The 72089-nt window shown below is 45.3% G+C and overlaps 1 protein-coding gene across 1 annotated transcript; it reads right to left on the reverse strand.

Annotated features, from left to right (window-relative positions):
• Nucleotides 1-39053: 39053 nt before the first annotated feature.
• On the reverse strand, nt 39054-39992 carry LOC138568728 (olfactory receptor 1f45-like). Its single transcript, XM_069646511.1, has one exon. It carries the CDS (start codon nt 39990-39992, stop codon nt 39054-39056), a length of 939 nt encoding a protein of 312 aa, XP_069502612.1.
• Between the last annotated feature and the right edge of the window lie 32097 nt (nt 39993-72089).

A 72089-nucleotide genomic window follows, 5' to 3' on the forward strand; every position in this document is an offset into this window, starting at 1 on the left:
GAAGGTCAAGGGGACCGACAATGTCGATGCTCACCCTCTCAAATGGTGTGTCAAACACTGGCAATGGCTGCAGCGGGGCTGCAGTGGGGCAATGACACTGCCTCCAGTCTTGCCAGACAACTGACAAGTTGGGCAAGTCCTGCAGAGGGACTCCACTTCTACTCCTATCCGGGGCCAATAGAAATGGGCAGAGAGCCTCAGCTTAGTCTTCTTAGTACCAAGATGACCAGCCAAGGGCACCTCATGCGTCAACTGCAGTAGGAAGGGCCTGTAAGCCTGGAGTACCACCAACTTCTTGAGGGCACCAAGTCAGGCTCAGTGGGCACACTAACAAGGAGCTAACACTCCCAATATATCCGGAATGTCCTAGGCACTTCTCCTTGTGCCTGGGACAGGGCTTGTTTCATCAGACCCTCGATAGAGTGGCACTCTCTCTGACCCTTACAGAAGTCTGCCCGGGAGAGTCCCCCTTCAGCCAACAGGCATTGAAGGTCGGGGTGGTCCTCCGGGTTGAGCAGCTCACCCGCAGGAGAGTGTTCTCCCTCGTCTCCCTCAGGAGTTGAGTTTGGGTTTACCACCCGTCCGGAGCATGAATCTCAATGGGAGCTGCAGGAGCAGCAGGAAGAGAAGGGGTCACTTTTGCAGAGGCAACCTTCTTGCTCTTCCTTCGTCATTGTGCCTTGGGTTTCGCCATCGGCGAGGGTACTGCACTCGCAGCCAGACCCGGTGTGACCTGTGATCGGGTGACCGCCGCAGCAGCCATGGATAGACCATCCGAGATCTTCCCCATTTCCACCAAATTATTTCGTAACAAAATGACTATTTTTCTCTAAATGCTGACCTATTCCGCTTTTGTAGAAGGCTAAAGCTCAAAATAGATTTTGCACAAAATCTGAAAACCAAACATGTGGAAATTACAATCCCTTCTGAATTAACAGTTTCTTATATTGAAAATACAGTCCAACTACTTAACATTGGAGAAGAAGACATCCATACAATGGACTCAGTAACAGCAGAAATGGATATCAATACAGATTTAAGTGAAAATACAACCTTAAAACCAAAATCTAAATTCACTCCTCACCTTACACAACAAAATGTAATAGACTTATTCTTCAAAGCATCCACTCAAGAGTTGGGTAAAAAGCCCTCGAAAAATCAATATATAATCTAACTTTGAAAGAAAAGACAGAAATTGAAAATCTTAGAAAAAAACAGAGACATCACGGTGAAAAAAGCAGACAAAGGTGGAAATATTGTCCTAATGAAAACAAATGATTACTTGAGAGCAGCGGAAGAATACCTCAATATGCAAAACTGCTATGAAAATCCAATCCAATAACTGGTAGAAGACTGGAACATCATGACAATGCACTGGACAGACCTAAATCTATTAACGGAAGATGAACAGATGAACAGACAGAAATTTATAACAAATCAGCATCCAAATTTTAGGGACAATATATTTCATACCGAAGATCCACAAACCCTTTGTCTTATATCAAATATACAAATCATGTAATCCAGCAACTTGAAGCTATCAATTGGGAGACTGACTTCAGGTTGGTGACTCTAGATGTCTCATCATTATACACATTTATATATCACCAAAAAGGAATAGAAGCAAATGATTACTTCCTAGAGATGAGATCAGTCTTATATCACTCACACAACAATATGCTACTGGAATTGCTTAATTTCACATTGAACAACAATATTTTTCTCTTTAACAACAACATCTATCGGCAACAACAAGGGAAAGTGATGGGTGCAAAATGTGCGCCCTCATATGCAAACCTATATGTAGGTATCTTTGAGCTGGAACATGTTTGGCAACATGAAACATCCACTACAGCAAATAATATCATTTCCTGGGGCAGATACATCGATGATGTTCTTATAATTTTGAACAGAGATTTAAATGCCCTGGATGAAGAAGCTAACATCACATTTCGAAAATCTAAAAGTTTCCAAGACATACTTAGCCATTCCCATTTCTCGACTACACCCCAGAGAAGAGGATTACCCCAATGATGGGACTCTGACAGACTGATAGTGAACTACTAATGTGATCAATGCATCAGTTGTCCCCATAGTGCCAATGGAAAGACCCAAATGGAAAAATATACAAAATTTGTGATTTCATTAATTGTAACACCAAATGTATGGTATATGCCATTGAATGTAGCTGCAAAAAAATATATATCTTGGAAGTACCACAAGGAAACTCAAAACAAGAATTCAGGAACATCTAAGAGCAATAACAAAGGAAGATCCAAGATACCCATTGGGATATCACCACCTTACTGAATACACAAGAACAATTAAAAGCAACATAAGCTATTTTGGCATAGAAAAAATAATCCTCCCACCAAGAGGAGGCAACATTGAGAAAATACTGCAAGCAAGAGAAGCCTACTGGATCTGCATTTTGGACTGCCATACTGGATTAAACACAGAAGGAGAGATGAGTAATCTCCTATGAAAAAGTGCAAATGTTGTCCTGAGCTAAGATGCCACAACATTTAAAGCAACTTTCCAACATACACAAAAAACATAAGATATCTAAGGACCTTTTGGAACACCAGTAACATTTTTTATTCTTCATTCTTTTACACCATATACTAAATCACTGTACCTTATGACTAAAAGGCTCTGGTTACCTTTTTACAATCCAAAATAATGCATACAACCAGTTCCAAGATGGCAGACCGAAGGTCACGTGATTAGAACACACACATAATCACAAGCCCAACCTCTAATTTAAAATTCACCAAGTAATTAAGAAAGACCAAAATAATATAGGCTTATTTTATTTATTACATGTATTTATTTCTTTCTTTCTTTATTTTATTTATTACATTTGTTACTCGCCCAGACCGTTGAGTATCACGGCGAGGTTACAGACAGCTTGAAAATGCATACATTGAGTAGACCAGTATGACACAGTTATACTGTCAAAAAGTACAAGATAAGGAAACAAGGAAAAACAAAAACAGAATATTAAACATCGTAGAAATATATACAAGGTGAGAGGCAGAAAGCATATTTACAGGGTGTTGAGCTGGCTTAATTTATTGGTATTGATTAAATAACCAAGCTTTCAGCAATTTATTAAAGCCCGAAAGAGTTTCCTGATTTTTAATGGTGAGTGGAAGAGTGTTCCAGTGTTTTGGGGCAAGAAGTTGGAAGCTAGAGCCCCCTACTCTATTCTTCTTGAATAGCGGTAAGACTAGTAGTGACTGGTTGTTGGATCTTAAAGGCCTGGTATTAGATTTTCTGGAAATTACCTGATTTAGATAGATGGGAGCATTTTCAGGGAGGCATTTAAAGGTAATGAATAATGTTTTGAACACGACTCTGGTTTTGATATGTAACCAGTGGTGTTCTCTTCTGGTTTTGGATATATGATCCGATTTCCTTATACCGAGGGGAGCCTTCAAAGCTTTATTTTGCATCAACTGCAATTTATTGAGGTTGTTGGTAGTAGTGCCTAGGAGTAATACATTACAAAAATCGAGTCTTGATAGGATCAAGGCTCTGGCAAGCCTAATGCAGTTAGTGGGTGTCAGGAAATGACGGCTGAGGGAGATAAGTTTTGATGTGTAGGACATGGAAGATGAGAGTGCGCTGATGTGTTTAGTTAGGGAGAGGTTGGAGTCCAGATAGACTCCAAGTTTTTTTTTAACATGTTTGAGTACTGGGATGGTGGTGCCGTGTATGTTAATGGTAGCGTAGTCAGAGTGAAGAGCATTACATTTGGGTTGGGAGCCAACGATGAGGATCTTTGTCTTGTCATCGTTAAGGCAGAGACTGTTCAAGGCCATCCAGTTTTTGATTGATTATGGAGTAGATCTTGTTCATGGTCAGTGTGTCTTGGATGTAATCACCAGATAGGGGGATAAGGATCTGGGTGTCATCTGCAAAGTTGGTGTAGATGACACCCATGTTGTACAGTGCTGCGAAGAGAAGCTTTGTATATGCGTTGTAGAGTGTGGGTGATAGGCAGGATCTGTGCGGTACGCCTATAGGGGCTTATATGCCGGCATATACAAAGTGAACTCTTAGTAAATAAAGATTTCTAAAGTAAATGAAAACTGCACCATAACAGATGCAACTACCCCTATCGAAGATGGTGGCTCGCGATCACTTGATGAGGATATAAACGTGACCGCAAGACCTTTTTTCTAGTATTCCAAAACACTAGAAATGATAAGAAAGACGCCGAGTATCACTCCGGTCCTTGTCATTTTCTCAGCATCAAAAACGCGGCAAACATAAATAAAGGTAAGAGCATCTTTGAACCTCTCATCAGCTTAGAGGAAATCTAACTGCATACAAATCTTAACACTGTATTTCTAAGCGAGAACAAAACTTACCTCCCCTCAGGTTCGAACATTTTGGGAACCAATGTAAACATTGTCGAAATCGAAAGAATCGGAATTGACAAAGAGGAAACCAACATTAACAAAAAGATATATTCTTAACTATCGAATTTACATACAAACTGCATACACGTGCAAATTAATCCGCTGAGCTAAACCATATCTGTCAGACACTAGATGCTTCACACTCGCTAGAGCCCTTATACTTTCCCGCCTTGACTATTGCAACGCCCTTTACCTGGGAACCTCCAAGGCTACCACCAACAAGCTACAAACCCTACAGAATAACGCCCTGAGAGCAGCCCTAGGCATCCCTAGAAGAGAGCACATCTCAGGACTCAGCCAACAGAAAAACTGGCTATCCACTAGAGACAAAATCCTCCTAAAAACGGCATCTTTAACCCACAAATCTCAATGCCGCCCTGATCTATTTGATCAACAAGTTCCATAGACAAGCATCCTCGAGACCCCTCAGAACTGCATACAAAGACTGCCTCTCTGTCCCAAATTTCAAACTTGCCACCATAGGAGGTAACAGTTTTCCAGTAAAAGCAGCCAAACTGTGGAACTCCCTGCCTCCCAATCTTAGAGCAGACATGCCCTACCTGAAATTTCGATCCATGCTAGTCTCATGGCTGAAAACGAGGGACCACTAAGATAGCTAGGTGCCAAGGCTTTCACTCATGCTACCCGCACACTGTGTAACCTCGTGCGCCCACTTTGTACTCGTGTTTATATTGTACATATTGCTTGGTCTCCTCATTATGCTCTGTATATACTTCCATTGGTAACGTGTACATTTTATATCTGTAACTAAGCTTCGCATATTCTTGTAAATGCTGCGCCTTGATACCCCCGGGTATATCCGCGCATTATAAATAATAAAACAAACAAAAAAACAAACATACAAACAAACAAAAGCTAGTACATAATAGTAAGTACAAAATTCCATTTTACAAATGTTTATGATGGGCTGTGTTAAAAGAATGAAGAAATGAAACATAAATGCACCAAGTATGTTAAAATGAAACCTTTTGTTTTTCTGCTTTTGACCTGGTTATACGTTTTAGCATCACTAGACAAGTAATCTGTACAAAGAAATTATTTTTACTTTTTACTTTATTTTGTTCCTTCTTTTCCAACACGGGACTATCCCTCCTGAAAATCTGTCAGACAGTTTAATGACAGTGAAACACGTGTAGAGGGTTAGTTCATTTTGAGAAAATCAGAACATTCAATAACAGTTTGACAACAAATAATCAATAAACAAACTTTGGAAAAACAACATGAGGACTTCTGTCTAAATTCATAACTAAGCAAAGCATACTAATTACAGCAAAGCAGAAAAAACTACTAACAAATAGCACGCACACTATCGGGTTCTACTATTCAGTATCTCTTATCAGTTTCATTTTCTGATCAGCCTCAGAACAAGAACCCAAGTGCAGCTGCTTTCCAAGTACAACAATTTCTAATAAAATTCCAGCATCAATAACTGTCAAAATCTTCAGAGTTCGCCATATGTTGTAAAAAGGCTGCTTTTGGACTTTCTTCCTAACAAAATGTTAGCAGGCACGGTGTCCTGAACCAGTACAGTAAGCTTTGCTATCTTGCCTCCAATCGTGATGTAGATTAAGGCTAAAGGCAATAATCTGGGAGGCCCACCAGCTAACCTGGTAGTTCTCAGAGGAGCACCTACATAGTCCTCGGGCTTGAGCAGAGTCCTGTCCACCACTGTCATACTTGCCCCAGTGTCTCTCAAGCCAGTAGAAGGCTGGCCATTCAAGACACTTCTCAAAAACCTACAGGTGTTCTGTGGGATTGTAGCCAGTAGTTCAGCATACTGGTCCCAGGCCCCAAGGGACACTAGGGAAATTTCTACAGGAGCACCGAATGTGATCACTGTAGAGGAGGGGAGGACAGTGGCCTACACATCAGGCACGGAGTAAGGGTAGGTCAGGCTGATAGCCTGGACTCCAAGTGTCTTACCGTTACAATTGGGGTCACCCATCTTGTGATCCAGAGCCCCACAGTCCAACAAGTGCCAGTAATGCGGGGTACGGTACTGGAACCACTGGGTGCCTGCTTTGAAGCAGGTGGACCACTACTCTTACTCCCACCCACATAGGACCTATCCCCACTAGATTTATGGGTCGTAGGAGAGGAAAGTTTTGGTTTATTCGACTGTGATTGCTTCTGGGACTCCCCCTTTTCTTTGTCCTTGTCCTTCCCACTGGAGTCCTTAGGGGACACCCGGTGGGAGACCCACTTGTCAGCTAGACTGGCCAGCTTTAAGAGATCTAAAATGTTCTAGTCAGCAACATACTGACACAGCTCTGGTGAACAGGCTTCAAACAAATGCTCAAAAAACAAAAAGTGGGACAATTCAACTAACGTTTTCACTTTGTAACCATCAATCCACCCCATCATGTTCATATGTGCAGCACTCACCCAGTCAACCCAAGACACTTTCCCTCATTTCTTAAATTCCCTGAACCTTTTAAGGTATCGGGTAGGTGTCTTGCCAAACTTGGCAATCAAAGCAGCCTTCATGCACTCATACTGACCCCTTTTTTCCACACTCAGTTTCAGAATACAGTCATATCCAGTCTGAGGCACTCTGCTTCTATTTCAAACTTTTTATATACAAAGGCCAATTTCATCCTTAATAATTCAAGTTCCAAGGTATTCCCTGAAGAAACCTTTCCAGGGGTCGGACCAGAGGCAGCAGCAATGGTGGCGTTCCCAGAATCAGATTCAACAACACCCTCAGCGGTAGGGCCCTCATTGGTTACACCCCCACCTTCAAGAGCTTCACAATCAGTCTGGGCAGCTATCAGCTCAGCCCTAGAATTATCCTCAAAGTCTAACTCCCTGGCTTCACGAGCACTCTGGAGAGCCGCTAAGCTCACCCGAGTCAATTTACCATTTTCAATAGATTCTAATGCTTGTAATGTATTTATCTTGGACACAACTAGACCTCAATTTAACAAAGTGTAGATATTTTGTAAGTGGCAAGGTTATACACACTGATTCTTAAAACCATAAGCATTCCACCGCTGCCACCAGTATAATGCACCGGAGGGGGGTGTTTGTACTCCTGCTCTCTATATGGCAGGGGAGAAGCACAGAGGACCCCAGCCAAGATTCTCTATTATTGGTATTGTGGCTAGCAATCAAGCCTTAGCTCGCAGGAGGTGATGCGGGCTGGTTCTTAAGTACAGTGTAGTCCACAAGCAAGCACAAAGGAATGTCCACACTGAAATTGTTCTCAGTTAATCTACAATGGCAAATATATACAAAGTTCTACGTGGTACCACAATTACTATCAGATTTCATTAAAGTGCATCAACTGGACTCAGTTGAAATGTCACACAAATCAAGTAATAAAGAGAACCTACAATAGACATAGGAGGAAAAGCAGTTGGTTTAGAACAATGGGCAGAATACTGAACCCCTACCACTAGGCACAGTTCTAAATGAGAATCCCCCCATCTGGGCAACCTCTAAATAAAGATATACTAAAAGCCCAGTCCATATATTGTTCACAAGAGTCTTATTTCCTTCTAAATAGTTCTACAACCCCAAAGTACATGGAATAGCAGAGTTTGACGTCGGGTCGTCGTGGGATCCTTCCTGACCGGCTCCCTTTGAGGCAGGAGCCACGGTACATCGAGATACCACGAGGAAAAAGGGTGAACACTGTTGTTGCGGCATCAGCTTCGGTTCTTGCGGTGCTCATTGACGATCGGTTGAAAACATCCTGCAAGCTGAGGCGTGCGGTGCACCTCGATGATGAGTGTTCATTGCCGCAAAGAGTCAATGAAGATTTTTAGCCCAGCAAGGGCGTCGGGTCTTCGGCGTATGGCGTAAGTGAATATGACGGGACCACAGCTGGCTTTAGTAGCTTCGTCAGCGTCTCTGAGGCCTTCGGGTGGTGGGAAACCCACCGGCGGATTCTCCTTGGTCGTCAGCGGCCTTCACTTTATCCATCAGGACGAAAGCGGTCAATGGTGATGAACAACAGAGTCCTTGGATCAAAATGTTCTTAGGCAAAGGGAGTACTGTGGCTCTGGTCGGTGACGGTGGACAGCTGTCCGCTGCTTCTCCTCGTTCTCCTCGGCGGTCCCCTTCTCCGGTCGGCAGCCTTTCATAGGTCTATCTACCAGGGAGCTTTGGCAAAGATCAGCTGGTGCACAATGGTCCCTCATAGCTCGGGAAGAGGTCTCCTAGCCAGGTCCTCTCTTGGATTAGTTCCTTGAAGGCACAGCAGCTTTCAGATTAGCGAAGGACAGCAGCAGCAGTTCTTCTTCCAGTGGGCTTCAAAGTTAAGCATCAGTTTCAACTTCAGCTTCTGAATGATTTCTAGCAGGGAGAGGCCCCCAGATATACTGCTGATCTCCCATTCCCTCTGCTGGGTCACACTCAGGCAACCAATTACTCAGAAGGGCATTAAGGCAGTCCGTCAGCCAATCAGACGCACTGTGCATTCAGGCCCTTCTTCTCCATCCAGACACTCACAACACAGAATGTGAATTCGGACAAGCACTCTGCCAATACAGCACTGCACACTGCATTCATACCAATTTTGGGCAGAGCTGTCTCAGTCATTGTGTCAAACACCAGATACTAGACACCCATAACATAGAATGCTTATTCGTCACACACTCCATTCACCCAGGTCCCACTCCACGGGCATACCCACAACATATAGTCATTGGGAAGGCTCCAGCCAGTCTGGCCTAGACATCCCCACAACACCATATATGGAACTTTCACCCAACAGCCAGTCAGGTGGAAGGGACAGAGTTAGGGCTTCCCGGGACTTGGGCAAAAGTAAGGTAACAGGCGATAGAAAGCAAGAGGCCGCAGGAGCCATCTTGTTTCCTATCAGGAATCCACTGATTCCAATGACAGGGCCTGGGCATCCCAAAATGGAGGATGCTCAGGGCACCTGTCAATTCAGCACAGAGCTGCCATCAACCGGTACGCTGCTCTGTGGGCCTCACACAGGTGTCCCAAAACATAAATTAGGAGTACAGGGTCATACTCCCACCCATGGGTGCCATAAGGGTATCCCAAGGGTCTGTTCATCAAACCAAATGCAGGAAGAGCCGCACAGCCAGGAGTCCCACATGAACTCCTGAGTGGAAAGCAAGACAGAACACATGATAAAAAGCAATAAAGGACAAGGATTCTGAGGCCCGGTCCCTCCGATGCATTTCCAGCATCACAGTAGGCTATCCTGAAACCTTTCATTGGTAATGCACAAGCTACCCTCAGACTGACAGTTGTGTACTGGTAGCCAGAGCGCACCAGTCAGATTGAAGGAGGCCCGGGACCAATGTGTGATTGCGTGCAAAGAGTGGTCTGTCTAGAGTTAGCAGGATGGGCCACCACAACAACAGCCGGCATCCATTTGAGGGTTTGTGTATGAGAAGATGTTGGTGATTGATGTGTGTTAGGCATGCCGCTGCAAACGTGACTTTTTGGTGTTTCGATGGGAGTGAGGCTGGTGCTTGTGAATGGGGCTATGTTGATGGAAAAGTGTGGGGGAGAGGATTTTAAGTTATGATAGAGAATAGGCAGGTTTTTCTGACCTTTCTGAATCAGAGGTGGTTCTCAATGCGGCGGTTTTGGAGAGGAAGTGAGTTCCAGATGGCAGGGGCTTGGATGGAGAAGGAGGATCCTCCCCATATGGCAGAGTTGTTATGGGTGATAACTATGAGAAGAGCAGAGACAGATGTGAGATTCCTAGTGGGTTGATAGAGTATGAGTTTATCAGGTCCGGTGTAGTCGAGGGCATGGTGAGTGATGTGCATGGCTTTAAAGGTAGTTTGTCGACCGATAGGGAGCCAGTGTAGGACTATGAGTGCAGTGTTAATATGTTCTCTAGGTGAGAGGCCAATGAGGAGAAGGGTAGCAGCATTTTTAATTCTTTGGAGTTTCCTGAGTTGGAATGCTGTGGCGTCTAGATAAAGGCAGTTTGCATAATCTACGTGGGAGAGGATAATGACAAGGATAGCAGAGATTTGGTGTGTGTAGGTGAGGTACAGGAAGATTTGCATGAGGATGCAGAGGTGGATGTTGCCGCGGGGGCAGTGGGTCCTAGGGAGTGTGGCCGGGGGATAGGTTGGGGAAGGAGAGTGGATTTGCCAAGGTTGAGCAGGAGGTAGTTGGCTGTCATCCAGTGGTCGATATCAGAACGGCAGGAGAAGAGGTCGGGCGGGGGGAGTCTGGTGATTTTGGGATCTTGAGGATGATCTGGGTGTCGTCTACGTATATGTAACAGATGAGGTTATGAGATTAGATGAGTGCAAGGAGAGGGCTAAGGTAGATATTGAAGAGGAGGGAAGACAGGGAAGCTCCCTGTGGAACCCCTTTTTGCACTGGGCAAGAGATGGAGGCAAAAGGGGGAGGAGCATGATTTGGGAGCCATTCGATATTAAGAACGAGATCCATGATAGAGCGGGGTTCTTGATTCCTAAGGAGTATAGCCTACCTGTGTGTATGGTTTAGTCAATAGTATTGGAGGCGGCAGATAGGTCGAGAAGGATGAGCACTACACATCCTTCCGTGTGCGTTGGTGCTTTTAAGTCATTGCAAAATGGACACAAGGAAGGACTCAGCTCCTCTGAGGTGTCTGAAGCCTGTTTGGGCTGGTCCAAGAAGGTTTTTGGATTCTGTGAAGAGGTAGAGCTGTTTATATCCTGTGCGGTCCAAGCGGTTATTGAAAATGGGTTTGTAGTTCTGGGGAAAGAGTGGATTGAGCAAAGGTTTTTTGAGGAGAGGTTTGATATAGGAGGTTTTGAAGACTTTCAGGTAGATTCCTGAGGAGAGGGAACTGGTTAAGGATTGACCATGCAATGCTGCCAGCACAGGTTGTTATAAGGATGTTCTTGAGGACAGCGGGGGTGGGGGCAAGAGGTCTCCAGGAGAGTCTGACGGATGGCTTTGCGCTAGGAGCATGAGGAACTCATTGTGTGAGATGGGAAGAAAATGGAGAAGACTGGTATAGGGAGGGAGGTGCGTCTGGGGTAGGGTGGAGAGCATTGTGGGGTAAGGGACATCAGTGCTATTTTGGAAAGGATGGCACAGTGTCCATCAATAGCGATGCTGTGAAAATGTTCGGACAGGGCATCGCATAGAGATTGGGAGTTGGGGGGAGGGGTTGAGCAACCTGGCGTCTTGAATTCTGTGATGATCCTGTGCAGTTCCTTGCTTGGGTTGCATGAGGTTGGGAGTCAGTTCCCATAGAATGGGTAGGTAAATAACCAAACAACACCCACAAGCTATGTGATCCACCACATATGTCATCTTTCTCCTATATGTACTCCAGAAGCAATAGTTTTGGATAATAGATGGTGCTAAAGTGCCACCTAATAGCCAGAGTTGGACAGGCTGTTCGGGAAATCGACCCTTTCCAGAACTGATCTAGCTTCTTCTTTGGCCGGTTATCATGGCATCATAATTGGGCTGATTATGTTTGTATTCATTATAAGTAACACTTGAACAAAATGTGTGCTTTTTTATTTCACTTTGTCAAGGACTGCACTTTGTCTATACAGTGTTACATTAATTATGAACATCAGCACACAGGTTCCCGTGGCACCACCAGAGCAGCCAAGCTCAACCTTGATCCAAATGTTTATACTTGCTGGGTCGGGCTTGTGCAGAGCAGGGCTGTGTGCTTCAGTGCATGGTTGAACTGCTAGCAGCACGTGAAAATGCTGAGTGTGGCCAAGAGTTCGAGAGGCAGGTCGTGTATAGTGAATAGAAAGAGAGCCAGACATGCCCTCAAACAGAGCCCAGCCAACATCTGCTCGTTCTTGCCTGTAGCGACCAGCCCCCAAAATACTGCTGCACATTAAATATGTGTGTGTCCCTGTGTTGCTCACAGGCCAAGCCTGTCTGCCCTGGCTGTTTCAGCTAGAATGTGTTGCTAAAGTCAACCTGTGTCTCAAATACACACTAGCCAAGGTAAAGAAGTGGGGATTAGCTTATAATATTTATTTGTGACAGTAGGATGGATTCCGGCCTGTTAGCAAAGCCCATCTACCCTCAGGGACGTCATTTCACCAAAATGTCAGGGGTAGTGGAAGTGACATCACATGACCCTTGACCTCCTGTGATGTAATTTGACCCCACCCCAAAGTGATATCACGGGAAGCGATGAAACACAACTTTCGTGGGATCACATAGCATTGTTCCTAAGTACATAGGATACATATGGTTACCATATCACTGTAATGTGATGTGCATTTCATACAAGAATGAATCACCACATGTATCGTTAATATCAGTGCGTATAAGCTCACATTACCAAATTACTGTGCATGCAAGCAGACATCCAAGGCCAAATGATAATGATGTGTTATTATATAGTATTTACGCTTACACGCTTTATATAGAACAAATATACCTACAATAACAACCAACCTGTGTTGGTACTCATTTATAGACCTCAATAGGATGAAAGGCTGAGGTCGCCTTGTCGGGATTCCAACCTGCAGATTGTTAGGGAGAATTCTCAAGAATGTGCTAATTTCCCTTACCTTTTGAGACCCCCAGCAACTTTGCTGGATTTCTAGGATTTTAATTTCTACCTGGAAAGAGTGTGAGCCTTTTTTCCCACTCTTTCATGTATTTTGATGTGTGTTTTACCTTTGTGTTCGTTGGATATGGAGTTTTAAAACAACTCCATAAGCATCGTATTTTTCTGTGTGTCACGCAGCACCTTCAGTGCAGTGGCACAGGGGTGTATTTCACACTCCCCAAGGTTTAAATACCTTCTCTGGGACTGACTACTTTCCCCCAGAGCATGTAAAGTTAAATTGACTTTACTAGTCTTTTTAAATTTACAGACCCAGCACACACTATCTTCCTATAGAGTGCTGGAGGGGTTGCCTAGCTTCCCCTGAGTCTAAACACTCATGTAACAGTCAAATGTTACCCTTTCCCACTCAAAATGGCTGGTGGCAGTGGTTTTAAACAAACTACCATGATTTTTCCCGACCGCGAACACCGGTAGCTAAAAATCGGGTCAGCCATGTTTTCCAATATGGCGCCCAAGACCTATCTGTTAAAACAGACTCCGGTCAACATTTTTCGCCATTTCATTTTGGAAAGGTCCTTCTTGTGTTTGTCTCTGTGTGCCAAACCAGGTTTGGTCCCTTTGTTCGTTGGCGGGCTTCAGTGCTGAAGCCCTCCTCTGGTGCCTGAGTGTCTGGGGTGGACAGGATGAGAGGGAGGTGCCCGAAACTCCTTGTGCTTAGTCTCCTAGGAGACCTGAATGCACTCGGGTGTGATTGGCCGGCTGGCTGTCCAGCAAGGACAGCCACGCTGTTTTGTGAGTGACAGCCAAGCTGGAATGAATGGGGGGAAAACTGTTTAAAAGCAGTTCTCTGGAACTTGGAAAGCAGAGTCGACCACTGCAACGAAAGAACTGAAGACGAGCTGAAGGAAGACGACTGCTGCAACTCCTGGTCCACCGTTGAAGCCCTGCTGCAGGTCCGAATTGCCTGAAATTCCATCAACAGAGAAGTCCTTCAAGGTTAACCTCTTCCCTTGAGTTTGGTGGGAACAACCAACTCGTAAGCCGCCTGGACACCGTCCCCATACTGGTCGATCTTCCTCCAGAGTGCTGTTGAAAACCGGATAGCCAGTGGGAAGGATACCAGTTTGTGGTCTTTAAGGCACTCACACCTTAAACCAATGTGTTGCCAAGCTTGTGGCCTCTTCCCTGGGCAGTGCAGGAACCTCTTAATGTCCTCCTTCTTGTCCCCACGACTGAAGCTCAGGAACAGCGAGATCTGCAGGAACTACCAGGAACAACTGCCTCAGCTACAGCTTTTCTTCACTTACAAGGTACCGTGCAAGTGCAGTGCAGAACTCCGTTCGGCAGCGGTGAAAGTTTGTGAAACCTTCCCGACTTTGAAGGCTTGTCCTTCCCTAAACCAATGTATAACTTTTTACCTGACCAAATTCTTCTAAGAACCGTGGAAAAGACTTAACCGTTTACTACCAGAACTAAGCTATCCTATACAAGACTCTGAACCATTGACTTTGGCTCCAGGCCTATTGAATTGAATTGCTGGCTATAGTGAACTGAAACTATTTGCCCTCTCTCTACAAAGTAGTTGTGCTATCTTTCTTCTAACCTTGTCTTTCTACCCCTTTTTAAAGTAACTGAAGTGCCATTTTGCTCCCACTTCAGGGGAACTGTGCTTGTTCAGAAACTGATTGGTTGTGTATTGTAGTGTATTAGATTATGTTATTGAGCTGCTCTCACTAGTGGAATGTTTTCCAAGTGACTGTAAATAAATGCATATTATTTTACCAAGAAACCTTGAGTAAGTGTTTGTTTGAATCTCTGTGATTGCTAGTACTTTGTGTAATCTATTGTACTGCTCACTTTACTCTTGAGATAAGTCTGGCTGCTCAGCCACTGCTACCACATTACTGTGTAGTACAGGCTTGTACCAAAGGTGAAATTGTACTGACACTTGTAGTCTTAATTGTGTGTAGTGTTCCCAAAGGGTACTGCATATGATTCTGCCTAACACTGGTGTACAGTGGTGAGAATAAAGTATAGATGTTACATTTAGAGCGCTACTCTTATCTTTGTTGAAATAACCTTCAAAAGGATAAGCACCACTAGAGAAGCAATTGTTTTATAATGTCTGATATGGACAGCAACAGACAGGAGACCCTAGTCACTTTAACAGTTGATCAATTGAGAGAAATGTGTAAAGCTAGGAATCTCACTGTAAAAAGCAAAAAGGTTGAATTGATAGAAAAGTAGTTGGAATACCAATGTCTGAGGAGTGGGTCTGAAACACCTATCCCTAGAGCAAATGTGGAAAATGTTGATGAGGATGATAATGTTTCAGAGGGTAACTCAAATGATATAGATGAGTTAGATGAGGCAGAAGATTCTCAAAATGTAGGCCCTGTTTTGCCTCTACCTGCTCATTTGCCTCAGTCTTTGACCACAGGGTCCCCATCAGGTCCAATACTAAGTCCTGAATTTGTCTCTCTCGAAAGGATGAGACTAGAATTGGAATTTAAAAGAATCCAAGCCCAAACTGAAAGCAAACATCAAGAACTTAAGCTCAGAGAAATGGAGTTGAATCATGCACTGGAAATGAAAAGGTTGTCTCTTGCAACTGGTTCTCTCCCAGAGTCTTCTAGGTCGTCCAGTCCTAAATGGCCTTGCATGCCCAAAGATGCAGTAAGTATGTATGAGGTTAAGCTTGATATTTTGGATTGGTTGGCTGCTTTTGAATATAGCCATGGGATTCAAGACATTACAGGGAATCAGCTGATCCCTTGGCTTTTTTCTAGGCTACCCCCTGTTGCAACTGATGTGGTAATGGAGATGGAGGAAATAGACAGAAAGGAGTATGAAAGTTTGAAACTATCTTTAAAACCTAGGTTTGGGATGACCCCTTCCCAGTATCTTAAGAGGTTTAGAACCATCAAAAAGCATGATAACATGGGATTGAAGTTAAGAAGAGTGGGGTGTGATATATGATATGGCATTTATAACACACCTATACACAAGTGTTTCAAGGCGTGACTAGGCAAGGGTGGGGAAACAGAGGGAGGACAAAGACAGCTATCTTACTAGGCTTAGTTACATTGAGATCGCGCAAGTGCTGGGGAGAGGGAATGGGAAAACTGCTGAGGGGAGGGAAGGAGGGCAAGTGCTACATGGGATCAACAACAAGTAGTGCGGCCAACAGGTGGCAAGATGTTAAAGTGCAGACAACAGTTGTCTAATAAGTGTAGGTAAGGGGACGGGAGGGTTGCAGATACAGGCCACATGTGTACGGGTTGCCAGGAGGCAGTGCAGGTGGGCAACTTGGAGGTCAGGTCCCTGGACCCGATTTCAGATGTGACCAGTGCAGTATCAGACAGGCGATCAGCTGGGGAGAGGAAGAGGGAAGGCAGAAGTAAAGAGGAAGGTCTTGAGGTGCTTCCGGAACCGGAGATGGTTCTGCTCAAGTTTCAGAGAGGCAGGGAGGCTGTTCCAGAGGTAGGCGCCATCCGAAGATATCTGACCCCAACTTGTTCCTTGGAGAAGCGACTGACCCTCAAGGAGTTGGAGGTGGAGGAGCGAAGAGCTCGAGTAGGAAGATATTTCCGAAGAGAGAGTTGGAGGTATTTCGATCCCAGGCCCCAGAAGGCCTTGTGGACAATGCAGAGGGTCTTGAACTTGATCCTTGCAGACACTGGGAGCCATTGGAGAGATTTGAGGTCTGGAGAGATAGGATCCCTGGGCTTGGGGCCAAGGTCAAGTCTCGCAGTCCTGTTTTGGATGTTCTGGTGCCCACGCAAATGTGCATATGCTTAAATGTTGCTTTTGTCGCTAGGTTTTTCCACACAATGTTCCATTAGGGATGCTTTTCCCCACTGTTGTTTAATTGCAACACTTCTCACATCCTTAAATACTTCTTTGCCCCTCAGTAAAATGGCAGAGCATTGTAAGTGTTGTTCCATAGCTGCTGTGGGAATCAGCATAGAAAGCGTTTTTCAGATATAGGGCCTCATTACGACCCTGGTGGTAGGGGGTTAACGGGGCTAGTAGAGCTACCGGCCCTGTTAACCCACTACCGCCTCATTACGAGGTCTGCTTGCTGGACCCACTAAGGACACCAAACCAGGCGTCCTTAACGGGTCCCGCGAGCAGACCAGGATGCTAACAACAGGCCTGTCATTAACAGGCCCATTGTTAGCATCATCCCCATTCCCATTGAGCCCTATGGGGGCTCAAATGGGAATGGGGATGTACCGGGTCCGGGTTCTTTGAATGGGGAAATACCGGGCCCTCCAAGGTCGGAATGGCCTGGTATTTCCCCATTCAGGGTACCCGGATCCGGTACCCGGAATGGAGGTAGCCATGCCGCAAAAAGCGGCATGGGTACCTCCAGGGTCGTAATGAGGCCCATAGTCTCATCAGTTGATGAATACCATCACTGTTTTTAGAGCATTGCACGTTTGGAGTCGATGCTAGGTGGATCATTGGATGAGGCACGAGGATAAATAGCCTTCCAGATCAAGGAAACCTGTGAGAGTCTGCCCCTGCATTACAGTAATCCTCAAAAATGCCTATTGTGTTGTGGAAAAGTGCCCCCAAAGAAATGCTGGCATGTTTGGTTGAGGCAAGCCTTGTGATTTTTATTTGGAAGTGGATAGCTTACAAGTGTGTTGCAGGGTGTTTTCCACTGTACTGTTCCTGTGTGCTATTGATGACCTGCCATCTGGTGGAATGGTTCCCGTGCTCCCATGCAGAATTGTTTGTAGTTGTGTGCGGTTTCTTACCCAATATTTCTAGAGTTTGTGCTGTGAAATGCACAATTGCACCTCACTGTGCTCATTTGCTCACGCAAATTTGTGGAGGACAGTTCCTTCGTTTCACTTCGAGGATTCAGTAGCCGACACTCAGCTTATCAGTTGGTTTTGGGGCTTGTTGAACAGGGTCTGTGTTGGCAGGACAGATTTGTCTGGGTTCGGCTCTGGAGATTTGTGGTTGTAATTTTGTTTTTTTGCAAGGAACTCAATACATTTTTATTCACTTCTTCTACCACTTTTCTTTCTGAAAAATGCTTGTAGCAGGCGCAACTGCATTTATTTATTTATTTATTCATTTTTGCATTTGTAAAGCGCCACACAGCCCAGAGGCATCGGGGCGCTCTTGCAAGAAAGTGACTTAGTTGCAGTACAAGGAGGGGTAGACCGAGAGTGTTACAGAGTGTTCATGTCTACCCCTAGCCTGGGAGAGAGGTGGTTGCCTTACAAAGGTTATACAGTTGACAATTTCCGAGTAGGGTTTATACAAACAGCATAGTTTTTATTGCTTTCCTGAAGCCCAGGTTGGACTCGATGCCTCTGATCTCGGCGGGTTCCACTTGGTGGCGGCGAGGACTGGGAAGCTAGCGCCACCTGCTCTGGTTCTGATGCTTTTTGGAATTGCTAGGCGGTTACTGTGGCTAGATCTGGTTGGTCTGTTTGAGGGGGGACCAGAGAATCTCTGAGCAAAGTAGCGCAGTGCTGTGTCGTGACGACATTTGTGGGTGAGTGCCAGTGATTTGAAGAGGATCCGGGTAGCCAGTGGATGGATTTTCTGGTGGCCGAGATGTGGTCTCTTTTCGAGATTCCAATGGCTGCTCTGAGGGCATTGTTCTGCACCGTTTGAAGTTTTTTAAGGTTTTTGGCTGAGGTGCCTAGTAGGAGTGCATTGCAGTAGTCTAGGCGGGAGCCTATGATTGCTCTTGCGTTGGTGAGGGAGTTTTCCTGTGAGAGGATGGGCCTTGCGGCAGTAATACGTTTTGAGTGGTAGGCTGCTGCTGGGGAGATTGCGTTGACCTGTCTGTCCATGGTGAGGTTAGAATCCAGGTAGACTCCCAGGTTTTTGACTGCTTTGGAGACCGAAATGCGGCAGTTGTCGATGATGAAGGAGTCATATTGGGGCCCCATTTTATTGATTGTGGCTGGAGATGTGATGATAAATAGCTCTGTTTTTTCGCTGTTGAGGCAGAGCCAGTTTTCAGCCATCCAGGTTTGGATGGTGTTGTAAATGGAGATAAGGGTTTTTTGGTCAGCTTCATAGTCTCCGGTGAGAGGGATGAGGACTTGTGTGTCGTCGGCGTAGTTGGTGTAAGTGATGCCCATTGCATCAAGGTATTTGAATTGTGACCTTGTGAAAAGGTTGTACAGTGTAGGAGATATGCAGGACCCCTGCGGGACACCGCATTTAATTAAATGTGGCTGGGCGCAGGCTAGGTCAGAGAAAACTTTAATTTCTCTGCCTCTAAGGAAGGATGCTATCCAAGCGGTGGCTTCTGCTGAGAAGTTGCCCGCTGTAGAGAGGTGGTGGCAGAGGGTGTCATGATTGACCAAATCAAATGCCGCAGAGAGGTCCAGTAGAAGTAGGAGCTGGTTTGCCTACATCTCTTAGGTCATCAATTTGGTTCTTAAGGTCCAGTAGTGCGGTTTCAGTACCATGGTTTGGGCGGAAGCCAGATTGCCTGAGATCAAGTAGGTGATGAGCTTCGAGGTAGTTCTGAACTTGGAGGTATGCAGCTTTATCCAGGATCTTGAGAAGGAAGGGAACTGTTGTGATGGGCCTATAGTTCCCTGGTACCTTGGGGTCTAGTGTAGGTTTTTTCAGTAATGGACGGACCCAAGCTTCTTTGAGGCAGGATGGCACTTGGTTGGATTTGAACGAGGCGTTGATGAAGGCTGTGAAGAACGGTACCAGTGAGGGGGCGCTGTCCTTGATGAGCTGGGCTGGACATGAGTCGCTTTTGCAATTGGAGGGCTTGATGGAGTTGAGTATGGTTAGGACTTCCTCTTCTGTCATCTCCTGGAATGAGAAGGCTGGGATTCCGGATGGGACGGTGTTCTGGTGTAGGTTAGATAGTTGTAGCGATAGGGCTTTTTGGTGACTAATGATTTTTTCTTGCAGAGTATTCAGCTTGTTGAGCATGGCTTCTTGGATGTCGTTGCACCATTCTTTGTCTTTATTCAAGAGGTTTGAAGGGGGAGTTGGGGACTCCAATTCTCTAAAGATTGCAAAGATTTCTCTGGATCCTGATTTAGCGTTGGCGATCCTGGTATTGGAAGGAGTTGGCTTTGGCAGCGATGATGGCGGATTTGTATTGTTTGGCGATGTCTTTAAAGGCTTGTTTAGTAGTGTCATTGGGGTTCGTTTGCCAAGCTGTGAGAGCCAATCGTTTTTGTGAGCGTAGTTTCAGGAGATCCTGAGTGAACCAAGAGTTGTTTTTTTTGGTGGGTTTGGCTTTCCTGTGTGCCAGGGGAGCAATGGTGTCTATGGCTTTGGTAATAATTGCGTTGTAGGTTGCTGCGAGGATGTCCGGGTTGTTGGTAAATGGGTGTTTGAGTTCGGGAACCAAGAGTTGGGGAAGTAGTCTTTCCTTGGTTAGTTGCTTGGTGCTCCTGGTGAGGGCGGGCGGCAGAGTTTCGTGAGCGGTGGGGTGGGTTCTGGAATAGTTGATATTGAAGTGGATAATGGAGTGGTCCGACCAGGGAATTGGAGAGATGATGGGCGTCGATACCTGACAGTTGTGTTGGGCGATCCAATCCAGGATGCGGCCTTTGTTGTGTGTTGGTTTTGGCACTTCTTGTTTGAATCCAAGTGTTGCAAGGGCATTGTTGAATGAGGCGGCATTCCTGTCTGAAGGGTCATTGAGCCCAAGATTCATGTCACCCAGGAGGATGGACATGGTGGTTTTCTTGAGGTTGTTGCTGATGGTGTGTTGGAGCGCTTCCTGGAATTCTTCCACTGGTCCTGGTGGGCGGTATGTAAGGTGGGCGGTGATGGTGCAGCTTGGTGAGGGGTTGATTTTGACGAGCATGTAATCACAACAGTGCAAGGGGTATCCTTGGATCCTTCTGATGGGGATGTACTGTTTTGCTATCAATGCAACCCCTCCCCCTTTTTGTGTATTCCGGTCTTGTCTGAGAATTGTGTATCCATCGGGCAGGGCAATGGCTAGAGCTGGGCCTGCGGCTTCGTGGAGCCATGTTTCGCTAATAAATAATAGATCAAAGTTGGAGTTGCAGAGGAGGTCATGGATATCTAAAGCGTGTGCCGGGAGGGAGCGCGCATTGATGAGGGTGCATTTGATCGTTGATGGTTTGCTTGGGGCCCATTCGCTGGCAGTGCTAGGAGTGTACATATCAAGTGGTTCAACAATAGCAGCAGTGGCAGCAGCAGGGGCAGTGCTGGGCGCACACATATCAAGTGGGTCACACATATCAAGTGGTTCAACAAGAGCAGCAGTTGCAGCAGCAGGGGCAGTGCTGGGCACACACATATCAAGTGGGTCACACATATCAAGTGGTTCAACAATAGCAGCAGTGGCAGCAGCAGAGGCAGTTTTGGGCGCACATATATCAAGTGGGTTACACATAACAAGTGGTTCAACAATGGCAGCAGTGGTAGCAGCAGAGGCAGTGCTGGGCGCACATATATCAAGTAGGTCACACATATTAAGTGGTTCAACAATGGCAGCAGTGGCAGCAGCAGAGGCAGTGCTGGGTGCACACATATCAAGTGGGTCACATATATCAAGTAGTTCAACAATAGCAGCAGTGGCAGTAGCAGAGGCAGTGCTGGGCGCACATATATCAAGTGGGTCCCACATAACAAATGGTTCAACAATAGCAGCAGTGGCAGCAGCAGAGGCAGTGCTGGGCGCACATATATCAAGTGGGTCACACATATTAAGTGGTTCAACAATGGCAGCAGTGGCAGCAGCAGAGGCAATGCTGGGCATACATATATCAAGAGGGTCACACAAAACAAATGGTTCAACTATGGCAGCAGTGGCAGTGGCTGTAGCACACATAACAGGTGGGTTGGTGTATGTACCAGGTCTTGTGTTGCATTCAGTGGAGGCAGTACATAAGGCAATGGCAGTAGTGGGGGCCATGCTATGCCTTGCGCTCATATTCCTAATGGAGCTGGCGGATACAGCAGCAATGGTATTGCCGGATGCAAGTACAGTTTTGGCCAAGATGGAGGTAGTAGGTCCTTTAGTGGTGGTTGCTGCGGGTAACCGGCATCCTGCAGGGGAGCAATGTTGGAGAGGCATGCAGCATTGCCTCTCCAACATTTTCTCAGGTGGTGTGTTGCAGAGAGTTGTGAATTTTAGGGATTCGGAATGTGCGCCACTTGTTTGTTTGTTGGTCACTTTTCTTGTGTTTCCCGGACAGTTGGTTGTCCCTGCTAATAGCAAAACTAGAAAATGAGATACTCAGCAACGGGACCTCTAGTTTTCTCAAATTAGATTCTCATCAATTGTTATCAAGCTATTAAGTCATTAGTTGACAGAAAGACTACTTGAGTTAAGTAACCAGGGAATAGTACATGTTTGGCAGTTTTGATTATGGAGAAGACACATGATGTGGTCTCACACATCGATGGGGGAAACGCTCTCCTGACAAGGGTTGCCAGCGGCTCACTTGACTCTTCTAAAAGCAGTCCACCATGCTGCAGCACGTCTTATTACGGGAACATGGAAATTTGACCGAATTAACCCTATCTACGCAAAATACATTGGCTTCCACTCCATGCCAGGATACTTTTCAAGAAAGCATGTATCATCTATAGAGCAGTCACTAGTAGCACACCAGCATACCTGTCAGAAAAGCTCCACATATCTGGTGGAACATGCTCATCGTGCAGCAAATTGACCAACCGGCTTGAATCACAACTCGTCTGCAAAGAGAGGATCTGCCAACAATCCTTCTCTTGTCATATAACTACCCTCTGAAACTCGATTCTGGTGTTGGCTCAAAATGCCCCTGCAAGTCTCCAATTTTGCAAATCTCTCAAAACATATTTTTTTCAACAACACCTGACCAAGGACTAATTACAATGGACGTACACACCAACACCAGAACTCACAGTGCTGCGCTACTGTTAAAAGATGCCAGTCCAAATTCTGGCTACCCACACTTTGTTCAGCGCTCTGCTGCTCTCGAGCTACGTCCGTGTTTTCAAAAATAAAATAAAAAATATGGCAGAAACGATTGGGAATATTACTCTCATGTGGAGAGTGCGATTGGCACATAAGACTGGTAAATCCAGTTATTGCAGATCCAAAACTGGAGAAATATGCAGCAATGCAACAGGAAATAGAGTTGAACATTTAACAAAAATGTAGGACTAATTTAAATAAAATAACAAAGTTGCAGTTAGTGGCTATTGAACGGTTTGTCTGGAAGTAGTCATGTAGAATCAGATCTTGGGACAGGATTATTTTATTTGTTTGGAATGGCAATTTTTACATTTATTTCAACTACATTGAAGATTGCATCATTTATTTTGTAAGGACATATTTAGGCAGATTTATGTTTATTTGGTCTAAGGGCTGATTTTGAGGTTCCCATGTGAAATCATTATTTGTTTGTCTTCTGGAGTTTTCTCCATCAGTGTCACTGCAATGGTGCTCCACCTCCTCCCCCATTCCTCCTGATGGACATCTTTGTCTTCCCCATTCCATTTCTTTCACATCTTCCAGCACCATGTGCCATCACCTGATCAGCTGTTTCCCTTCTGTGCGGTCATGCAACATCCTTCCGGGGTGCACACCAGAAATATCACAATGCATGCACTCACTGATGCAGAATACACTAAAGGTATTACATCAGTGCTTTCACTACCATGATTATACCTGCCAACACTTTTTCTGCTCCTCCTTTGTGGAATATGCTACTGAAATTGTAATGCCTACATAATTACATTCTAATTCAATATACATACCTAAAATTGTAAACAAAAAAAAAAACAGGGACAAGTCAGAACCAAATCGTTCCTCTTCCCTTTATTCGGCAATATCATGTTTCTTACTTTAAGTGCTGTCTCTTTTAAATGATCAATAGTTCATTTAGTTCTTGAAAGATGCTGTAGGACTATGGAACATATTGAAGTTATTGGCACATGCCATCTTTACATTTTTGGTGAGTTGAACCTGTGTTGGCTGAAGAATGGAGCCTTCAAGATATGAGTAGTTATGACCAATGGAGGAAATGTACACTAAATTATCTCCTGCATTTCAATGGAAAGTGAATCTTTATTGATTTAACTTTGTATTGGTGTTGGGGAGAATTCTCATTTCTGTGCTAATTCCCTACAACCTTAGAGAACCCCCGCTCTTTTGCTGGACTTTTTACTTTTTACTTTTAACCCTGGAGTGAGTGAAACCTTTTTCTCACTCTCCCATGTGTTATGACCTCTTTTGGATTATGTGTTTTCACTGTTTTTGGAGTCTGACAAACTCCATAGGCATCTGCTTTTTGTATGGTGACGCACTGCACCTTCAGTGCAGTGCCACAGATAAATCCTTTTAGATTTCTCATAAGGATTAACTACCTTTTCTTGTGTGAACTGCAGTTCCCAATAATAGTAAAGTTAAATTGATTTACTTACCTTTTCTCTTTGTAGGTCCAGCACACACCATCTTATGTGGAGTGCCTCGGGGTTAGCTAGTAGCCCCTTATCCTGCTCTCTCATGTAACATTTTTATGTTAGCCTCACTACTTTTAATGGCTGGTGGCAGCGGTTTACTGTTTCCTACCATCGTGCTTTTATACTGCAGGCTGAAACCTCAGCTGCAGTACAGGACCCATGGGTACCATTGTAGTCAACATGGCCCCTGTCTTCTTTTTCTCACCATTTTCTGTTTATCAAGTCTTTTTTGGGTTTTACTCTGTGCATTGAGACAAATCTAAGCCCTTTGTTTGTCTTGCCTTTGGTGGGCTTCAGCCCTGAAGCCCGCCTCTGGCTGCAGTGTGTCTGGAAGGACAGGATGTGAGGGAGGGTCCCGAAACGCCCCTGTCCTTTGTCTCTAGGAATGCCTGAATGCAACTAGTCCTGATTGGCTGGCTGGCTGTCCTTTCAAGACAGCCACTCTATTATGTGATTGACAGCCTAGGATACGCATGAATGGAAGAAACCTGCTTAAAAGGTGAGGGTTTTGGGACTACAGGCAGAGTCAACCACTGGAAGAAACACCCGACGAAGAAACCGTGAATGAAGCTTGCTGTAACCTCCTGGACCTTGGAATTGCCTGGTGAAGCCCTGCTGCTGTGCTGAACTCCTTTTTCACCTCAAAAGAAAAGCTCTGGATGGAACAACTTCTCCCCTTGCGTTAGTGGGCCCAACTTACCCCGAGACGAACTCCACTGGACGACCATCCCCGACCTGCTGTGCCTCTCTGTGGCTTCGGAAGTCCAATGCCAGGAGTCGAGTGTCTGTAGTCGAGTGCAGAAGCTCCAGGCGACTCCTAAGGACCCTCCAGAAGCAGGACCTCCAGATCCAGAGTCCCCACACCAGAGTGCCTGACCGGGGAGCAAAGAGAGTCCAACTGGTGTACACGATCCACAACAGTGCTGTTTGCTAAGCGCTGAAACCACAAAGTGCAGCTGAACTGAAAATAGCCCATGGCTGCAGATGTTCTCCCTCTTGCCCCCATGACTGAGGCTCAGCAGCAAGGGTCTGCACCACAGTAGCAAGACGGAATCCAGCTGGACCACTCTTCTTCAAGCCAGAGGTACTGTTTAGGCTAGGGGAACTTACTATTTATAACTGAAAACTTGAGTGTAAGTGTTACTTGTCTACTTACATTTACGGATATCATTTGTACAGCTCTACAGCTCACATTTACTCCTCTTGAGATAGGCCTGGCTGCTCAGTCACACTACCAACTTGTGTAGTACAGACCTATACCAAAAGGTGGGTTACCTAATACCAAGCAGATAAGTGTTGTGTAGTCTCACACAGTTTGACTGCACCAATTCATATCTACCGCTGGTGGCAGGTGGTGGGATTGGCGTAGAGTGGTTACATTGACAATTTGTTGTACTTGTGCCCTACTAAACCAGCCTCAAGGGTAATCCTAATCTCCACCAAAAAGATAAGCAACTATATATAACATGCCAAATATGGATAACTTTAATGAGTCAGCCCTGACTGGCCTGACAGTAGAACGGCTGAAATAAATGTGTAAAAGTAGGGGTCTGACTCTGAAAGGAAAACAAATGTGAACTGATTGTAAGGTTATTAAATCACCAACGCTTGGTAGTAGACCTGTAACACCTACTAACCAAAATAGTGTGGAAGATAATGATGGGGATGCTAGTTTAGAGTCAAATTCCAATCAGCAAGAAGAGCCAGAGGATGGAGAGGAGTCCCCAGAAGGGGATTCCCTCTTCCACAGCCTGCCCCTGTACCTAGATCACTTCCCATTGTGGCCCCAAAGGTCAAAATCTAAGCCTAGACTATATTTCACTTGAGAGACTGAGATTAGAGCTGGAGTTCAAGAAACTGGATGTGCAATCTTCAAGAAGTGAAACTAAGAGAAAGAGTAATGCAGCATGAAATGGAAATGAGAAAGATGTCCCTTGATTCTGCTTCCCTTTCAGGGTCCTCTAGGTCTACTAGTCCCAAGAGGCCTCGCCTGCCTAAAGAAGCAGTGAGTATGTATGAACCTAAAAATGTGTTGGATTGACTGAGTACGTTTGAATACACCTATAATCTGCAAGGAATAAGTGGGAAGTATTTGATTCCATGGCTCAGGTCTAGGCTCCCCTGAATGGCTGTGATGCTGTTATGGAGTTGGGTGCCAGTGACAAAAAGAATTCTGAGTCAGTTAAGATTGCATTAATATCCAGATTTGGGAAGTCTCCTTCCCAGTACCCTAAGAGGTTTAGGACCCTCAATGAGACTGATGGTACCCCTTGGGCTACCTGGGTATGTGAATGTTTGAAGAACTTAGATGGTTGGACTAAGGGGTACAGAGTACACACCTTGAATCTGTTTTTGATGCCTGCTCTTCTGAGCTGAGACAGCACTTCCGACTTATGGGTAGCCAACAGCGCCACTCATAAAGACTCTGGGGCTACTCACAAGAAGGAAGAGGGGATGCAACTCAAGAAATAGGATCAAAAGAGGGCCACAAACATAACAAGTTTAAATTTCATGGGACACCTAGTAGGTCTAGTGAAACCTCTGCTGCCAGACCAGAGGGAGGTCAACATAAACCCCCATTCCAGAGAACATTTGGAAAATGTTTTGTATGTGGTTCTGTAGACCATGTGAAAGGTGATCCTAGATGTAAGGGTACACCTTCCGGGGTCCACACTGCCTCCTTAGCCTTCATCCCTGATGGAGAAGCACAAATGCCAAGTGCACACTTTCAACTATTGGCTGAAGACCCCATTGGAGTTCATCCAGTGTATCTTTAGTGTCCCTGGGTCTGTAGGAACAACAGAATGTGGATTTTTATATCACCATTCCAGATAACACCAAAGAGTACTATAAGGACAGTGTTCTTTAAATGGTCAGTAGACTCCTGCCATAAGAGAAACCGGGGCAAGCATCACAGTGGTTGATGAAAGTTTTTTTTATTTTTTTCAAACCAGAAGATTTAGTTAAGGCATCCAAAGGTCCCACTAAACTTGCAGGAGGCCCTATCCAAATGGTTCCTATTCTGCCAGATCTCATCCAGTGCAATAATATGACAGTTAGGGTTGTTGTTAGTATACAGATGAAGATCTAGGGAGAGTCATGTTAGGGATTGATTGGAAGCCTCTTGGAGTAGTGTCTAGTACCTCCAGGCCTCCCAGCAAAAAGAAGCAGGAGCAAAAACAAATTGCTTGAGAGGCAATATTAAGAGACTCTAGGCCTCATTACAACATGGGTGCTCCCGTAATGAAGGGTGCCGGTACGGGACCAGCACCCTTCATTACGGGATACCCTATTACAAGGTTCCCTTGCGGGACCCGGTAAGGACGCCTGGTCAGACCAGACGTCCTTTGTAGGTCCCGCAAGGGGACCAGGGAGCTAATAACGGGCCCATTAATAACAGGCCCTATGTGGCTCAATGGGAATGGGGAAGGGTTCCTTCAAGGAGGAATTACCGGGTCCTCCAAAGTTGGAATGACCCGGTTATTCCTCTTTGAAGGAACCCAGTACTGGCACCCGTTATGGAGGCACCCATGCCCTTATTAAGGGCATGGCTACCTCCATACTCATAATGAGGCCCTCTCAGTTTGAGGTTAAGGAAATGTCCAATACCTCCAGTCCACAGGAAGGCCACCCTTCAACTTCCAAGAAAAGAAAAGAGATTAAGGAGAAATTCAAGAGCTCTGGAAAAAAGAAAGGTCTGAAACCTAAACCTGTTCATTGGACCAGGACATCCCTGAGAGGACTGTCCCAGGTCACAGGTGGCACATGAGATCCTTTGCCTGGCCACTTGAGTTTCAAGACGACCAAAGAGAGGCTATCTCTGTACTTCTACTGGGCCAAGATGGGGGCTGATATAGATACATTCTGTAGGAGCTGCCACACTTGTCAGACTTCTGGCAAGTGTGGGCCCAAGAATGTGGCACATTTAGTGCCCCTCCCTGTGGTGGGAGTCCCTTTTGAAAGGGTGGGGATTGACATTGTTGGTCCCATTGACCCTCCAACTTCCTGAGGCAACCAAATTATATTGGTTGTGGTAGGCCATGCTACCAGGTATCCTGAGGCAAAACCTTTGAGAACTGTTAATGCTCAGGCAGTGGCTAAGGCCCTCCTTGGTATTTTTACCAGAGTTGGGTTTCCTAAGGAAGTCATCTCTGACAGGGGATCACGCGTCAAGTACCACTACATGCAGACTATGTGGGAAAACTGCGGAGTGACTTACAAGTTCTCAACAGCCTACCATCCCCAAACCAATGGGTTAGTGGAGAGGTTCAACCATATGATGAAGAGCATGATAGGTGCTTTAGAGGAAACACTTAGAAAAAAGTGGGAACTTTCTACTGCCATGTCTTCTCTTAGTTTATAGAGAAGTCCCTGAAGCAGGGGTTGGTTTTAGCCCCTTTGAGCTTCTTTATGGTTATCCAGTCAGAGGCCCTTTGGTCCTGATCAAGGACGGGTTGGAGAGTGCTCCTTCCCTACAGCCAGTGAGAGTCACTGATTATGTGCTGGGCCTAAAGAAGAGGATGGCACTGATAATGACAGAAGCTTCAGAAAACCTGAAAGCAGGGCAGGCTCTGGTCAAGCATTGCCATGACCAAAAGTCCAACATGGTGGAGTTTACTCCAGACCAGTTTGTATTGGTTATGGTACCTAAGAGGCATGGGGCCTTACAGGACAAGTGGATTGGACCCTTCAAGGTTGTAGGCAAGCTTGGAGAGGTCAACTATTTAGTGTACTTGGGCAACCCCAAGGAGGCCCTTAAGGTCTATCACACTAACCGTCTGAAGGCTTTGGTGTCCAGACCAGAACTAGCAGCTTTGCTCTTAGCCTCTGATCAAGAGGATAAGGGAGTGAGCCTCTCCCAGATTTTGTCAGGGGACATCGCTCAGATGAGACAATTGAAGGAATGAAACTCTCTTCAGATTTGACTCTGCAGCAAGAGGAGGAGTGCAAGGCTTTGGTAAATCAGTTTGCCTCCATGTTTTCTCTGACACCATGCTTGACCCCTTGGGACCAGCATGATATTCGCACTGGTGACAGTCTCCCTGTCAAAAACAGGGGCTACAGAATGTCAGATCATGTCAGATTGCATATATAGGAAGAGGTCAAGAATATGCTTGACCTTGGGGTTATTGAGCATCTACAAGTCCATGGGCTAGTCCAGTTGTACTAGTACCAAAGGAAGGAACCAAAGCATTGAGATTTTGCATTGACTACAGGGCTCTTAATGCAGTAATCACGACTGATGCCTATCCTTTACCCAGGACATATGAGGTAGTGGACAAACTTGGTTCAGCCAAGTTCCTCAGCATCTTTTATCTTACCTCAGGCTATTGGCAAATATCTCCAACAGACCATGCCAAAGAGAAAACTGCATTCTCCACCCTAGGAGGCTTACATAAGTTAAAAGTTGTGCCTTTCGGACTTAAGAATGCACCTGGTACATTTCAGAGGATGGTGAATCAAGTCCTGGATGGGTTAGAGGACTTCTGCATGGCATACTTGGATGACATTGCAGTGTTCAACCCCACTTGGGAAGAGAATCTTCACCACCTAGAATATGTTTTGCAGGCTCTGGAACAGGCCCATCTGACCATAAAGGCTAGTAAATGTCACAATGGCCAGAGTAAAGTGGTCTACCTTGAGCATGAGGGAGGAAGAGGTGGACTGGACTTAGGCCATTGCCTAGCAAAGTACAAGCTGTACAAGACTGGGCCACTCCTACTACTCAGACTCAAGTGACAGCCTTCCTAGGTCTCACTGGGTATTACAGGAATGCCATCCTAGGTCTCACTGGATATTACAGTAATTTCATAGAGAACTATGGGACCATAGCTTCTCCCTTAAATGTCATCTCCTCACCCAAATTCCCCAAGAAAGTCAAGTGGAATGAGAAGTGCACTAAGGCCTTTGATGGGCTTACGAAAGCACTTTGTTAAGCACCAGTCTTGAGAGCTCCTGATTATAACCAATTATTCATTGTACAGGCAGATGCTTCAAATACAAGGATAGGTGCAGTTGTGAGTCAACTGGGAGAGAAAGGCAGGGAATAACCTAGCTACTTCATCAGCAGGAAGCTGAAGGATCATGAAACAAGATGGGCAACCATAGAACATGACTGTTTTGCCATTGTGTGGTCTCTGAAGAAGTTTAGGCCATACCTGTATGGTTTTACTTTCATTATTCAGACTGTCTACCAACCCTTGCGATGGTTAATGCAAATGAAAGGGGATAATTCTCATTTCTGTGCCAATTGTCTTCAACCTGAGAGACCCACAACTCTTTTGCTGGACTCATGACTTTTTCATTTTAACCCTAGAGTGAGTGAGACATTTTTCTCACTCTCTCATGTGTTTTTACCTGATTTGGATTTTGTGTTTTCACTGTTTTTGGATTCTGACAAACTTCATAGGCATCTGCTTTTTGTTTTGTGACACACACCATCTTCAGTGCAGCGTCACAGAGAAATTATTTGAGATTTTTCATAAGGTTTAACTACCTTTTATTGTGTGAACTAGAGTTCCCAAAAATAGCAGAGTGGAATTGACTTTACTTACCTTTTCTCTTTGTAGGTCCAGCACACACCATTTTATGTGGAGTGCTGGGGGTTACCTAGTAGCCCCGTATCCTACTCTCTCATGTAACATTTTTATGTTACCCTCACTACTTTAAATGGCTGGCAGCAGTGGTTTACTTTTTCCTACCGTTGTGCTTTTCTATCGCAGCCTGAACCCTCAGCTGCAGTACAGCACCCTTGGGTGACCATTTTTGTGAAAATGGCCACTGTCTTCTTTTTTTGCCATTCACTGTTTGTGAGGTCTTTCCTGGGGTTTACTCTATGTGTTGAGACAGATTTGAGACCTTTGTTTGTCTTGCCTTTGGTGGGCCCCTGGCTCCAGTGTGTCAGTAAGGACAGGATGTGAGGGAGGGTCCCAGAACTCCCCTGTTCTTTGTCTCTAGGAATGCCTGAATGCAACTAGTCCTGATTGGCCGGCAGGACAGCCACCCTGCTGTGTGATTGCCAGCCTAGGCTGGGCATGAATGGAAGAAACCAGCTAAAAGGCAAGGGTTTTGGGACTACAGGTAGAGTCGACCACTGGGAGAAACACCTGACAAAGAAACCGTGAATGAAGCTTGCTGCATCCACTTGGACCTTGGCATTGCCCGGTGAAGCCCTGCTGCTGCGTTGAACTCCTTTTTCACCTCGACAAAGAAGCTCCGGACAGAATGACTGCTCCCCTTGGGTTAGTGGGACCAACTAACCCCAAGACGAACTCCACTGGACCACCATCCCCGACTTGCTGTGCCTCTCCATTGCTTCAGAAGCCCAATACCAGGGGTCGAGTGTTCGTAGTTGAGTGCGATGTCTGCCACAGAACAAATCCAGCTAGAAGCTCTAGAGTCCAGAGTCCCCTCACCTGAGTGCCGGACCGGGGGGGCAAAGAGAGTACAACCTGTGTATAAGATCCGTAACGGTGCTGTTTGCAAAGCACTGAAATCGCAAAGCGCCCAGAACCAAAAAGAGCCTCTAGCTGCCGACAACCTCCTAAGTACCACCACGAAAGCCCTCCAGACATCCTCCCTCTTGTCCCCACAACTGAGGCACAGGAACAAGGGTCTGCACTGCTATAGCAAGACAGTGTGGGGTACATTTACCAACCCAACAGAATTCTCTATGTCACAAAACTGCATTTTAGCAGTTACAAAAAGAATGGCTGCACTGTGTCTGCTGTGCACATTGCCTTGCATCTCCACTCGCCTTTTTGGCAGTTACAGAAAGAAGGGCTGCGCTGTGTGTGCTGAGCACAGATGTGGCGAGATGGAACATAGACACCCCGAGAATGGCTGCATTTCTTTTCTTCCTGTGAATCAAAGAGAAGAATTGTAAGGCAGGATGGCTCAGCGCTGCCGTGCTGTGATCTATAAAACTGCCCAAGAAAATGTTCTGCATTTAAATCAACCTTGCAATGGTGCCATTTTCAAAATTAATCATCACATTGTTTTGTTCTAAGAATAACACAGCCATGTCCATCTATATTCAGGTTGGATACCATCAAATGAGGGCCTTCCCTCCCTGAACGACATTGTTGTGTCAAATAAAGTCTGTGAAAAGTAGAAATTTCATTTCAGGCTGGACAGTTAGCATTCACTTTGGAAACAAAGTAGTACACGCAAAACACTTCAAAACAAGCTTTCACTCTCTCCTTTGCGTGGTGTCATTTTCAAAGAACCCATTTCTCAAGCATATCCCTGTGCTTAGAAATTGACCAGAGCTATTAAAGCCTTCAGAAAATGCGAGGAAAACCGCATTTGTTAAATGGACATGAAAAATAAAATGAATCTGTGTTACACTGTTTTAAAAACCAGTGAAATGACATTGTCATTGTGAAAGTTAAATAACAGATAATACTCTAAAATGCACACAAACACAACTGTATATTTTGGGAAGAAAAGCTTCAAAAATATAGGTATGTTTTACTCTGTATATTTTATTTTCCCTCACAAAAAGAACTTCAACAGCCTGGCTGAAGCTCAGGCATTCCTGTTAGACCAGTTTGGCTTAGAGGCCAAATGTCACACCTTCCCATGCTTTCATACTGCCAGGGCAGGGGCCCTGTTCTATGGACTGCCAAGTGTGATAATGACAGGGTGCCTCAGACTGCATGGCAGAGATTCTCCAAAGAACAAAGCGGGATTCTAACCCATGTGTTTCCCTCAGAAGTGTGAAATCCCCTACGTTCAAACTGAAGGACTTCAAAGGAGAAGCCATGGCAACCCCTGTGCAAGCTGACGAGGGAAAGACATTTGGCTGGAGGGGTTGGAAAAACTGCCCACTTTTGGGAACAAAGCCAGCCCATTTGAATTAAAAGACTTTTTACATTAAAACATTTATTTCAGTAATCTGAATAAGCAGTAATGTGAAATGATGATGGTTTTCAATGTAATTTGTATCAGCAAGATGAGACGATGTGGGTCTTCCTAGCATGTGGGGGATGCGAACGGCATTAAAGAGGCATTTCTGGGGAAAGCAACACATGTAAAATGTAAAATGTAATGGAAATATGCCCGACATTGATAGTCTTATATGTAGCCATTTATAGAATTTTAGGTGAAATGTTTTCCATACAAATTGCGAAAGAGTGTCAGAAGGGCAAAACAGCACCGCACAGACTTGCTGTTTGAACTGGCATATTCCTTGTAAAATATGGGATCTGCCTATCTGATTTTCATGAGGATAACAATTGTAAAAATAAGGGTTTTGTTTCATAACTGATTTTGGTAAAAATAACTGTGTTGAAACAAAGCACATCATAAAACACCCACATTAGAACTGATGTCACTTCCCTGGATCCAATTAGCTTGCAGGAGGGTGGCGATATCCACAGCCTGAAATATCCCATTTTAGAGGAGTGTCCAGGTTATTTCCCCCCAAATAGTAAAACTGCTCTGATGGCATCCTGCTTATTAAAGGAAATAAAGCATAGAGAAAGTGAGGTTCAAAATCCAACATTCAAAATCCAGAGATTCAACGTTCAACATTCACCCTGCAAGATTTCAGACTACAGAGGAAGGCCAGAGGTAGCTGATCCAGATCCAGGCAGAACCTCTATCCAGTCAGAACCATTTATCAAGAACTAAACCCAACACAAATCCCAATAATTCAGGGAAAAAGGAGGAAGGCTGCTGACCCCTTTGGGAGAATCCGGTGACCAGACCTGTCTTTGCCCATCTGATGCATCCCGCTGTCTACTATGACCAGACTCTGGTTGCCCAGCTGTTCCCTTAAAGGAGAGCCCAGCTGCTGTGCACTGACCAGGTCCTTGTCCCGCTGTCCAGAGAAACGGTTAGCTGTCCAAAACCCCAACTCAGGTGCATTTTGTAAGTATCACCCTTCCCCAGAACCAAAAATCAGCATACACTGCTCTGTTATCTTGCATTCTGTCACATCCAATAAAAATCCTATAAGTACCCTAGTAAATTCTTAAATTGTCAGAACCCTCTGTGTATCCTGTCCTTAGAAGAATCTGTGTTAGTCTCAATGTGTTAGCATAATTCTTTCCAAATTACTTCAGTCCTTTTTGTAAGTGCTTAGTACTATTTTGAATAAATTAATTAATTTCCCATAGGGATGAACGCAGCGTGAATAGGTTAACCATGCAAATTAACCTCCTTCCGTACCATGTCTTTCATTAATAATCTAGCCACTAAAATATAGTTGCAGTAGAACAAATCATTTTGCTAACAAAACTGAGTTTGCCCGTGAAATTATTTCCCTTTTAAGATCCGATTTTCCTTTCCTATAAATAATCCCATACTGTCACCCATACAGAGTCATACTTTCACTTCAGTCTCATACCTGTCATGTGCCTTTGTACCTCATCAGTAAAACCGATTTCCGATTTTGACTGTTTAGCTCATTTATTAAGCTGTTTGGTTGTTTTAAACCCGTGAAAACTAAGAAATTGCAATTCTGCCACGCATGATTTTGCTGCACTGTTTTCCTTCCCAAAGTCGATTTTCTCACCTATATGCTGTTGTTTAGTACCTGGCCTTATAGCTTGTAAGTTCTTGCCTCTTTACTGCAGCCACACAAATTCCTGTCTTATCCATTCAACCGCACATGTAAAATAACTATTCATTGAATTCCGAGTGCCATTTTGCTAATTTTAAAAGATTTTCAATCCGATTTTGGGCTCTCACATCTGACTCCTTGCTACTCCTCTCCACCCACAGGGCAGTATTGCAGGGGGAATGCATAACAGTTGTGCCATCTAAAAGTATTACCCAAAAGTAATCTTGCTTTCATTAATTTTTGCATGGACGTGTCTGCTGTTAGAAAGTTAAATTATTAAGTGTATCCTATCATTTTGCTGTGTAATTATCACCACACTGGTGATTGCTGACCTATATTGAATCTGTTTGATTTTCATTTGAATTTAAATATAAATAAATATTGTATTATTATACACCAGTCTGGTTCATGGTCCATTGCGACACGCAGTGTTTGTCAAGGGGGGGTGTGAGACGGGTTGGCTGCCTCCTCAAAGCAGAATCTGAAAGCGTTTTTATTGTGCGCCACATCCCTGGCCAGTGGAAAGAGTCCTGGTCTGCAGTGTGCCGTGTCTTTGAATCTGTGACAACAGAATCCAGCTGGACCACTCTTCATCAAACCAGAGGTAGTGTTTAGGTTTGGGGTACTTGCCTATTAGCTGCGCTCTTCTCAGTTGGGAATTGAATTGGCTTACCTTTTAGAGTTGATTTCAACTCTCTTCTCACAGGCTTAACAGATTGTGACCCTACAAGTGATTTTTCTAAAGACTCTCTAACTTTGGGGCGAGACTTTGATATAATAAGTGCGTCAGATCCACAGACTGTGTCCCAAATGATTTTGGCATTCCTGGCTCCCTGAAGACTCTTCTCGTCCATTGACTTTGATACTGTTTGTCCCTCATAGGTGGTAGCTTGTTTTATAGTGCTACTGCTGGTAAAGTCTTATCTAGATTTCATTGGAAGATTTAGTTGACCTCACATATACTGAGAAACTGTCTAACCTTTTTCTTTCCCTAACCTTTCCTTTCTGCAACCTCAGAATCTGCAAAGTATACTAGTGAGATATATAAATGCCATTACTGTACTTGTGATTGAAGTCACCTCAGGGTGTAGGCATTGTGTAAGAAGCATAGCCAAATATTATCCACTAACTTGTTTTGATTCTGGAAAGTAATTTTAAAGTATATTTACATTGTTACAACAAATTGCCTTTTTAAAGAAAGCTTATTTAAAAATGTATGTTAATTAAATAAATAACAATTTATAACTGAAACCTTGAGTGTAAGTGTTACTTAGCTACTTGTATTTATGGATTTCATTTGCACAGTTCTACAGCTCACAATTACCCCTCTTGAGATAGGCCGGGCTGATCAGTCACACTACGAACTTGTGTAGTACAGACCTATACCAAAAGGTGGGTTACATAATACCAAGCAGATAAGTGTTGTGTAGTCTCACACAGTGTGACTGCACCAATTCTTACCTAACAATTGGTGTTTCTGAAAATCCCACACTTTGATTCAGAGTTCCTATTCCCCAATAATACAATAAAAAAAATAAAAAAAACATGAAATCCTGTTGACTAATTGGGCTGTAAAATTATTTTGGGAAAAATGTAGCTGAATCAACCAAACTTAGCCTACATTTGCTTACCTTATGCTGCCCCTCCTTATTCCCCTCCTTTCTAAGGTGTTCAATATGCTATCTGTCGAGTTCTATGTTATGTTATGTTATTTTGCATTTATATAGCGCCTTATGTAGCATTGGTATGATCTCAAGGCGCTGGTAGATTGAATGCCCTCGGGAACCGAAGTTCAAGTCAGTAGAGAGAGATAGCGAGTCATAAGGTGCGTGTGAGCACCGGATGTGTGCAGCGGTGTTGCATTCCTGTGATAGCTGCTTCTTAGCAGTAGGCGTGGTGGTTGGGAGATCAAGAGTATGTGTTCGTTCTGGAAGGTTGTTATCCGGGCCGCTTCTGGCTGCATTAGGCCTGAGGAGAACGCCTAGGCTGGAGGGTGTGCAACCAGCTGTGTTTAGTTAGGAGTATGAGGGATGGGGAGTATGAGGCAAGTGATGGTATGAGAACAGCAATACCGAATGGTGTCATAGTATCGCTGTTTTCTAGTTGAGTGGTGGTATAAAGGAGAGAGTAAGCGTGGAGATGTGATAAGGTGGTTTATATCTTGAGGTCGAGCACACTCCAGTAGTTCCATGCACTTCAGCCATTCCATGCACTCCGACCGTTCCATGCACTCCAAAACATTCCATGCATTTCCACCATTCTATGCACTCCAACCATTCTATGCACACCAACCATTCTATGTACTTCAGTTGCTTTATGCACTACAGATCGTTCCATGCTCTTCAATCTTTGATTTTTATTTTTTGTTTGTTTTCTTTTTTCTTTTTATTTGTGTCAGACCTATTCAATTACTGCATTGTGATTAATTTTGAATGGGTTTTGCAATCTCTAAAAGGATCTCTTTTGTAGGAGTTGTGACGAATCCCGGGAATTCGTCCTCTTTCCCTGAGGTGGAGCCACCCTGTTTTGGACTAGGAAGATGAGCCTGCTAAGCTTAATACCCCCTAGGGGACAGGGCAAGCAGAATTCCACTGGGGAAACCCTCCTTAGAGGACAGGAGATTCTAAGAACGGGATATAAATGGCCTCCCTATTCCCAAGATCCTAATATCTTTGTTGGCTACATGGGGGTTAAACTGTATGACAACTTGAAACGTACTGTAAGAATGGCTGGTGTGGCACAGTTCTTGCATAGAAGGAGAGAAGAGTGGTACATGTTACCACTTAGCAGAAGAAAGGATAAAGAGCCAATCAGTATTGGAACAGAAGAAGGAGACAGCTGCAGAGCTGGACAGGCATATATCAAGGGTGTGGCAGGAGACGGAGAGCGTACATCCGGCATGGTGGACCCAACCACAGTTGAGCCCTGCAACACCAAGAAATGGGAGCACCCAGCCGAGAGGAGCAAAGCAAAGTACAAGCAGCCCGACAAGCAGCGTGCTGAGGGACCATTCCCAGAGACCCGCAGGAAGCCAGCAGGAACATAACATTCGCTCTGCACTTAACAAAGCACTATAAAGAAGCAGAGATGCAGAGCCAACCTCCCTGATTCTCCCAAGGAGTGCCACTGCAAGACCAGAGACCTACTGGGAACCCGAAGAGGGGAGGAAAGGCCCCAAAAGACCCCGAGGTGGGGTGAATGAAGTGAAACCCCAAGATAGGGTGAACGAGACAAGACTAAAAGGCTGTGTGAGACGAACAAAACCCCAAGACGGGATGAGAGGCCCAACAAGAACCTGAAGCAGGGAGAAAGGCACAGGAAAATATGTGAACATACCTTGAACACACACACTAACCAACAATAAAGAACCATTGGAGAATGGACTCCTTGGAGACGTAATCCACAACTAAAACACAATCTAACAAATACTGTCACAACTGACCACCCTAAACTTCTTCCAGGATGGCACACAACTAGTTCATTACCAGACGGCACACAACTATTCTCCTATCCCAATAACATGTATCCCTCATTTGCCACACCCTCCTCACCCCTAGTAATCAGCACTGTAAAGTTTACCAGACCTTGGAGTTTCCCTTCTAGATAAACATATGCCAAACCCATAGATCCACAGCCACACCCAGGATTCGGGAACTTCCAGCCTGCACCCATCAACAACACAGGTATCCATCTGCCTCATCAGCTGCAAGTCCATAATAATGACAGAATGGTGCTATACAGCACCATTTTACAATACGTAGATTACATGCAATGTTTATTCTCTGTTATTGGTAATGATCCATCTGTAAACCAATCATTGAATGGTTTCCAAAGTAAAGACCTTTCAAGGTGACTTTGATTGGTGGCTGGTATAAAAAAAATCCACTTGGTGAACACCAGGTCATAACAAAACTGACAAATAGGAACGTTTCATGCAAGTTCCAGTCGGGAAAGCATTACTGCCACATTCATTGGGTACATGTTCAGCTTCCACATTGATTTCCATTTCAAGAATAGCTGTGTTTACAATAATGAAAGGCTTGCTGTGAATTTTCCCAGATTTGACATGTCTAGATCAATCGCATAAAATAAAGGGTCATGTATTTTTCGAGAATATTATTCTATGTGTGACTTTTTTAAGTGCCCCTCTGACGTCCGCATTCCTAAGGCTGTAGATGAACGGGTTTAACATTGGAGTTATAACAGCATACACAACACTTACAATCCTGTCGTATTGCAGCGAATAGTTCAATGTGGGTCGGAAATAAATGAAAATGATTGTCCCATAGAACAAGGAGACCACCGTCAGGTGGGATGAGCAAGTAGAGAACATCCGCCACCTTCCTTCCCCAGAATAGTGCCGCAATAGAGAGCTGACGATGATGACATAAGACACAAGTATGAAGACAAAGGGGCTCATGATGACCACAGATCCTTCTGTGAAGATTAGAAGCTCGTTGGTGGTGGTGTCGCTGCAGGAGAGTTTAAGCAACGCTGTCATGTCACAGAAGAAGTGGTGGATGTGGCTGTGACCACAGTAGGACAACCTGGAGATGGTGATGACGTGGAGCAGGGAGTGGAGGAAAGCAGTGAGGAAGGATCCCGCTATCAACCAACTGCAGAGTCGAGGGTTCATTACTTCAATGTAATTCAAAGGTTTGCAGATGGCCATCCATCGGTCATATGCCATCACCGCAAGAATGAAGCTCTCTGTGATGCCCAGGGCTACGAAGAAGTACATCTGGGCGAAGCAGGCCGCGAACGAGATTGACCTTGCCCCCAATAGGAAGCTTGCTAACAGCCTGGGAACCGTCACAGTGGTGAAGCATATGTCAACAAGGGACAGGTTGGAGATAAAGAAATACATAGGAGTGTGAAGCTTGGGGTCACACTGAATCACCACCATAATGATGAAATTGCCCATGAGTGTAATGATGTAGATTATAAGAAAAAGTAAGAACATGCCGGCAGACTTCTGCTCATGATCAGAGAGTCCCAACAGAATGAATTCCACTGTCTGGTTCCGCGTTTCCATGGATTGATTGGGGGGACTGTGATGGAGCACAGAAGTCATCTTTGCAGTGTAGCTACTGTGTCATTAGGTACAGCAGCAGTATTGCGCCGCTCTGCTGCTGTTTTAATTCGTGTACTTGCTGCATCAATGTCCAGCTGTCAGCCGTCAGTATTTGATTGCATCAATATCACCCGCCTGGAAGTACAATAAGAATCAACTCTCAAAAGCGAAGGAATGCTCACAAACCTATACATCGACATCCTTCATCTGAATCTTTATTTTTACATTGATGGTTAAGATATAAGTCCCTCTTAACATTATTCTGAACCCCAGTCTCAGGTGCTGTTGATCCATTTAACCAGAAAATATAATACCTGTGTAACATTGCGAAACCTATATTTGTCTAAAGCTTTTGAATGTTTTCAAAATCGTCCACCTTATTCATGTTGATGCCAATCCTCATGCCCAGCAATGACCAAAATGATGTCAGCAGATTTCTCTATGCCTGACTGAGTGCACCACCCACACTGGATTCAATGTGGGCTGTAGATTATAGTCTGCATGCCTCGCAAAGTCATTAAGCAATATGAGATATGGGGTATGATAGTCTGGCATCATCAGCACAGTCTAGCAACAATGAAAATATAACCACCCCCCCCTTATTAAATGTAAGGACAAGTCTCTGGTTGACATCATAACTACTAGTAATGCTAAGTGCATCCAACACCCGTGCATCTAACTCAAAGTGAATTTGTGGACTACGCTGCTGCAAGCATCACTCTTAAATCATATGTCAGCCCAATTCACACATCATTTCACAAGAGACGACAGGTTATGACGATGTTTGCATGACACTGAAGGATTTTATCTCCCATAGTCATAAGATCCACTGTAATGCAAATGGGCAGATTAGGAGCCCATTACCATGGTTCTCAATTAATATGGTCAAGTATTACATTTAACGTGAACAATCGAGATTTGTAATGCCAAGAGTTTGGTTTGAACGTGATGATGCAATGACATAACCATTACTATTTATACTTAAAGAATTCTGCCTGCCCAAGTTCAAAGAAAGTGTCTCTAAAGTCAATGCGGTCTTTTCGATGCAACAGGCACAACTGGAGGTGTATTGTCCAGAGCTGTGTGCAGTATGTTAGGTCAGGCAACTCAGAGTGGAGGCCGCTGTGAAACTAAGTCAACTCCTCAATGCCTTTCCTTTTCTACTCAACTAGGTTGTACTTATGCACTTCCCACATGTACATTCACCCTTTGTTTCCTTAACACTGTCCCTCTCCTATTATACCACCCCTCCTGACACTATCACAGATATTTGAAAATCCTCTTCTTGTCCTCACTGTGCTCAACTTCTTGGAATCACTTGCTGTCCTACTCCCCAGTCTTTGTAGTGCTTCTCCCATCCTGCCCCATTGGCTTTATTGCTATCCTCTACTAACACAAATCGATGTGTCTTCCCTGCCAGAGAGCATGTGAGCATGCTGGGCTCTATCGTCCTGCCACTTGCCAATGGCACAACACTTCACTTATGATATGATAAGTCAATTATAACGAGCTTTTACACAAGTGTACTAGGCGTGACAAGACAAGGAAGGGGAGACAAAGGGAGGACAAAACAAATGATATTACTAGGCTTTGTGGTATTCAGATTGTGCAAGTGCAGGAGGAGGGAGAGGACAAGTGCCAGGGGGAGGGAAATGGAAAGCACAATAAGCATAGCTCAAATAAGTGCCAACAGGGTGGCCAGTTCTAAGTAAGGGCAAGGAGGCAGGGGACGGTAGGGTTGCAGACACAGTCCTCAGTGCGTGTTAGTCCTGGAGACAGTGCATGGGGCAACTGGGTGTGAAGGAGCCTGGTCCCAATAAGGTTCAGAAGAAGGCCAGGTAACCAATTAGTGCAGCAAACAAAAACATCAGCAAGGGAGAGAGAGAAAGCAGAAGCGAAAAGGAAGGTCTTGAGTTGCCTTTGGAAACTGAGGTGGTCCTGTTCATGTTTGAAAGAGGATGGGAGGCTGTTCCAGAGGGAGGCACCAGCTGAGGAGAGGGATCTACCCCCGCCTCTCATCCTCGAGAAGCGTTTGACCCTCAGAGAGTTTGAGGTGGATGAGCAGAGGGCTCAAGGAGGAAAGTGCTCAGGAAGAGAGAATTGGATGTAGTGTGGTCCCTGGATCCATAAAGCTTTGTGGACAATGCAGAGGGTGTTGAATTTGAGCCTTGCAGACACTGCGAGCCAGTGGAGAGATTTCAGGGCTGGAGAGATACGATCCCTGGGCTTGAGGTCAAGGCCAAGTCTTGCAGTGCTGTTCTGGATTAGTTACAGAGGGCAAAGTGTAGAGGCAGGCAGCTTTAGAAAGAGGCTGTTGCAGTAGTCCAGCCTAGAGAGAACCGGGACTCTGGAGACAGTGAGCTTCTGGGGGAAAGTGAGAAAAGGAAGAATACCTCTGAGGGGGTGCAGCTGGTAGTGTGACTTCTTAGAGACGCCTGTGATGTGAGGAGGGAAGGAGAGGTTGGAGTAGAAGATGACATCAAGGTTTTTTTATGCAGGTAGAGGGCCCAAGGTGGGCGGCCAAAGTGAAAGTGGGAAAGCAGGAGCAGGGGTTCCAACGAGAAGGATCTCAGTCTTACTGGTGTTCAGGCAGAGATTGTTAGAGGCAGGGGTGGTGCTAAATCTGGAAAAGATCTGGGGATATGCTAATGTCGGGACTGTTGGGACTCGGGCTAGCTAGCCTTTTGGTTGCAGCCCCTGAGCTTCTATTTGGGGCTACAACCACAAGACCCGGGGGGCCAACCCCCTCAGCCACACCCCTAGCAACGCCACTGGTTAGAAGCACACCATTCGTGAATCACGGATAGAAAATCAGGAATGAGTGAGAGAGGAGAGCAGGCTGAGGGGAGCATGAAGGAGAGCTGAGTGTCATCCGCATATCACTGAATGTTAGGAGAGAAGGTAGAGATGAGATGGGCCAGAGGTGCCAAGTAAACGTTTAAGAGCCAGGGTGAGAGGTTAGAGCCCTGGGGAACACCACATGAGGATAGAGATGTGGTGGAGAGAAAGGATCCCAGTTGGACTTGGGAGGGTTGATTGGAGAGGAAAGAAGTTAACCAGACTAGGGCCTGATCCGTGATGCCCAGGTTGTCACAGGGACGATTGATCAGGATGGTGTGGTTGACCATTTCGAAAGCAGAGGAAAGATCGAGGAGGATGAGGACAGAAGGAAGGCTAGAGTTGAGATTTGAGAGCAGGTCTTCAAGGGTGTACAGGAGAGCAGTCTCCGTGATTCTGGCTGCTCTAAAGCCAGACTGATGGCCATGGAGACAACCAACAGATCCGGTATGGAGAGTAAGCAGGGAGATAGCCAGCTTTTCCAGGAGTAATAAAGATTGAGTGGTACTTTGCCGTAGAGGAAGGATCGGCGGAAGAGTTCTTCAGTAGGGGGTGTACAAGGGAGTGCTTTAGGGGGAAGGGGAAAGTTCCCATGCCAAAAGAGTAGTTACAGAAATCGGCCAAGGCTGGAGCAAGGGTGTTGATGTGGTCCTTGAAGGTTCTGGAGGAGCAGGGGAGCACCTGCTTGGGTGATACTTTTGTAGATCAGACCTGTCTAGAAACATTGTCAGGAGTGAACACAGGGAAAGAGGAGAAAGGAGGAGAGGGAGAGGCAGCCAGAGAGAATGGGCGAGAGAGGTAGAGGGCGAGGAAGAGGAAAGAGAGGATAGGATGTCCTGCGTTTCAGTGGTGAAGCGAGAAGGAAGTGCCAAACAGAGGGCCTGGGAGGCGATTTGGCAGGATTGCTATGCTATACTATGATATGCGCATTGCAATGCTATTTTATGCATCATTGTTATGCTATGCTATGTTATGTCATGCAATGCAATGCTATTAGGCTCTCCCATACAGTTAGGCCTCTGACCCTCCATGTCACCGCCCTCTGCCTCCCTGTGCCTGCTCTACACGCAGTACCCCGGACAGGACCAAACCCCTGCTAAGACAGAGGGTACGTCAGCCCTTCCCTTCCACTTATTCTCTACAAGTTTAGCATTAGCCGCATGTATGTGAGATAACAGAAGGGGTTTCTGTGAATGCCGCTTATTCATAATACAACACAATGTCCCTGCAGGGTTGCATCCCAAGGTCACAAGTAAGATGTCGACAGTTCTTGCCAAATATCTGTAATGTCGTGCCAAGTACCACCCCATTCTGAAAGTACAGAAACATTTTAGTGTTTGCCTATGATATGCTATATCAACTGGCACTCTATGGTGAGGGCGCTAGAGAGAGCTCTGTGTGCCACACTGCTCGAACACTTGCATTCTGTGTTCCTCCTTCCCCTCTGCTAATGTATTACACAACGCTTGCCATCAGTCTGTGTCTCTCCCCTTATTTGCTCATATTGCTTAGTTGCTGCAAGCTGAGGCCGGGCCACAGGGATGGGGCCTGCTTTGGCCATGACAGAGGGAACAGGAGACTGTAGCAGGATTGGCCAACTCCTTGCAGATTTTGAAAAGTTGTTAGAGGCAGCAGAGATGCAGGCTTGGATGTAGGTTCTCTCTTGGACAGGAAAGTGAGTCTGTATAGCCTTTGGAGCAGGCGACAGAACAGTTTGTCAGAGCTTGCGTCTGATGCCCTCCACTTCCTACCGGCCACCCTGCACTTGCGTTTAAGGGTGGCAAGGACAGAGTCATACCAAGAACTGCACTGGGAGGTGGGCTTCAAACAAATCCTCATGTCAGGGGCAAGGACATCAAGAGTGTTAGTGATAGAGAGATGCAGCTTAGAGAGGGATGTGTCAGAGTGTAAGTCAGCTGCAGGCGTAGGAGGAGGCGAGAAAGTAGTGGTGAAAGCTTCCACTGACACACGCTTCATGGGCCGGATGGTCGAGAGGGTGGGTGCCAGTGCTGCGGTTGGCTTCACCTGGGGGAAAAAGAGTGTCAGGTGGGAAGAGAGAAGAAAGTGGTCGGTCCAGGAGAGAGGAGTGGTGAGAGGGTTTGAGAGGGGGATGTCAGAGATGATAACATCCAGGGTGTGCCCGCAGAAATGAGTCGGGGCTGAGCGTAGAATAGAAAGAGAAAGGGAGTCACAGAGATTGCAAAAGAGACCCAAGGAGGGGTTAGGACTTCCAAATAGATGTTGAGGTCTCCAAGGAGAAGTGGAGATGTAGAGGCAAGGTGAGAGGAGGAGAGGTTGGCCCACTCAGAGAGGAAGAGGGCAACATGGCCAGGTGGCCTGTAGATGGTGGCCACAGTAAGAGAGAGGTCATGAGTTATATATAGGAGAGAGAAGAAGTTATCCATGTTTGAGAAGGTCTGGGGGAGATTCCTGTTGTACTAGACTACTTGGGCGGGGGGGTTCAATGTTCCTTATGATTAGTTGTATTAATACTTGATTGTTGATTACTATGTATTAGGTGCAGTTGTATTATCAGTTATTGATGGGTCTGATTTTTCTGTGTTTTTTGTAAATATGTATATATTTTAAAATGAATAAATACATATTTAAAAAAAAAAAAAAAAAAAAGAGAGAGGCCAGGAGAGATAGAAAGCCTGCAGACCAGGCATTCAAACGAGGAGTAGGCCTGTCCAGGAATGACAGAAGCAGGGATCCACTCCAGAAAGCTCAGAGCTACTCCACCTCCTGCACAGTTGGTTCTGGGTTCAGAGAGGATCTTGTAACCATCGGGGAGGAGAGTGTTAAAAAACCTGTGACACAGCTGGCCGTGAACCATGTCTCGTTGGGACCGAGGATGCCCAGATCAAGTTCTTCGAGGAGTCGGCAGATGTCAGAGGAGTGTTTGACAGCAGAGTGAGAGTTGAGAGTACCGACGTGGAGCAGATTGCCACATTTGAAAGACTTCAGTGGAGGGGTACAGGCAAGAGGTATGCCCTGCAGAGGTGGTAGAGGGGCCCGAAAGTGGGCAGAGGATGGAGCAGGTGCCAGAGAGGTGGCGGAGGAAGAAGGTGGCAGAGTAGCCAGAGAAGATGAGGATGGTGAGGATGGTGCCTGAGAGGTGGCGGAAGAGGGAGGTGGCGCAGGAGCCAGAGGGGTGTAAGTAGGAGAAGGATGGAAGTTGATAAGACACAGGAAACGCCTATTGAAAAGGAGGAAATTGGGCTGAAGGTTGTGGACCAAGACGGTGCCATTCAGATAAACATTAATGATGGTCTTGGAGGAGTGGAAGGGGGCCAGGAGGACCTCCCACCAAGTCCCACCATTAATGGGAGAGGAGGAAAAAGGGGGCATAACAAAGACCATAGGGGGGGTCAATAGGCCAGAAGAGGGAACGACAAAGAAGATGTCAGTAAGAGTCTGTCTGGAGGAAGCGCTGGTGTAGGTATCAGTGATAGGGAGGCCTGGGTTGGAGACCAGGATGTCCCTTTTGAGCTTCTTCCTACCGCACTTAGTGAGAGGGATAGGATGGGAGATAGAGTAGCAGTTAGAGAAGATAGGAGAGACAGAGAGCACCACAGAGGGTGCGAAGGAGGTAGGAGGGAGGAGACGGGCCTGAGCGAAGCGAGAGGGATGCACAGCCTTGTGGCACACAACTCAGGATGCACAGTGGGGCAGGGGAGGCAGAGTGACAGCAAGGGAAGACACAGGGGGAGAACAAGTAACATACAACAGTGAATGGCACACCTTTCAGGGGGATATAGGATGGTAGGGAGTCTAAAGAGACTCAGTAACAGTGCCACAGTTACCAGAATGCAAAACACCCAGATTCAACTTCCCTACAGGGGGAAAGGGATCAGTGTTTAAACACAGCACAATGCAAAACACCCAGATTCAACTTACCTATAGAGTTGCAGCAGGTTGACGGCTGCATGCTTGCCACAAAGAACACAAGCAGACACCAATTTAGCTGATACATTTCCATTAATCGTGGCGAGTTGAATATGGTAATAATTCAGGTGTTAAAAACGGGTGCACCATAACCACCCTGCATCATTGTCAGTATAAATGGAAGTCTTCAATCCTCCCTCAGCATCACATTCAGTGTGATGGTGAGGGGTGGCCTTTCATAATATCAGTGTGGCTCTCAAGGTTTGATGCCAGCCATGCATCACAACCATTGTAATGTGAAGGAATCTAATAAGGTGGTGCTAGCTTAAGAATCAATGTAGGAATATGATTTTGCCTTGCGTTGAACTTAATGTAAGAAAGAGCGGGCTCCAATGAGGTAAGTGTAGCTCTCGAGAATTGAATGAGTGAATCCCCTCTCATCCAATGTATTTAATTCTTTTCATAATCTGCAATACATGTTCAATAAACATGAGAAACAAAGCCCATCCAAGGGCCCATGCTGGTGAGTGTGCAGTGGCCAACCCAGGGAATGGGGGCTCCATTGAATATTTGATTAGCACTCGCTGTGAAGTGGTGAGAGTGATGACAGAAATGGTAGATGGTGTTTCTTGATAAACAGGCCTCCATGGGCGTAGTGATATGGAGGCAACCCGCATGGTGGACGGGGCACAACAAGGAATAGAACAGTGCCCGGGGCAGCCCTGTCTCCATACTAAATAACAGGAGAAAGGTACTCTGAAGGGTGTGACTGACTGCAGGAGAAAGGTACTGCAGCAGTCACACCGATGTAGACTATGTACATAGTTTTGAAATATAGATAATGTAGATAATTATGTATTTCTTTATGTATATATGTGTATTTATATATTGATAGCTGTTTATGTGTTTATATATTTATTTAAGTATTTAGCATATTTATTTAGGTATCGGTAGATTTAACTGCAGAAGATTTGCATGAAGACAATTTCATGGCATTTGTTTCAACACATTTCACCACAAATGTATGTAGGGGGTGGGTTAGGGTGATAATAAAAGTGGAGGAGGCCTCGGGGAGTGCAGAGGATCTCCTCCCGCATCAATTTGCAGTGAAATGTCATAAAAGCAAAGACAAATTCAATGAGATCATCTTCGAGAAAAAATTCTTGATGGAATCACATCCTTTATTTATATAGAAGTGGGTAATGGTTTGGGAGGTGGGGTTCTAGGTAGGTCAGAAAAACTGTACCCCCTGGCATGAGAAGTGGCGGCCTGTAGGGTGTAGACTGTAAGAATTTGTTTATAGCCACTGAACTTTTTATTTCACGATCCTTGGCAAAATATCAATAAAGCTTGGTGTTATGACAAAATGTGAAGAAATACTTCCACACCTTTTTCGGAAACCAAAATAATTTTAGAGGCAATGATAATCATAATACTTTTTTATGTTTGCATTTTTGGCTATATTATGTTTCATGAAAAACATCCAACACGTAAGAACTATTCATCATACATGGACACACTTGCAGAATTTTGTTTTTAAAAAAAGGAAAAAAACATAAACACAGCTTCGCAAAAACCCACTTTCATGATTCCTCATTACATTTATTCACATTTATATTGCCATACTTTTAAACCCAATAGACAACCCCCGCCCCATAACAGTGATTTATCTTTATCTTGAGGGAACCTAGCTAGCACTCATTAGCAAACATGGCAGAAGACATGCATTCCCTAGACGCAAACTTGGCCGCTTCGGGTAAAGAATTTATGGACTGTGGTAGCAATAGGAAAACCACAACCCGGCATGGATTGCAGCGCTTGGATACCTCTTCAATAATTTTTTCACTGACTCAGTGGGTTTGTCAATGGCGAGTTTGTCACTGGACTTAGTTGCTTGGGGCCTCTGTATAGCCGTGAGGAGACACTTGTTGCAGTGAAATACAGGAAACAGGAGAGGCTCAGTGACAGTAAAAAGGGCATTTGTGGTTATAGCTTTCTGAGAGAGGGTGTCAATGAACGATTTCTTAAACAATAATATTTAAAGGATCAGAGCAGGTACTTCCTAGTCCGACCAGAGCTTTCTCTGCTCAACCTTTTGTTCCCACTAGAACCACAGTGTCGTTGTCGACGGTGATAAGGGGTTGTCCATCTGCTTCGTAGATACTGGAACAAATTGGAATCCTAAGCATACTACAAGTAGAGTAGATAACGCAATATGCTCAGATGGCCTTACGTTGGCCCAGAACATGAGATTTGATGTTCCCAAAACAAAAACAAAAAGTGTGAAACATGAAAGCAAGGGGGATCCTCTTTTGATATTCTGCTTTAATTATGAGGCCTAGGTATTCAGTAAGTGCTTGGAAGTACATAAAATAATGGCACCCCCTGCTCTGTTACATATGGCTGAACCATGGGGCATACAAAATTGGACAGGTTGGACTTTATTCAAAATACCTTTATCTCTGGAATGGGAGGGGTCCCAAAACATACCTCAGTATGTGCCCTTAGGTTCAAATAAGGATGTACCAGGTAGGGACTTGGGTAAACTTAGCCTAACTAAACTACGTTTGTAAGAAATGAATGTGTGCCCCAAAGAATGCCAACATTCATAATATAGGTGCTGCTATGTCAGGCACACAAAGCTTGATAGAGTATAACCCAGAAATAATTTAAATACGTATCCCGGGCAGCAAAGGTAGAGTCATCATTAATCTCTATATAGCAGTGAAGCAATGGACAGGGAAACTGGCACAGTATCCCAATCCCAAAAATGTAGGCCCCTAGCACACACACCTCAGGTATTTTATGATGGTTTAGACAATGGGGTCCGTACAGAATAGTCCGTAAGATACATTTGTTCAGTTAATTCAAAATTAGCTTCCTAACAGAAGAGATGGGAATGACTTTTTAGCATCATGTGAGACATGTACAATTTTACTCAGACAAACCGCGTGATACAACATACGCCTGCAGCAAATCTTTCCATTATACACACGAGGACCTAATTTGGCGACCAGTAGCCATATAATCATTGTTATGTTGTTTTTGGTTCATGCCAGCTAATCAGAATTGCTTAGGCATGTTGCTGTTTCTTGTCCCCAGCCATGGCTGCAGTATTGCCCGCTCTGTGGCTCATGTACGCCCGGGAACCAACAAGTAAGACAAAATGCTGTCGGCTTTTACCACCCTCCCCCTCATTTTTTGGTCTCAGCACAACTTTACAAAGAGTTTCTTTATATTCTTAGTTCATCTGGTCTTTCCATTCGCGATATCTTCAAGATCACGTGTCTCATGCAGACCTTTATTCCCTAATCGTACTATTATGTTAGTTTATTTTATTCATTAGTTTAATTCTTGTTAATGCATAACCTGTCGGTTTGCTTATGTGTTTTGTTTTGTTATCGGTGGTTAATATGCATGAAGTTTTATTTTTCATTTTCCATGTTTTCGCAATCTTAATCACTTTCGTGCATAATTACTATTTTTATCTTATCGACTAACCCTGGGAGTATCTGCTCTATGTGCACTAGGGTAGATTTTGTGAAGCATTTGGTATAGCAGCACAAGCAGGCGAGAAATATGAAACCAGTGGCAATCATTACTTTTGTCAATGACGTCCACATATAAGAATCGTCCCAATCAGAAATCTTGCAGGCATGACACTGTTTGCCGTTTGGGGGCCAAAAAGTCATTATTTAATAGGCCTTATTACGAGATGGCGGTAACTCTGCTGGTGCTACCGGCGGGTTGCTGCTGGACTCGTAACATTTTACCGGCGCCTGACTTCCCAGTGCCCCCGGGAGATTACATGTCTGGCAGCCCGGGAAGCAAGGTGCCGGACAATGTAAGTCCCCATTCCCATAGTACTCTATGGGAGTGGGGACTCAGAAGCGCTGGCACCGTTGTTAACCATGCCGGCACTTCCGTGAAGGTTCTGCCTACTGTGGCCACTGCACCCGGCAGGGTCAGACTTGTCGGGCGCAGCGGCCACAACAGGCAAACATGTAGTTTGCCGGTCCGGTAACAAGGGTGCCAGTGAGCTTACCGGCACCCTAGTTCCCGGCCCGGCAAACTTGTAATGAGGCCCAGTGGGTTCATTTAAAGCATTTTTTAAAGCTGATATGTCTCCGCCAATACATAGAGATTACTGTTTAATTTAATATTTTCGGTTCTTCAGGCAACAGTTCTAACAAGTTGTCAAACCTATAGGGTAAAATTGTAGACCAACTGAAACTGAACAGATTTTTTAAATACACATGAACCTCAAACTCTGCATGCCAAAAAGCATATCTCTCAGTTGCTACTATACCTGTTACCACGGAAGCGGTCTTGAAATGAAACACAGGAGCCAGCAATATTCTACGTCTTCTTTATTTCTCATCTCTACCGTAACAGTTTCCACCCTGACTGGACATCACTTCCTGTGTGACGTCTCTGCAGCGCGGGCCGTGCCTTAAAGGGGCAGCCCACGGCAACAACACCCCCGGACAAATGTCCTTACAACCGTGTTACTGAAACTGTCCTTACAACTCTATCTTATAACCAAGTGATTGTCCTTTGGGGCCGTCCTCGCGACCCTTGATTGCGGTCGCCATCAACCTCTGATGCAGGACTTGGTTGATGAAGAGCTTGTGGCTCGAGGGGGACCCACTCTTCATCCTGAGTGTTGATCTCTTCTGGGTCCGGGTCGACGGGTGGCAGCATTTCTTCCGCTCCTTTTGTAACATGCTCGAAGAGCAAATTGTTTCTTGTCACTTCCTTTTCATCGTTTGCAGCCGTTACCATTGTCCCTTTCACTGCTATGACTTGAAGCAGATTTGGTGAGAATAAGGGGTCCGTCTTTATGTGCACAGCTTGTTGTACCCACACCTCATCTCCTATTTGGATGTTTTTTGGTTGAGCTCCCCTCCTTTTGTCGGTCTGTTCTCGTGCCATTTCTTTCTTCGCTTCATCTCTGTGGATGACTTCCTGGTCCGGTTTTGGTCTTAACGCCTGATTGTTTTTATGACTCTGGTTCTGACTCAATATTTTACCATGAGTTCGGCTGGGGTTTTATTGGTTGCTTCATGGGGCGTATTTCGAAAGTCCCTCAGCATTCTGCATAAAGCTTGATGGGGGTCAGATCCTACAAGGCGTGCTCTTTGCATTGTCTTTTTGTTGGAGGTCATGAACCTTTCTGCCACGCCATTGGCCCGAGGCCATCTTGGAGTCACTTTTTGGTGTCGAAATCCCATGTGTTTAGCAAATACACCGAATTCATGCCCACTGATCGGCAGACCATTACCTGATTGTATTATATCCAGAATACCCCACTCACTGATGACTTCATCAAACGTTGCTGCCACGTGGGCGAACGCTGTGGACTTTACTCGTTTGACTATGGGGAACCGGGAGTGTTCGTCGATCAGTAGCAGTAGATAGTCTCCTGATTCCGTCGGTCCATAGAAATCTGTCGCGACCTGTTCCCACGGGTGATCCGGGATCAATGTTACTCTGAGTGGTAGTGAGGTTCAGGCTTGGCGGTGCATTGGCATGCTGTGCAATTTCGTACCCACCGGTCGACCATATCGTCCATGAAGGGGAACCACACGTGGTACCGTAGTTGTCTCTTGGTGTTTTCCGCTACTCTGTGGCCTTCATGAGCTGTTTTGATGACTTCTGCTCGTAGTGTGTTGGACCCGACTATCTTGCATCATCTTAGTAAAATGGAGTTGTCCTGAACCGCTAGTTCAGCGTGCACTCTGGCCAACCTCTCGAGCTCGTCTCAACTCGCCCCTGGATGTGTTTGGACTGCTCTCCTAAAGTCTTTCCACTTGCAGTTTCCTGTCAGACTGATGGCCAGGGCCATTGACGGATATGCCGCTGAGGCTGCAGCCACGGTCTCGATGGAGATGGCTGGGGGCAGGACGTTAGCGGTGACGTAGATAATGTATTCCGAGTCTCCAGTCCTTTGAGCCGGGATACCAACGGGGTGGTGCGACATGTAATCTGCTGGGTTGTTCTCACCTCCCGGTCTGTGGATGATTTTGAAGTTGTATTCTTGCAGGCGGATTCCCCACCGCTCAATTCTGGGTAGCATTTTGGTTTGTGGGTTGCCGGAAAGAGATAGAAGAGCCTGATGATCGGTTATGAGTGTACATTTCTTGCCAATGACGAAATGGGGAAAGTGCTCACAGGCCCAGACAGCCACCAAGCTCTCTTTTTCTGCTTGGGAGTAAGCAGATTCTGGAGGGGCCAAGGCTCTGCTGGCGTATGCAACCACATGTCGTGGATGGGTGTCTTGGCCACTGGTCTGGGCGAGGAACACGCCCAGGCCCACCGGGCTGGCGTCAACAACAATTTCAGTGTGCCATTCCAAGTCGAAGTAAGCAAATTTCCTAGCTTCCGCAAGGGAGTGCTTGATGTCATCGAATGTGCTTTGGCACTCCTTAGTCCATTGGAATGGGACATCCTTTTGTAGCAGGCATCTTAGGGGTTCAATGATGGTTGCGAACTGCGGTATGTAGCGAGCACAATATCCAGCCATGCCCAAGAACGATCTGATGTCTGCTGCTTGGCTGGGTTTCTCAAGATGGAGGATGGTGGATACTTTGTCTGGGTCAGGGATCATCCCATCAGCCGAAAAAATGCGTCCAAAGAATTTGAGTTTAGCCTTGCTGAGCCGACATTTTTCCACGTTGAGGGTCAGACCAGCTTTTTGTATCACACTGCAGGTATCTCTAAGGGCATCGTCGTGTTCTCGGTGGGTCTTCCTGAACACGAGAATATCGTCACTATAATGTAGTGTCCCTTTGATGGGCCGAATTATTTGCCGAACTGTTCCATGGAATGTTTCAGCGGCTGAGGATATTCCAAAGTTGAGTCTTTTGTATCGGAATAGCCCCTCATGTGAGGCAAACGTGGTGATTGGTTGTGAGTCCGGGTGGAGCACGAGCTGGTGGTACCCTTGGTTGAGGTCCAGCTTCGAGAATAGAACTGCTTTGTTTAATTGGACTATCATGTCTTTGATCTTCAGACCAGGGTGCCTTTCCCTTTGTATGGCTGTGTTAGCCACTCTCATGTCCACACACAGCCTGAGCCACCCGCCTTCCTTCGGGACGATTACAAGGGGGGACACCCATGGTGTGGGGCCTGTAGCGGGTTCAATAATGTCATCACTCAGGAGTTGATGTAGTTCCTTGGAGACTGCTTCCTGTAGGTGAAATCTGACCCTACGTGTGTGTTGTGGCACCGGGCAGACCTCTGGGTCTATATGTAACTTGATTGGTGGGCCTTTCAGTCTGTCTAGGCCATGACAAATGTCCAGATATTCTTTGATGATGTCTTTTGTGAGGAGGTTGGCTCTTGAGGCTCTCTGGTCAATGTTGTATATTTGAGCCTGTTGTGGGAATTGTGGTTCAGCCGAGTTGACGAGGTCGCCGTCTCGCACGAGTATGTTGATCAGGCCTAGACGTGACACGGTTTTGTAACTTAGTAGAACAGCGCCCTTTTGTGGGGCTTCTGATGACATGGAAAATGGTGGTAGTCGACTTGCCGCCAAAAGTGAGGTGTCTCTTAAAGGAACCCATGCTGCATAAGGGTGTATCGACACCCCACTGGTATATTTTGGACTCCGTCTGAGCCAGTGTGGGTTTGTTGAGGAGTTGTTGGAACTCATTCTCACACATGATATTTACTGTTGCCCCAGAGTCAATTAGAAAGCAGAATTGTTGGTTGCCGATCTCTACTTGTATTCTGGGTGCTCACTGCGCTACTTCTTCATCTAGTATGAGATTAACAAATTTGTCATGGTTGTGTGGGTCGTATTGACTGGCATCATATTCCGGATAGCCTTGCGATGCTGCGTATGATACATGTCTGGGCGGCGATGGATCATCCTATTCATCTTGTAGTTGTGCTTCAGGTTCTAGAGTTTTATACTGCGGATAGTTTTCTTCCGGATATACTTCCTCCTCCACTCTCAAGTATCTCCGTGGTCCCTGTTGGTATGGGCGAGTTTGGTATGGCTGATTTGGCATTGGCTGCTGGAGTGGCCTATATGATGAGGTGTTGGTTATGCGGGCCGTGGGAAACGGCCTTCCTTCTCTACACACGATCTGGAAATGTCCCTCTCTGCCACAATTTCCACACTTTTGCGTGAGCGCAGGGCATGAGCCCACGTGCAGGAATAACATTCTGCATCTGTAGCATTGCCTCTGCATTCTTGGGGTCGCTGTGGCACTGGACGCGCTGTTCCTCTTGCAACTCTTTTCGCCGGCCGTTTGGATTGCTGCAATGAGGTCACTCTTGTCTTGTTTGGTGGCTGCTGTACTGGACATGTGCGTGGCTTGCTTGTCCACCCTCTCGAGTATTTGTGCAATCTCACTCACCTTCTCAGTGGTTATGGGCTTTTTGAGTAGCTGTTTCTTCAACGCCCGCGAGATGCATCCTTCAATTACTCTCAACCGGATGGCCTCGTCTAGTGAAAATGCGTCAAACTGGCAATGAGCACCCTTGATCCTGAGTCTTGTGATGAATTCATCGACCGTTTCTTCTATGCGTTGCGTACACTGGTTAAAGATGTACCTTTCATAATCCCAGTTGGGGGCGATGACAAGCCGTTTGTTTAGGGCTGTTATTAAGCTCGCAAAGTCAGTGAGTTCTGCTGGGGGAATGGTCTTAATTAACGTTTTTATCTCATTCCCTGCCGTGTTGATAAACATGCTGCGCAAATGTGGGGAGGTTTCTTCTCCAGCAGCGTCTATGAAATTGTTAAAATCCTCTAGCCACTCCACCCATCTTGCCCCTTTGTCAGCTTGGGGTGTCATGGAGAAAGGGGGGGGCATTCGCCATGCCATGGCAGTTTATCTTGTGACTGATGGACTGGTGGGGTACTCTGGCCCGCCAGGTCAGCTGACGTGCTCATGGTGGTTTTGGGCAAGAGCCTGAAGGGCTGTGAAGGGTATGCCGCTTGTGTTGTGCAGTCTCTGGGTGGCAGTGCAGGGTGACCCACCTGTGGGTGGTTGTATAACTTGCAGCTGCTGGGATCCGTGCAGTAGGTGATGCTGGCTTGGTTGTGTGGCAGGTCTTCTTCACTGATTTCCGCTCTTGCTACTGTTGACGGCGCGTCATGAAAAGAAAAATTATTATTATATATTTTTATTTTGGGCGCCCCCTTTAAGGAATGGTGGGAGCCGCGGCAGGCTTAGAGTCTGTGAGGGGGAGCCTCTCAGCAGCTGGATCACTGTGTCGTGTCACACACACGAAATGCCGGAGCGGTGCAGGAGGGCCTGAGCAGCAGGATCGCTGCGTCGTCATGTGTGCACAGGAGTGCCGGAGTGGCTGAAAAGGGCCTCCGCGCAGCAGGATCGCTGCGGGCCAAACGAGCCGCGTGTTGGGATGGCACACGCGCGCAAGGCGGACCGCGGGTGCGGTGCAATCATCGTCTGGATGCAGCAGCCACGTGGTGGGATCACCCGTGCGCTGTGGAAGAGGACCGCTGGCTGGGATGGTTCCTCGTCGCCAACTGTTACTGCGGAAGTGGTCTTGAAATGAAACACAGGAGCCAGCGGTATTCTATGTCTTCTTTATTTCTCATCTCTACCGTAACTGACCCCTCCCCCCAGTTTCCTCCCTGACTGGACGTCACTTCCTGTGTGACGTCTCTGCAGCGTGGGCATGCCTTAAAGGGGAAGCCCACGGCAACAATAACATAAGTTCATATCATTTGCAGCTCTTTTTTCAGGTGAATGCACCCTTCAACATTCAGTGCATGGCCTGGTTTCACTCTGCCCACACATTTGGCGTCATCCGGTTGTATGTATTTAGCCTATCATTGTTTTTAAGACTGCCAACCTCTCGGGAAGCGTTCCATTGGTTGATTTTCCAAATCAAGGCATCTGTGATTCTATTATGATCGTTTCTTTCAGCAATTTAGATTTTCGCAGGCAGCAAAGTATACATTGAATAAGGGTGCAAATAGGTTGATATACAGGAAGTCTGTTGCTATTTCATTACCTCCCATGCAGTGCTACTCAGCTGACAGTACGGTGTGTACCTCACGAGTGAACACAAAACATATTCCTTCTAGTACTTCCACATCTTCATGTGATCCTCAGCAATCTGGGGTAATCACAACCTCTACTGCATTTCTTAATCCCATTTGGTATGACATCTCGCCCTTAAAGACGTCTTCTCTGTCACTGCTTCATTTACCTCTGATATGCTGCCATCTGTCCCTGACTGAATGTTTCGCTTCTAGAATTTTTCCTGTTTCATAATGTACAGACTCGATGAGTCTGATTTTTCAGTTAACATTTTTTGGAGTCCCTTTCTCAGTTGATGCAACCACCTTTTTCCTGTTCTACGTTAAATCAGATGCTCCGTTTGCAAAGGCCTCCTTTTCACAGTCATTTGGGAGCCATACGGGTAGTGTCCTCCATGCTGAAGGCGGTTGCCTTAACTTGCACTGACTGGCCCCAGGGTTAAATAACATGTTATACGTTATGCCACATCCCAAGATGCAGTATCAGAATTGCCTTGCTGACGTAGAACGATCATGTGATTTCCCCACCTGGGCCCCTTTTCTAACTTCCTCCATAGGATTATTTCCAGGGCACCCCTCAATTTTTGGTGGGATATGAGTCCTTCGCCATAATCAGCAAACTCAATGTAATGTCTCTCACCTAAGTTCCAGTTCAACAGAAAAATGAAACACTTGTGTACGAGCACGATAGAAATAAAATATCAATATCAATATCAATACCCCCCCTACCCAGAACCAAAATAAGACACTGCAGATGCTTCTCCAGTTTAAGGCATTACTGTTGGCAGTGGCTGGAGTTAGTCCAGTCTGTGATCTCCTTGCAGCATAGCGCTGTATTTGTGATTAAAAAGACCACAAATGGGCCCCTCCACCTGGGGGACACACATCATTGCACTGGACATTTCTTACATAGACCTAAGAACCATGAAAGGCTGACACAGCACCTTCAGGTTCCCATGGCAAGGTCTGCAGGACCCAGGGATAGACATGTTTAACAACCGTTACTAATTCCTGACAATACTGCTGCCGCAGTGGGATGGCACAATACTTTGCATGCACCAGAAGTTGTTCATTTCCCACACTCAGTAGTGGTGAGGGTTCTTCTGATGAGCAAATTGGTCTTCCAGGGAAGACTGCAAATCCTTAAACTCGGTACCTCACATGCTCATCAGAATAAGCTGTACTGTATGTGGCACTTCAAATCACTTTTTACTCACGTGTTGGCGATTTTATTTTTCATGCTCTTATTTTGACTCTTTGCAGGTTCTGCGTGATAGGGACAATGGAGCTTTTGCTGACTTTTCAGTGTTTCAGAGTTTTACAGAGCACCATGGTCTGTTTTCCGGTGAAGTGTGTTCCACTATCACTACTGATACTCAGTGGTATCCTCAAATTCCAGAAGCTCCACAAGACTTTCCTTTTCACCTCCTCCTTCCCTCCTCCCTCCTCTGTTAAATCCCACAGTTGCTGAGATTGGTCACCAGTGCCCTTAATGCCCTCCCGGGCCTGATGTACCACACCCAATCGCCTACAGCCAACAACCCCTGCCCCCAGCACTTTTCCTTGGCACCCACTGGCCTTTGTCACCACAGGCCTGCACTTACGTTATTGGCGGCTGACTACTCAACCTAGGCACTTACAGCTGCTCACTCCCCAGCTCTTGACACAATTAGCACTTAGCGTTCCCTCCACTCCCTCGTCCCTTCTCTCTGCACTTGCACATACTGAATGCTCACAAGGCCTAGTAGGTCCGCCTCTATCTTTCATTGTTGTATTTGTTCTTCATTCCCATGTCCCTTCCCTGTTACCCTGCAGGCACTTTGAAACACTACTTAATGTGTAAGTGCCTTACACATGCACAATAAATAACACAAATAAATAAATAAATACATAAATATTTTCAATTATGGGATAAATTCAAGTATCCAAGCATTGATGACAGCCTGGGTGTCATCCCGGTGGGTTGAGCTACATCTCTATCCATTTTGAAAACATATTGACAATCACCAACCCATATTGCCATCCAGCCACCATTTCTAGTTCTATAAATTCATGCTGGAACTGTGCAAATTAGGTCTGGGGCACAGGGTATGCCCCCTTGTTCACATATGTGCATTTCCCACATTTCTACTACAGGCCCACCAGACACTGGTGGCATAAACTATCCACAACCTGAGGAAAACTGAGGGCATACCATTTATATCTGAGTCAGCATCCCCCTCACCCCTCGCACCCTTTGCTTATGGTTTATAACCCCATGTATCATACATACAAAATAATGCAAACAAGACATTGGTCCAATTATATGGGCAACCTGGGAGTGTCGCAGCTTATTGGTGTGATCACAACACTCTACCCTGCTCCATGCGTTATTTTTCATATCTGTAGCACATTGCTCAACTTCTGGCAATTCATTTAGAGTTGAATAAGGAGGATTATCAGGCTTCAGTTGAATCTAAAGAGAAGAATTTACCGGTTTGGGCAAACCATACGTCTGTCCGGGTAAACACATTCTTTTAAATATGGCAGCCCTCTTTTAGCAAACATGGTTTCTTTCCAACAGTCCAATCTTCCCTGAGTCTGACTATCATAAACCTATAAAAGAGAGAAAGAGAGAGAGAGAGAGAGAGAGATCCCTCTAGATAAGCACATCAGAGACAATTTTGCCATCATATCTACAATCTCTCACATGCATTTAGAGCGAGTCACGAGGCAACCTTCAGGGATGTAGTAGAGCAAAACAACATGACATTTGAATAGATAAAGGACTTTTGATTAGAGAGCCTCCATCAACCTTCACTCCACTGCCTCAACAAACTCAACAGAACCACATGAAGTGATATCTATCATAAGAGAATTGTGTGCAGACCCTTGAATAACAATACAGTCTTGCCTAATGGGTTTTTGATGAAACAAAAGTGAAGACATTTTCAGAATACACTAGTCCCAACTTTACAAATGACTCTGAGTTAATGGAAGAGGATCTGCAGAAAAGACATGAAGGGGCTATCACAAGTAGGGCTACGGACTACAAGCAAGCTAGCACAACAGTTGCTGGAAAGCTAGGAAAGGATTCTGAGCTCTACCTAAATTCTTGGCCCTAATATAAAGAAAGAAAAGAACTAAAGAGTACCTAGCAGGCGGTTGTACAAATTAACGGAAGTGCGACGTCCAGAATCCTACTGTGGCCTGATGCCTGTCCCTACCAGTTTATACAAAGAAAAGAATCCCATGTGAGGCCCAGTATGCCCAGTGATTCAGGTTGTGAGAGGAGCTGCAGCGACAGAGACTTGTGTATTATGCTAATTGTGACTGACCCTTTAAGTTTTCTGACTCCACTAGACTCCACCTTAAAAGGTGTTTGCCGGCGCATAGCACCGCGCTCAGTCCTGTGAGAGTCCCAGTCTGCCCAGTCCGCCTCAGAGCGGCGAAGAGCACGGGGCACGTTGTTTGTTGGTTGTTTGCTGGTTTAACTCCTTTCTTTCTGTGCAATAGCTGTGCATTGTCCACAGCCACAGCTAAAGACGATATTTGAACGCCGGCAACACAAGACAGTGAAAAGACCAGGCAATGTTTCCAGCGATAATGCATCTGCTGAGATAAGCCGTGATAAAGCTTTGCTATGTGGTCCGACGTGAAAACGGGCCTTCCTTACAGGCATTAGTTAATGCGTATGTGAACAGCGAGACATTTGTAAATACAAGACCTATTATTCAGCCAATATGTTCAATAATCAACAATGTAATCGACGAGAAAACAAAAAGCGACGACGAGGCAGCTATGCCGCGAGACAAAGGTGAGAATGTTGAAACAGATGATACCAATGACTTTGGTAGTGTACACGAATACAATGCGATCATCATAATTAATACCACTCTCTTTCAATCACCTTTTGATGTTACTGATTCAGAACTGTTGGAACTACAGGTTCCATTGGGATCCTTTGAATTAAATGATTTGTCAATCGTACCACCCTTAACAGCTGTTACACTTAATATAATGGAACACGATCTGCACCTAATATCAAATAAGATGTCTTCAGCTCCAATGTGTGCTACTAAAGTAAACAATAAAATGGCTATCGGTGGCCAGGTGTGACCTTTGTCAACAAACACATTGCTGACCTGTCCCACCGCGGCATCGACGCAAGAGCAACCGCGTATTTTTTGCACAAATGACACAGGGCTTCATTACAAAAATGGAGGTAGCCATGCCGCCATTAGTGGCATGGCTACCTCCATACCGGGTACCGGGTCCGGCCTCCCGGAATGGGGAAATACCGGGCCATTCCGACCTTGGAGGGTCCGGTAATTACCCTTCCCGGGAACCCAGACCCGGTACATCCCTATTCCCATTCGAGCCCCTATATGGCTCAATGGGAATGGGGAGGATGCAAACAACGGGCGCGTTAATTACAGGCCCATTGTTTGCATTCTGGTCTGCTTGCGGGACCCGCTAAGGACGCCTGGTAAAACCAGGCGTCCTTAGCGGGTCCCACGAGGAAACCTCGTAATGGCGCGGTAGAGGGATAACGGGGCCGGCATCTCTACCGGCCCCGTTATCCCTCTACCGCATACCTCGCAATGAGGCCCACAATATCTCGAGTTGCCCAACAAACAGAAAAAGTAGATATTCTAACAAGTGTCATCGCAAGAGCAATAAATACACCTTTGATGAGTAACAGCGTGCCAAGAAGTGATAAAGCGGCCCATCTGTGTACTGAAAAGACTCACTTAACATGAAAACTATCTCCCCGACCGAAAGATGAATTAACAGGTGTGTATGCCGTGATGCTGCCCACAAAGCTAGTCTAAACGTTTCTACACTTGCATTGAAAACCCCAAGAGTGGATTTAGCTGGGCGGGAACCGAGATTAACGGAACGCTTGAAGAAAGACTATTTACAAATCAAAGATAAGCTGATCAATAGCTTTGTTCAAACAACAGCGAAAAAGTCATCTTCTGAGATGCATGCCCTAAAAGTGATTGACGGAGTAACCCGATCACCATCATTTTGCACCTCCAAAAAACCATACGAGCGGACAAGTACGCCACATACGAAAAATGTCCCTGTTGAAGACTCATCATCTGCGGAAAGCATAAAGACAACTTTGTCAACAGAGCAAAATGACTCTGCAAGAGAGGCCATGGAAGCATCACAAAACAAGACAAGTCTGATGGCAGAAAGAAACGACCATTTAGCAAAAAGTAATCATCATAACAAAGAGTTGGACATGGAAAGCACTAACAAGGCTAATTTATCAGTGGCCGCGGCAAAACAAATACATAATAACGTGCTTGCTGCAACGTCCCTCGCACTGATTCAATTTGTAAAACTATATGATACTTTATGTGATTCTTTAAAGGACCAGGGAGCGGTGTTGTCAAATTTGGATGCAAAACTGTCAAATCTGGCACATAATTACTCCTTGCTGCAACAAACAAGAGTGAAATGGAAGAGAATTTGACATTGCAATGGCAAAACAGATTGGGTGATCTCGCACTGAAAGATCACACAAATTCTGTTGTTCTCATGGGCGCAATACTTGAATGCATGAAATGGTTCCGGCATCTCGATACAAATCGTCTCCATGCTGATCGGCAATTTGAAAAGCTGCTCCTGTGCCCGCAACCGGGCTCTTTTTCTTCATTGAGAAACAATGGGGTCTGTCAATCCGGCTACCTGCATTAATAGACAAGCAAAGGCAGAGCTGGTCAAATTGGTAATCCCGACGGATCAATTGGTCACACAAGTCACTTTAACAGTAGGCAGCCGCCACAACGAAGCCAACAACATGTGCAACGGCACCTCTGGAAACGGCTGTATCTGTCATTGGCTTAGAGAGCCCAAATGATTTAGTAGAAAATCAGCAGATTATCCAAGCGAGCAAAGCTCAGATGAACACCTTTGGCATCTTTTCCGGAAGTGCAAAGACATTGGACTTAAACTCATAAACACTGAATATTCAAAGACAAATTGAAAGTGGCAACTAAGAAACGCTGTAACAAGTGAAATCCGGCGAAAACAAAACCATTTATACGTAATTTATCGACACCTCAAAAGCCAGGATTATTTCAACACGATACCGCTCTCAAATCACAAAAACAATTAGCATTGGATGAAAAAAAGGATATAACTCCCAAAACGCCTACACACCTACATTTGGAACACTCTTAGAGGCAGAAGGCAACATTATAAACAGCGGTGACAATCACAGTGCCAGAAATAAAAATTGTAACGCCATCGAAAGGCGCTCCAATGTAATGGCAAAATACAGCATTGGGGCAATTCACAGAGGCAAAGCTACTTTGCGAAGAATGCAAGTGTGGCAAAATATAGAAAGTGGCAAGTTTTAAAGTAGCAATCTAAATTAGGAGCCCTAGTCAGGCAAAAGGCAAGTGTGGCAAAATATTAACAGTGGCACGATTTTAAAGTAGCAATCTAAATTAGGAGCCCTAGTCCGGCAAAAGGCAAGTGTGGCAAAACACCAACAATGTCAAGATTTAATTTAGCAAACCCACAGTTGGAACACTCTGGGGAGCACTAGGCAGTTGTGGCAAAATGCAGCAGTAGCAAGTTTCAAACTAGGTGCCCCCGACCTCAAAGTAGCTGTAGACAGATAGTGAGGTGTCTGGCAGGGCTAGGGTGCCAAGCGAAAAGGCAAACAGGGATGGAAGGTACCTTTAGCGTGTGCCCTTTGCAGGCTAGCCGGGCAAGGATGCCCTGGCAGAGAGCTTCAAATGTGGTATTCCGGCTCTCGTCACCTGGGGAACACCAATGGGATGTGGTGAAGGTGGGCAGTGGGTGAGCGGAGGTAGAGCTGCCTGGAAGCGGCTAAAGAGCGTGGTGAGAGTGCTTAAGGCCACAACTGCCCCAAATGGCAACAAAAATACAAAGCAGCTTGGGCTACTTATGCCCTGTGCCCTCTCTTCTCTCTAAAGGCAGGAGGGAAATGGGAGAATGCAGTCTCCGTCACTGTGTCCCCTTGGTGTTGCGGGTCTCATGTCCTGGGGAACACCAAGTGAGATGCAGAGAGAGCGGGTAGCAGAAGTTTGAGCTGGCTGGAAGTGACTGGGGAGTGCAGGGAGAGTTTAGGGGCCACAAATGACCAAAATGGCAAATAAATGAAAAGCAGCAACGTCTACTCATGCCCTGGGTCCTCCCTTCTATCTCAATGCAACGGGGAAATGGGAGAATTAAATCTACACCGCTGTGTCCTCTTGGTGTTCTGGGCCTCGTGATCTGGGGAACACCAATGCATGCGGCGAGGGTGGGCAGTTTGAGCAGAAAGGTGGAGCTTGCTTGAAGCGGCTGGGGAGCGCATTGAGGGCGCTTCGTGCCACAAAGGCCCAAAATGCCAAACAAATGAAAAGCAGCAACGGCTACTCATGCCCTGGGTCCTTTCTTCTATCTCAATGCAACGGGGAAATGGGAGAATTAAATCTGCACCACTGTGTCCTCTTGGTGTTCAGGGCCTCGTGATCTGGGGAACACCAATGCATGTGGCGAGGGTGGGCAGATTGAGGAGGAAGGTAGAGCTGGCTGGAAGCGGCTGGGGAGCGCAGTGAGGGCTCTTGTGGCCGCAAAGGCCCACAATACCAAACAAATTAAAATTAGCAAGGGCTACTCATGCCCTGGCACCTCTCTTCTCTCTCAAGGCTGTTGGGAAATGATGTATGGGGCCTGTGCCCAAAAGTCATAAGGCCTCTTCTAAGGAGAAGGGACTGATGTATGAGGTGTTTTTGTTTTGGTGAAAATGTTCCAGAAGATAACAGTGTTACAGGTGAGTAAAATTATTTTCCTATTTAGATTTGATGATCAATAAGTTATGGAATGGCATAAAGAAAGTTTATTCTAAGAATCATTCAAATGAGAACAGGGGGAGGTGAATGTGTTGCAATGATCTACCCCATGACGATTTTCCGAGATGACTAGGTGGGTCGACTGGGAGTCATTGCAGGTAGGTTTTTCCGCTGTTGGATCTAGTGACAGATGCCCATGAGCTGCGGGTGCAAGGATTATTCTGGTCGCTTCCAGGAGCAGAGTGCAATCCTTTGTGAAGAAGAAATGCAGAAGACACTGATGCAGACCTCTTCAGTACACTTCAGCAGACCATAGAAGGCGAGTTCCAGCGAGGGCTACTGCACACGGGCGACAGCATGTGTCTTTCCAGTCACGGTTGAAGAAGACCTTCAGGGAAGGATCCATTGATTCTGGAATGATGAAATTTGGCAGGAAGGTGACATCCTACTAGCCGGCATCCACCAAAGTGCCAGTGACAAATGCAGAACCAGCAATAATTCTATTGAAGTAGACCACTGGAGCACTGGTCAGACCACTGGATGGTCCAGGGACACTTCTGATGGCTCAGGAAGGCTAGATCCTTGCAAATACATTGAGGCAGGTTGGTGCCACCAGTGCAATGGTTGAAGCATCGCTCAGGGCCTTTGCAGATCAGGTAGTGCAGCAGTGCTTGACAGGTCCAATCACAGGAAGGGGGGGTTGGGCCTCTTTGGGAGTCATCCACTGGTCTTCATTGATGGAAAGTTAAATCAATAGTACTGAGATGAAGGTGAGAGAAGCAATATGAGGGATCGGTTGAGGTCAATGGTGGAGTTGACATCCAGCTAAAAGAGAGGTTAATACATGGATGCAAACAAGATAATAAAAATAGAGGTATGAGTGGTAACTGGGAGATAGAGAATAAGTAAGATCAGATGTTGTGATTGAAGGCGGAGGCACCAAGAGAGAGATGATAGTAGGAAGATGGGAAGGATAGAGCTACATTTTGATGGAATTTGATGGAGGGTATTGGAGGGTTCCAAGGGTGTGGACTGTGTGACCGACGTTTCAAATGCTGAAGCACATATTGTAATCTCTCCTTGCAAGTGTGAGGGCACTGTGCATTGTATTTGTTCATGCTTCTCCGGTTCTGTGTTTGTGAAGGAAGCTTGCAAACCTACAACTCATATAGTACCTCATGTGTGAACTGTAATATTGAACTGCTTTAGCCTCTTTTCCATTAGTTCTGCATTCTGTGCATATTAACACAACCTGCTCTGATGAAACGGGCATTGTAGCTCTATTGTGTGTGTGAGGGGTGTGCACTGTCATGTCTGCTATGTGAATTAAGCTAGTGCCACTCAAATTGATGTTATGCCTCTTCTGTGTGTTTGAGTTTCACCTCATGCCTTTTGGTTTGTTCTGTGCATTGTCTTTGTATCTAAAGAGGGCTTACACAGTGAGAGTCATATTGCGGCATTTGTGCAAATGAAGGAAGTGTTCACTTTTTGCACATTGTCTCCATGAGCTGTGTTATCTATGCGAGGTCACTTGCACCACTCAAGCTAATAATGTACCTATTGTCTGTGTGTGAGGAAAATATTCACTGTTTCTTCCCATGAAGTACTTGTTCTCTAGGAATTCTGGAACTCTAAAAAAAACATTGCCGCTCTTGTTTGTGAAAGTGAAGTTGTACATGTTTTTGATTCATGCCATTACTGTTGCATATTTGCGATGGATGCATGCTCTATTTAAGCTTACATTGTACCTGTGCTTTCCTGTATGGATTGATGGATGGATGCTGGTTTGGAATGTGAGATGTCAGAGTGAATGGTGGGATGTTGGAATATCTATGGATGAGTATGAGAACATTGTGTCTGTGGTGTTCCATAATAGTTGGTTAGAAGGATATAGCCTGGGTGGTGGAGCCAGTGGGATCCTGTCCTCTATCCTAAATGACTTACCCTTTATTCTAATAAAAACCTAATAATGACTTGCCTGCAGTGTCCTGGATTATCCTTTATAACAGTACCTCTTCTGACTGTGAGGGAAGTGTGCACTGTTTCTGTGTGAGCAGTACTCCTTCTGAGTTGGGGAGGTATGTGACACAATACCAGTAAAGTATTTGTGAGAAGCTCACACTGTTGCTGTCTATGCTGCATTTGAAATGTGTATGTGTGTGTGTGTGTGACATGAGGGAAACATGCACTGCTGGTGCCTATGCTATGCTTTCACTGTTAGTGTGTGAGGGGTTTGACCTGCTACTGACCTGGTTGCGAGTACATCTGTTATGTCCTGATTTGAGATATGGAGCGCTTGGCTACACCTGTTCTGGATGTGATGGATACTATTACTAATTATTGTTCTACTATACATGTTGTCTATGTCAAGGGAATCTAGCACTGCTGCTTGCCCTTGTGTACATTTTGTGAGGGACACTTGCACGGTTGCGCCTTCTCTCTTAACGGTTGCGTGGCCACGTAGCTAGCCTCCACATGCTGCCGGCGGATCCGTTTATGGTTCCAAATGCTAGAATACTGTGAAGTGTTGCAAGGCAGCAGGGAGGTGCATTAGCAGGTGCAGGTCATTGTGCTGGCCCTGTATCTGGAATAACAGGAGGTTCTGTGGGTCATCATAGAGCTGCCTTGGTAGGGCTCTCTGTATATCCTATACAGGCACATATGATGATGGGTCAGGTCAGGATTAAGGTGCATTGATTGAAAACTGTGTGGGTCTCAATAATGTGATATCAGGGATTGCTGTACATCGGGTCTGAAGTGACTTGGAAAGAAAGCTACATATAAAGGTACAGGAATAACAGTGTCCTGAAAAAGAGGCAATTCTCAAGAGAGTTCAATTCTCCCTCACCCCTTTCTGTCCCCCACGTGACTCCTCTATGATTTGTGAGAGTATGGCTTCATTTCCGTGACGATGAATTTCTGTTTTATCAATTTGTTGACACTGTCTAACTGATGTTAGTGAATGTGCCAGTTCCTGAAAGGTTTCTTTACCCTATTTACTTCCCATCAATGTGTCGATTTGCTAAATGTAGATCTCAAGGATAATATCTCTTGAAATACAAATACATTGGATCTACATATTTTTGTTTATTGTGGCATGGTTTACATAAACCTTTCACAACATAGTAATGCATATTTCCTTTTACTTTTCACAAATGGACAAAAACCAAATAAAAAAAAAAGAAAAGATACACCAAAGAATTCATACAAAAATAAATGTTCATAGTGATACATTTGTGACAATACTGAGGAGCGTCCCCTAAAATTTCATAAAGTTGCCATAAAAAGTATATGCAGCTATCATCAGCTATCCTTGTTGCACTTCCAGAAACCAAGCCCACATTAGCTCAGCTGCCAAGTAATACTCATGAGCAAACTTAGTGAAACATAGCTGGCTAATGTCCCTAGTGTGTCTACGTGCCGTAAGCAAGTGTGCCACGGTCTCCTGTTCACTAATCTCCTTGCACAGTATTTCTTTTCTTTACTCAGTTTAAGTCGAGATCCTAATACTTCTCTAGTTGGCACTAAATATAGACTAAATCTCATGTAGGTTGTTCAAAACACCTTGAAACACTTGTGTATAGTGTTAAGGATTTCAATCAGGCGACACACACCTTGGTCTCAGCCTAGGATGTAGCGCTCAATTGATATGCCTTTCTCTTTATTTTATACAGATTCAATTTGAGATGGTACACAACTCAGATCACACCCCCTTTTTAAAACACCCTGGGTCACAATGCACCACGAACCAGGCCGGTTGGTGAAATTGCAATATTTATTTATTTTTAAATTCAAAGGAAATCAGACCATTTTTAATGTGGGCAGCAATCACCAATAGGGTGATAATCACAATGAAAATGAAAGCAATGTACTTGGTTAACCTTCTCCTAGACCATATACACAGCACAATTGAATAGGAGCACTTTTTGATTTAGGAAAGATAGCACCCAAGTTAAGGTTTCCCCCTGCAATGTTCCCTCAACCAACAAATAATCGAATTCTGAGTGGATAAAAAGAAGCAGCAGGGATAAGAGGCAGAAAACAGAGTCAATATCTGACCTTCCCTCACAGAATAAGGGGCAACATTTTAAACCCTTCGCAACAGCATGAAATGACACTACGAAGTGGCAAATAAACAATTAATATGCGGTTAAAATTTTGAAGTAAATATAATTTCTCACTAAGGCATCAAGGCATAGACACTAACAATCACAATACAATGGATCAACAGGGAGCATACAATTCGAAAATTAGTGGAAAGGTAACACAGCTGCAGCCAAATGACACGTTGGAAAACTTGCAATTTTCTCAATTCCCGCTTTTGAATTACCCAACGGTTTTTAGTAAAAGCGGGTGAAATACTCTGATTGAGTGCAGTGTTTGGGCTGGGGATAGATATGTATCACATGGACAATACAGAGGTGGAAATAGGTCTCTAGCTGGTGAATTGAGGGAAATATTGGAAAGTAGAGTAGCTAAAAGGGAGAAACTTTGGTTTTAAAAGAAAGGCAAAGGTTACTTAAAACGAAATTATCTAGACTATATTGTTAAAGAGGAGGACAGTAAGCTCCAAAGTTGATTTGCGAGGTCAACCTTGTCCCCCCAGTGCTCAACCCTAACAATAAAATGTATGGAAATTAGTTTGATTACTCCAAATTTAACTAAGGGCTTATAATTTACACCAGACAAAATTGAAAAGAGATAACGCTAGCACTTAAACTATAAGGACAGGATACAAGGATAATTCAAACAGTTTCAACAAGTTAACAGGGTATAAATTTGACTACTCAGAGAGTGGGATAAGGACAAAGGCAAGACCAGATAGGCTATGTGTCTTTATGGGGTGGAGATTATACTCACAGTCCACTTTTTAGTTTTGGGATTTTTGGAGAGTCAACAGGTTCTGGTCACCACACGTCAGCGTGCCTAGCAAAAGTCAGCTGGGCAAGGTCTGGTCACTGGGTAGTGAGCAATTCGGGTCACTGGATGGCACAGGTACTGCTGGATTAAGTCAGTGGGCAAACAGTTAATGGGCAGCAAGCCAGTCTGATTTCAGGATGCAAAAGGTACCATTGCTTTCCCCTTTTTAATGGGAGATTAGTGGTTTGATTCTGGATCACTGGCCCTGCTGGGATAGGAATCAGCTATGCTTGGGTTTTGCAGTGGGCTCTGGAGTAGGGTCAGCAATGCTTTGGCCTTGTGGTAGGAATCAGCAATATGAATGCAGAAGATCTGGAACACAGGAGCAGGAAATTCAGGAACCGGGTGTGTGTCCAGAGTCCTGTCATGGACTCTTATTAATAATGCATAGTGACATCATAGAAGTATATGGCTGAGCGGGCTTAGCTAAACACACCTCTATCCCACTGGATTGGTCAGGGGTGCTATTCCCATCTCGCTCTCAGCTGATTGGATTTCAAGGGCAGGATGTCAGATTTATGATGTGAGTTACACAATGTTCAAAAACCTCCCACAGTTACTTTAACTAAAATCTGATTTTGCCACAAATGGTACATTTATGCAGTTGAAGTCTCTTAGCAAATTACATAAACAGGTTACATATTTTCTGCAGACCATTGCAGTCCCCAACTCTGCAATCTGTGAGACATTGTTTTGTACATTTAATAATCTTTGGTCAATTAAGGACTTACCACGTGCTTATATACTATCATGGGGCCTATTTCTGTTAATTTTTAACATTCCATCATGTGTCCTTTCCCCATGATTCACTATCTTCTGGCGTTTGTGTCCCATACCTGTTATTGACACCCAAGACCTCTTTTTTGAAAGCCACAAAAATCACATTTAAACTACTACATTTTGACATTTCTGCAAAGTCCTGTTGCAAAGATAATAGACTTCAAAGTTTCTTAATAAAATAGTCTTTGAAACAAATGGGAATCCTTTGTCCTACTCTGGCCCATTATTTTTTTTCTTTTCAGCTGCCACCAGCTGTCACTTCCCCCAGAGGAAGGATGGGGTTTTCCCAGCTAGATTGAAGGTGTGTTATGAATGCCATATCGTATCATGTATCATATCATATCATATATGATGGGAATTTAATAAGAATCCTAGGAATCATGTTTCAATGTCTTGTTATCGAGGCACATTCATGATATAGTGACTTACAGTTCTCCTCAATATTGCCCGAATCTGAATCACACAGTTTATTTTTTACTCTGATTAGTTTAGTCAGTAGAGTGTATGTATCTACACCCAAACTCAGAAGGACTGCGTTGTTGGAAGCCATGAAATTATTTGCCAGTGGGACTTTCCTAGAAGGATGTTGTGACAAATCAACTTCCGGGGCACCAGTGATCCATGGGTGAATATCAGGATCTAAATCATCAATTAGTCCCACACCTCTAGTACACCAGAAGGGACCCAAACAGATTGGAATAACAAGCTCATTGTAAACCTCCTGGTCCAATTTTGGTAATGTGGACAGAATAGCAGGCTTATCTCCGAAAGGTCATGGATCGATCGTTGGTTAGTTGCAACACAGCAAAAATACAATTATTACCCGATGATAAAAGGGACTGTCCAGTAAAGGTTGTATGAAAAATATCTACTTTATTTATATCACAAGAGAGAGTTCTAGCAAGATTACCAAATACAACCCACCCTGTTAAGGAATGCAGAGGGCAGAACTTTTCAAAGAAGGAAAATGGATGCACTCTGGATACTGATAGGAGGGTAGTCGGTATGGTTAATAACCACAACAGTTTAAGGTTCCTTGGCTTCAGCACAAAGGTATCAATGGGTCTTAAAATGTATGTGCAGGACTTCTGGGAAGGATCAGGCGGACAGAACTACAATGTATCACAATGTACCCTGTACCGTAGGTGTTCTTGGTGCGTGACAGGGTCGAGTCGGCTTCAGGGTGCTTTGCATGCTTCTGTGACAGAGTTCAAGTTGGGAGTCAGATGCAGGTATCCAGCGGTAAGACGGTTCGGCGAGCAAAGCTGGACGAACGGCTGCAGGCTGGCCTACACGGCGGCTCTGGGTCAGGAATCGTTGTCTCCATGCTGGTCAGCAGTTCTGGAGCACCGGTCAAGATGACCCGGATGTCCTTAAGCAACTGTGGCTTGACAACGGTCAGCGTTGCAGTCGGTTGCAGCTCGAGGAACTAAATTAGCTTGAAAATGTCCATTAAGGAGGATGGCAGTAGATGCTCATTGAGGCACTTCTATCAGCATCATCAATTTGTGCCAACCTTTAAGGTGGATGGCCCAGGGCTGTGGAGTGTGCTGCATGCAGCTGCCTTGTCCTTGGTTTCAGGTTCAGAGACCTTCTGACACTTCCTACCTAGGAATCATGCGGCAGAGCCTAGCAGAGAAAGTTGTGTGCTGGCTGGGTACCTGTTCTGGAGTGGCTAGAGGGTCCTCTGGATTGAGTATCTCCCTCTGTTCCCTGGGAGAGGTTTAGGGGAGGGATCTTGCTTCCCTCTTTGGAGGTCCTGGCCTTACTTCACTGGAAGGCAGACTGTAACTCCAGCCAGGGTAC

This window comes from Ambystoma mexicanum, chromosome 2q, assembly GCF_040938575.1.
Source record: "Ambystoma mexicanum isolate Mex_15411 chromosome 2q, UKY_AmexF1_1, whole genome shotgun sequence".
Lineage (NCBI taxonomy): Eukaryota > Metazoa > Chordata > Amphibia > Caudata > Ambystomatidae > Ambystoma > Ambystoma mexicanum.

Coding starts and splice junctions, on each gene's coding strand:
- LOC138568728 (XM_069646511.1), bottom strand. CDS start 39,992: ATGGAAACGCGGAACCAGACAGTGGAATTCATTCTGTTGGGACTCTCT.